Here is a 72,089-nt window from a genome sequence, read left to right on the forward strand (position 1 = left end):
GTTATGGTTTGTTTTAAAATGAATGCAGTCTTTGAAAAACGTCTCATATAGAGGTCAAAACCTCGCAACGAAATCAATTAATATGGAACGTTTTTAATCAATAAGAACGGGACATTTCAGTTGGTATCCGAGCGTTGGTCTTAGAGCACCAGAATTTTTCATTAGTGTGTCTTATCGAGTTTGTTAGGATGCATTAGTGAGTCTGGACTTCGACCGTGTTTACTTGAAAAATGATTGCTTAACAAATTTTGTTGGAAACTATATATTTTTAACATGTGAATATTATGTGATATATTAATCTCTTAACGCGTTTGATATTATGTGATAGATGTCTACCTCTAGAACAAGTCCCATTGACTCACCTAATAATAATGAAGAGTCAAATGTAAATTGGAATGATTCGTGGACTGATTCACAAGTTCCCGAAGAGGAACCGGAAGAAGAGTCGGAACCGGAAGAAGAATCGGAACCGGAAGAAGAATCGGAACCGGATGAAGAAATAGAACCGGTGGGGGAAATAATAAAACGGTTAAGTAAAAGAAAATCCTCAACCAACCGACCAAGGTTAATTATGGTCAATGGTGTTTCCGCCAAGGAAGCAAAATATTGGGAGGATTACCAATTCTCCGATGAATCGGATTCAGACGAGAATTCCGATGATGTTATAGAAATTACCCCAACTGAATTTAAAAAGGCAAAAGAAAATAATAAGGGAAAGGGCATAAAAATAGAGAAATTAATTCCAACCCCGATGAACTTTATATGTATCGTCAACGCCCGAAGTCCTTAAGTTGTAACAATGACCCGGGAACCTCTAAACCACCAGGTTTTTCTAAACCAATGTGGAAAATTACGGCTCGTATTAGGGGAACATCATATATCCCTAGAAACTTGGCAAAACGAACCAAAACCGAAGAAGAAGAAACGAGCGAGTCGGAATAAGATAGTTGTATTCGTGTGGTGTAATATATGTAATATAGTGTTCTTATGCTTTATGATATATGTAAAAATTGCTTGTATTAATAAGTATTTTTTTATGAATCTAACTCTTGTCTATTTTACAGTTTAAAAACACAAAATGGATAGACAACCGAATATTTTAAGAGACCTACCCGGAGACATGATTGATGAAATCTTGTCTAGAGTAGGCCAGAATTCCTCGGCACAACTATTTAAGGCGAGATCAGTTTGTAAGACATTCGAAGAACGTTCCAAGAATGTCTTGGTTTATAAGAGACTTTCGTTTGAAAGATGGGGGATATCACATTGGGAAACCCATAAGTTATGATGTGTTTACTTTGACGCATATATTGCGGGGAACCCAAATGCTATTTTACGCAACGGGTTAAGAAATTATTTTGACTCAATATATCCGAATATTGGACTTCGTGATTTAGAAAAAGCGGCTAACATGCAACATAAAGAAGCATGTTATGCTTACGGATTAGTAATGTCCGCTTCTCACCAAAGTGAGAACAAGAACATCGGGCTACAACTATTAAACAAAACGTTTCCACAAGTGACGGAGTCGGTAATTGGGGTAAGAAATGAGGTTTTTAGATTATTACGGGACTGTTGGACATTACGTAACCCTCGTCCCTTTGATGACGTTACAACACGCTGTCTTATAAACGGCCATAACGGTTATGTTGCACAAGACCAAGGATGGGAAGTAGTCCTAGGAAAACCAGAATGCATGACTTGTTTCTGGACGTATGAATTACGTGTCTTTATTGCCTTTGCTGAACGACTTGTGTACTAGCTAGAATTATCTTCACAACTATCTTGTATCAAAGTTATTGTGTGCTATATTTCAAGCTTTATGTAAAATAAGCGGTATTGTAAGTTTGTAAAATATTGTATAAAAGTTTGAACGCGAAATATTATTATAATCAGTTTTTCATATAGAATTGTAGTAGTTGAATTGTATATTAGCTACTAAGTATGAACTTAACGGGTAGGTACTACCCGAATTTAAACTTATAAAACGCTAATATGAAGAAAAAGCTTTTATAAATGAGTTCATATTATGCTACGAAATACTATTAACTACTCTTAATATTCTGTATGATTAACTTGTTCCATTTGACTATTTTGAAGGAAATGGCACCGACTACTCGACACACCGTGATTATGAATGAAGAGGAATTCCGTACTTTTCTAGCTTCAAATATAGCCACAGTACAGGCTGCGCTACATACCAACAATAACCTTGGATCTAGCAGTACAGGAAATCGTGTAGGATGCACCTACAAAGAATTCACTGCCTGCAAACCTTTGGAATTTGATGGAACCGAAGGACCGATCGGATTGAAACGGTGGACCGAGAAGGTCGAATCGGTGTTTGCCATAAGTAAGTGTACTGAAGAGGACAAAGTGAAGTACGCTACGCATACCTTCACAGGTTCTGCGTTAACATGGTGGAATACCTATCTAGAGCAAGTGGGACAAGACGATGCGTACGCACTACCGTGGTCAGCATTCAAGCACTTGATGAACGAGAAGTACCGTCCCAGAACCGAGGTCAATAAGCTCAAGACAGAACTTAGAGGGTTACGAACCCAAGGATTTGATATTACCACGTACGAAAGACGATTCACAGAATTGTGCCTATTGTGTCCGGGAGCATTCGAAGATGAGGAAGAGAAGATCGACGCATTTGTGAAAGGATTACCGGAAAGAATCCAAGAAGATATAAGTTCACACGAGCCCGCCTCTATACAACAGGCATGTAGAATGGCTCACAAACTAGTGAACCAGATTGAAGAAAGAATTAAAGAACAGACTGCTGAAGAGGCCAATGTGAAGCAAGTCAAAAGAAAGTGGGAGGAAAACGGTGATAAGAATCACCAATACAACAACAGCAGCAATTACAACAATAATCGTAACAATTATCCCAACAATCGCAACATCAATCGCAACAACAACAAACGGCCCAACAATAACAACAACAACAACAACAGCAATAGTAACTACAACAATCATCCCAACAACAATAATAATCGCAACAACAACAACAATCAGAAGCAGCTATGCCAAAGGTGTGAAAAGTATCACTCGGGGTTCTGCACCAAATTTTGCAACAAGTGTAAAAGAAATGGTCATAGCGCGGCGAAGTGTGAGGTCTACGGACCAGGGGTTAATAGAACGAAAGGAACAAATGGTGTCGGAACGAGTAATGGCGGAGCAAGTAGTGTCGGAGCAAGTTATGCCAATGTAGTTTGTTATAAATGTGGAAAACCGGGCCACATTATTAGAAATTGCCCGAACCAGGAGAACACGAATGGACAAGGCCGTGGAAGAGTTTTCAATATTAATGCGGCAGAGGCACAGGATGACCCAGAGCTTGTTACGAGTACGTATCTTATTGACAATAAATCTGCTTACGTTTTATTTGATTCGGGTGCGGATAGAAGCTATATGAGTAGAGATTTTTGTGCTAAATTAAGTTGTCCATTGACGCCTTTGGATAGTAAATTTTTACTCGAATTAGCAAATGGTAAATTAATTTCAGCAGATAATATATGTCGGAATCGAGAAATTAAACTGGTTAGCGAAACATTTAAGATTGATTTGATACCAGTAGAGTTAGGGAGTTTTGATGTGATAATCGGTATGGACTGGTTGAAAGAAGTGAAAGCGGAGATCGTTTGTTACAAAAATGCAATTCGCATTATACGAGAAAAAGGAAAACCCTTAATGGTGTACGGAGAAAAGGGCAACACGAAGCTACATCTTATTAGTAATTTGAAGGCACAAAAACTAATAAGAAAAGGTTGCTATGCTGTTCTAGCACACGTCGAGAAAGTATAAACTGAAGAAAAGAGCATCAATGATGTTCCCATTGCAAAAGAATTTCCCGATGTATTTCCTAAAGAATTACCGGGATTACCCCCACATCGATCCGTTGAATTTCAAATAGATCTTGTACCAGGAGCTGCACCAATAGCTCGTGCTCCTTACAGACTCGCTCCCAGCGAGATGAAAGAACTACAAAGCCAATTACAAGAACTTTTAGAGCGTGGTTTCATTCAACCAAGCACATCACCGTGGGGAGCTCCTGTTTTGTTTGTCAAGAAGAAAGATGGTACATTCAGGTTGTGTATCGACTACCGAGAGTTGAACAAACTTACCATCAAGAACCGCTACCCACTACCGAGAATCGACGACTTATTTGATCAACTACAAGGCTCGTCTGTTTATTCAAAGATTGACTTACGTTCCGGGTATCTTCAAATGCGGGTGAAAGAAGATGATATTCCAAAGAATGCTTTCAGAACACGTTACGGTCATTACGAGTTTATGGTCATGCCGTTTGGTTTAACTAATGCACCAGCTGTGTTCATGGACCTTATGAACCGAGTGTGTGGACCATACCTTGACAAGTTTGTCATTGTTTTCATTGATGACATACTTATTTACTCAAAGAATGACCAAGAACACGGTGAACATTTGAGAAAGGTGTTAGAAGTATTGAGGAAGGAAGAATTGTATGCTAAGTTTTCAAAGTATGCATTTTGGTTGGAAGAAGTTCAGTTCCTCGGTCACATAGTGAACAAAGAAGGTATTAAGGTGGATCCGGCAAAGATAGAAACTGTTGAAAAGTGGGAAACCCCGAAAACTCCGAAACACATACGCCAGTTTTTAGGACTAGCTGGTTACTACAGAAGGTTCATCCAAGACTTTTCCAGAATAGCAAAACCCTTGACTGTATTAACGCATAAAGGGAAGAAATTTGAATGGAATGATGAACAAGAGAAAGCGTTTCAGTTATTGAAGAAAAAGCTAACTACGGCACCTATATTGTCATTGCCTGAAGGGAATGATGATTTTGTGATTTATTGTGATGCATCAAAGCAAGGTCTCGGTTGTGTATTAATGCAACGAACGAAGGTGATTGCTTATGCGTCTAGACAATTGAAGATTCACGAACAAAATTATACGACGCATGATTTGGAATTAGGGGCGGTTGTTTTTGCATTAAAGACTTGGAGGCACTACTTATATGGGGTCAAAAGTATTATATATACCGACCACAAAAGTCTTCAACACATATTTAATCAGAAACAACTGAATATGAGGCAGCGTAGGTGGATTGAATTATTGAATGATTACGACTTTGAGATTCGTTACCACCCGGGGAAGGCAAATGTGGTAGCCGATGCCTTGAGCAGGAAGGACAGAGAACCCATTCGAGTAAAATCTATGAATATAATGATTCATAATAACATTATTACTCAAATAAAGGAGGCACAACAAGGAGTTTTAAAAGAGGGAAATTTAAAGGATGAAATACCCAAAGGATCAGAGAAGCATCTTAATATTCGGGAAGACGGAACCCGGTATAGGGCTGAAAGGATTTGGGTACCAAAATTTGGAGATATGAGAGAAATGGTACTTAGAGAAGCTCATAAAACCAGATACTCAATACATCCTGGAACGGGGAAGATGTACAAGGATCTCAAGAAACATTTTTGGTGGCCGGGTATGAAAGCCGATGTTGCTAAATACGTAGGAGAATGTTTGACGTGTTCTAAGGTCAAAGCTGAGCATCAGAAACCATCAGGTCTACTTCAACAACCCGAAATCCCGGAATGGAAATGGGAAAACATTACCATGGATTTCATCACTAAATTGCCAAGGACTGCAAGTGGTTTTGATACTATTTGGGTAATAGTTGATCGTCTCACCAAATCAGCACACTTCCTGCCAATAAGAGAAGATGACAAGATGGAGAAGTTAGCACGACTGTATTTGAAGGAAGTCGTCTCCAGACATGGAATACCAATCTCTATTATCTCTGATAGGGATGGCAGATTTATTTCAAGATTCTGGCAGACATTACAGCAAGCATTAGGAACTCGTCTAGACATGAGTACTGCCTATCATCCACAAACTGATGGGCAGAGCGAAAGGACGATACAAACGCTTGAAGACATGCTACGAGCATGTGTTATTGATTTCAGAAACAGTTGGGATCGACATCTACCGTTAGCAGAATTTTCCTACAACAACAGCTACCATTCAAGCATTGAGATGGCGCCGTTTGAAGCACTTTATGGTAGAAAGTGCAGGTCTCCGATTTATTGGAGTGAAGTGGGGGATAGACAGATTACGGGTCCGGAGATTATACAAGAAACTACCGAGAAGATCATCCAAATTCAACAACGGTTGAAAACCGCCCAAAGTCGACAAAAGAGCTACGCTGACATTAAAAGAAAAGATATAGAATTTGAAATTGGAGAGATGGTCATGCTTAAAGTTGCACCTTGGAAAGGCGTTGTTCGATTTGGTAAACGAGGGAAATTAAATCCAAGGTATATTGGACCATTCAAGATTATTGATCGTATCGGACCAGTAGCTTACCGACTAGAGTTACCTCAACAACTCGCGGCTGTACATAACACTTTCCACGTCTCGAATTTAAAGAAATGTTTTGCTAAAGAAGATCTTACTATTCCGTTAGATGAAATCCAAATCAACGAAAAACTCCAATTCATCGAAGAACCCGTCGAAATAATGGATCGTGAGGTTAAAAGACTTAAGCAAAACAAGATACCAATTGTTAAGGTTCGATGGAATGCTCGTAGAGGACCCGAGTTCACCTGGGAGCGTGAAGATCAGATGAAGAAGAAATACCCGCATCTATTTCCAGAAGATTCATCAACACCTTCAACAGCTTAAAATTTCGGGACGAAATTTATTTAACGGGTAGGTACTGTAGTGACCCGAACTTTTCCATGTTTATATATATTAATTGAGATTGATATTTACATGATTAAATGTTTCCAACATGTTAAGCAATCAAACTTGTTAAGACTTGATTAATTGAAATATGTTTCATATAGACAATTGACCACCCAACTTGACCGGTGATTCACGAACGTTAAAACTTGTAAAAACTATATGATGACATATATATGGATATATATATAGTTAACATGATACTATGATAAGTAAACATATCATTAAGTATATTAACAATGAACTACATATGTAAAAACAAGACTACTAACATAATAATTTTTAAACGAGACATATATGTAACGATTATCGTTGTAAAGACATTTAATGTATATATATCATATTAAGAGATATTCATACATGATAATATCATGATAATATAATAATTTAAAATCTCATTTGATATTATAAACATTGGGTTAACAACATTTAACAAGATCGTTAACCTAAAGGTTTCAAAACAACATTTACATGTAACGACTAACGATGACTTAACGACTCAGTTAAAATGTATATACATGTAGTGTTTTAATATGTATTCATACAGTTTTGAAAGACTTCAAGACACTTATCAAAATACTTCTACTTAACAAAAATGCTTACAATTACATCCTCGTTCAGTTTCATCAACAATTCTACTCGTATGCACCCGTATTCGTACTCGTACAATACACAGCTTTTAGATGTATGTACTATTGGTATATACACTCCAATGATCAGCTCTTAGCAGCCCATGTGAGTCACCTAACACATTTTGGAACCATCATTTGGCAACTAGCATGAAATATCTCATAAAATTACAAAAATATGAGTAATCATTCATGACTTATTTACATGAAAACAAAATTACATATCCTTTATATCTAATCCATACATCAACGACCAAAAACACCTACAAACACTTTAATTCTTCAATTTTCTTCATCTAATTGATCTCTCTCAAGTTCTATCTTCAAGTTCTAAGTGTTCTTCATAAATTCCAAAAGTTCTAGTTTCATAAAATCAAGAATACTTTCAAGTTTGCTAGCTCACTTCCAATCTTGTAAGGTGATCATCCAACCTCAAGAAATCTTTGTTTCTTACAGTAGGTTATCATTCTAATACAAGGTAATAATCATATTCAAAATTTGGTTCAATTTCTATAACTATAACAATCTTATTTCAAGTGATGATCTTACTTGAACTTGTTTTCGTGTCATGATTCTGCTTCAAGAACTTCGAGCCATCCAAGGATCCATTGAAGCTAGATCCATTTTTCTCTTTTCCAGTAGGTTTATCCAAGGAAATTAAGGTAGTAATGATGTTCATAACATCATTCGATTCATACATATAAAGCTATCTTATTCGAAGGTTTAAACTTGTAATCACTAGAACATAGTTTAGTTAATTCTAAACTTGTTCGCAAACAAAAGTTAATCCTTCTAATTTGACTTTTAAAATCAACTAAACACATGTTCTATATCTATATGATATGCTAACTTAATGATTTAAAACCTGGAAACACGAAAAACACCGTAAAACCGGATTTACGCCTTCGTAGTAACACCGCGGGCTGTTTTGGGTTAGTTAATTAAAAACTATGATAAAATTTGATTTAAAAGTTGTTATTCTGAGAAAATGATTTTTATTATGAGCATGAAACTATATCCAAAAATTATGGTTAAACTCAAAGTGGAAGTATGTTTTCTAAAATGGTCATCTAGACGTCGTTCTTTCGACTGAAATGACTACCTTTACAAAAACGACTTGTAACTTATTTTTCCGACTATAAACCTATACTTTTTCTGTTTAGATTCATAAAATAGAGTTCAATATGAAACCATAGCAATTTGATTCACTCAAAACGGATTTAAAATGAAGAAGTTATGGGTAAAACAAGATTGGATAATTTTTCTCATTTTAGCTACGTGAAAATTGGTAACAAATCTATTCCAACCATAACTTAATCAACTTGTATTGTATATTATGTAATCTTGAGATACCATAGACACGTATACAATGTCTCGACCTATCATATCGACACATCTATATATATTTCGGAACAACCATAGACACTCTATATGTGAATGTTGGAGTTAGCTATACAGGGTTGAGGTTGATTCCAAAATATATATAGTTTGAGTTGTGATCAATACTGAGATACGTATACACTGGGTCGTGGATTGATTCAAGATAATATTTATTGATTTATTTCTGTACATCTAACTGTGGACAACTAGTTGTAGGTTACTAACGAGGACAGCTGACTTAATAAACTTAAAACATCAAAATATATTAAAAGTGTTGTAAATATATTTTGAACATACTTTGATATATATGTATATATTGTTATAGGTTCGTGAATCAACCAGTGGCCAAGTCTTACTTCCCGACGAAGTAAAAATCTGTGAAAGTGAGTTATAGTCCCATTTTTAAAATCTAATATTTTTGAGATGAGAATACATGCAGGTTTTATAAATGATTTACAAAATAGACACAAGTACGTGAAACTACATTCTATGGTTGAATTATCGAAATCGAATATGCCCTTTTTTATTAAGTCTGGTAATCTAAGAATTAGGGAACAGACACCCTAATTGACGCGAATCCTAAAGATAGATCTATCGGGCCCAACAAGCCCCATCCAAAGTACCGGATGCTTTAGTACTTCGAAATTTATATCATATCCGAAGGGTGTCCCGGAATGATGGGGATATTCTTATATATGCATCTTGTTAATGTCGGTTATCAGGTGTTCACCATATGAATGATTTTTATCTCTATGTATGGGATGTGTATTGAAATATGAAATCTTGTGGTCTATTATTATGATTTGATATATATAGGTTAAACCTATAACTCACCAACATTTTTGTTGACGTTTTTAAGCATGTTTATTCTCAGGTGATTATTAAGAGCTTCCGCTGTCGCATACTTAAATAAGGACGAGATTTGGAGTCCATGCTTGTATGATATTGTGTAAAAACTGCATTCAAGAAACTTATTTTGTTGTAACATATTTATATTGTAAACCATTATGTAATGGTCGTGTGTAAACATGATATTTTAGATTATCATTATTTGATAATCTACGTAAAGCTTTTTAAACCTTTATTGATGAAATAAAGGTTATGGTTTGTTTTAAAATGAATGCAGTCTTTGAAAAACGTCTCATATAGAGGTCAAAACCTCGCAACGAAATCAATTAATATGGAACGTTTTTAATCAATAAGAACGGGACATTTCATATATACACTCCAATGATCAGCTCTTAGCAGCCCATGTGAGTCACCTAACACATGTGGGAACCATCATTTGGCAACAAGCATAAAATATCTCATAAAATTACAAAAATATGGGTAATCATTCATGACTTATTTACATGAAAATAAAATTACATATCCTTTATATCTAATCCATACACCAACGACCAAAAACACCTACAAACACTTTCATTCTTCAATTTTCTTCATCTAATTGATCTCTCTCAAGTTCTATATTCAAGTTCTAAGTGTTCTTCATAAATTCCAAAAGTTCTAGTTTCATACAATCAAGAATACTTCCAAGATTGCAAGTTTACTTCCAAGTTTTCTAAATCCATTCCAAGTAATCATCCAAGATCAAGAAACTTTTGTTACTTATAGTAGGTTATCTTTCTAATACAAGGTAATAATCATATTCAAAATTTAATTCAATTTCTATAACTATAACAATCTTATTTCGAGTAGAAATCTTACTTGAAATTGTTTTCGTGTCATGATTCTGCTTCAAGAACTTTCAAGCCATCCAAGGATCCTTTGAAGCTAGATCTATTTTTCTCATTTCCAGTAAGTTTATCCAAGGAACTTGAGGTAGTAATGATGTTCATAACATCATTCTATTCATACATATAAAGCTATCTTATTCGAAGGTTTAAACTTGTAATCACTAGAATATAGTTTAGTTAATTCTAAACTTGTTCGCAAATAAAAGTTAATCCTTCTAACTTGACTTTTAAAATCAACTAAACACATGTTCTATATCTATATGATATGCTAACTTAATGATTTAAAACCCGGAAACACGATAAACACCCTAAAACCGGATTTACGCCGTCGTAGTTAAAACCGGTGGCTGTTTTGGTTTGGATAATTAAAAACTATGAAAAACTTTGATTTAAAAGCTATACTTCTGGGAAAATGATTTTTCTTATGAACATGAAACCTATCCAAAAATCATGGTTAAAATCAAAGTGAAAGTATGTTTTTCAAAACAGTCATCAAGATGTCGTTCTTTCGATGGAAATGACTACATCTTTCAAAAATGACTTGTAACTTGTATTTCCGACAATAAACCTATACCTTTTCTGTTTAGTTTCATAAAGTCAAGTTCAATCACTCAAAACAGATTAGAAATGAAGAAATGGCGAGCAAAACAAAATTGGTAAAAACTACTCATTTTAGCTACGTGAAAATTGGTAACAAATCAATTCCAACCATAACTTAATCAACTTGTATTGTATATCATGTAATCTTGAGATACCATAGACACGTATACAATGTTTCGACCTATCATGTCGACACATCTATATATATTTCGGAACAACCATAGACACTCTATATGTGAATGTTGGAGTTAGCTATACAGGGTTGAGGTTGATTCCAAAATATATATAGTTTGAGTTGTGATCAATACTGAGATATGTATACACTGGGTCGTGGATTGATTCAAGATAATATATATCGATTTATTTCTGTACATCTAACTGTGGACAACTAGTTGTAGGTTACTAACGAGGACAGCTGACTTAATAAACTTAAAACATCAAAATGTATTAAAAGTGTTGTAAATATATTTTGAACATACTTTGATATATATGTACATATTTGTTATAGGTTCGTGAATCGACCAGTGGCCAAGTCTTACTTCCCAACGAAGTAAAAAATCTGTGAAAGTGAGTTATAGTCCCACTTTTAAAATCTAATATTTTTGGGATGAGAATACATGCAGGTTTTATAAATGATTTACAAAATAGACACAAGTACGTGAAACTACATTCTATGGTTGAATTATCGAAATCGAATATGCCCCTTTTTATTAAGTCTGGTAATCTAAGAATTAGGGAACAGACACCCTAATTGACGCGAATCCTAAAGATAGATCTATTGGGCCTAACAAACCCCATCCAAAGTACCGGATTCTTTAGTACTTCGAAATTTATATCATATCCGAAGGGTGTCCCGAAATGATGGGGATATTCTTAAATATGCATCTTGTTAATGTCGGTTACCAGGTGTTCACCATATGAATGATTTTTATCTCTATGTATGGGATGTATATTGAAATATGAAATCTTGTGGTCTATTATTATGATTTGATAATATATAGGTTAAACCTATAACTCACCAACATTTTTGTTGACGTTTAAAGCATGTTTATTCTCAGGTGAATACTAAGAGCTTCCACTGTTGCATACTAAAATAAGGACAAGATTTGGAGTCCATGTTTGTATGATATTGTGTAAAAACTGCATTCAAGAAACTGATTTCGATGTAACATATTTGTATTGTAAACCATTATGTAATGGTCGTGTGTAAACAGGATATTTTAGATTATCATTATTTAATAATCTACGTAAAGCTTTTTAAACCTTTATTTATGAAATAAAGGTTATGGTTTGTTTTTAAATGAATGCAGTCTTTGAAAAACGTCTCATATAGAGGTCAAAACCTCGCAACGAAATCAATTAATATGGAACGTTTTTAATCAATAAGAACGGGACATTTTTGTTGGAAACTATATATTATTAACATGTAAATATTATTTGAGTCTGGACTTCGACCGTATTTTTTTTAAAATGATTGCTTAACATTTTTGTGAGTCTGGACTTCGACCGTATTTTTTTTAAAATGATTGCTTAACATTTTTGTTGGAAACTATATATTATTAACATGTAAATATTATGTGATATATTAATATCATAACGTGTTTGATATTATGTGATAGATGTCTACCTCTAGAACAATTCCCATTGACTCACCTAATAATAATGAAGAGTCAAATGTAAATTGGAATAATTCGTGGACTGATTCACAAGTTCCCGAAGAGGAACCAGAAGAAGAGTCGGAACCGGAAGAAGAATCGGAACCGGAACAAGAATTAGAACCAGTGGGGGAAATAATAAAACGGTTAAGTAGAAGAAAATGCTCAACCAACCGACCAAATTTAAATATGGTCAATGGTGTTTCCGCCAAGGAAGCAAAGTATTGGGAGGATTACCAATTCTCCGATGAATCGGATCCCAACAAGGAATCCGATGATTTTATAGAAATTACCCCAACACAATTTAATAAGGCAAAAGAGAACAATAAGGGAAAGGGCATAAAAATAGAGAAATTTGATTCCAAACCCGATGAACTTTATATGTATCGTCAACACCCGTATTTCTTAAGTTGTGACAATAACCCAGGAACCTCTAAACCACCAGGTTTTTCTAAACCAATGTGGAAAACGACGGCTCGTATTAGGGGAACATCGTATATCCCTAGAAACTTGTCAAAACGAACCAAAACCGAAAAAGAAGAAACGAGCGAGTCGGAATAAGATAGTTGTATTCGTGTGGTGTAATATATGTAATATAGTGTGCTTATGCTTTATGATATATATAAAAATTGCTTGTATTAATAAGTATTTTTTTTATTATGAATATAACTCTTGTCTATTTTACAGTATAAAAACACAAAATGGATAGACAACCCAATATTTTAAGAGACCTACCCGGAGACATGATTGATGAAATCTTGTCTAGAGTCGGTCAGAATTCCTCGGCACAACTATTTAAGGCGAGATCATTTTGTAAGACATTCGAAGAACATTCCAAGAATTCCTTGGTTTATAAAAGGCTTTCGTTCGAAAGATGGGGGATATCACATTGGGAAATCCATAAGTTACGATGTGTTTACTTTGACGCATATATTGCGGGGAACCCAAATGCTATTTTACGCAACGGGTTAAGAAATTATTTTGACTCAATATATCCGAATATAGGACTTCGTGATTTAGAAAAAGCGGCTAACATGCAACATAAAGAAGCATGTTATGCTTACGGCTTAGTAATGTTCGCTTCTCACCAATGTGAGAACAAGAACATCGGGCTACAACTATTAAACAAAACGTTCCCACAAGTGACGGAGTCGGTAATTGGGGTAAGAAATGAGGTTTTTAGATTGTTAAGGGACTGTTGGATATTACGTAACACTCGTCCCTTTGACGACGTTACAACACGCTGTCTTATCAACGGCCATAACGGTTATGTTCCACAAGACCAAGGATGGGAAGTAGTCCTAGTAAAACCAGAATGCATGACTTGTTTTCTGGACGTATGAATTACGTGTCTTTATTGCCTTTACTGAACGACTTGTGTACTAGCTAGAATTATCTTCACAACTATCTTGTATCAAAGTTATTGTGTGCTATATTTCATGCTATATGTAAAATAAGCGGTATTGTAAGTTTGTAAAATATTGTGTAAAAGTTTGAACGCGAAATATTATTATAATCAGTTTTTCATATAGAATTGTAGTAGTTGAATTGTATATTAGCTACTAAGTATGAACTTAACGGGTAGGTACTACCCAAATTTAAACTTATAAAACGCTAATATGAAGAAAAAGCTTTTATAAATGAGTTCATATTATGCTACGAGATACTATTGACTACTCTTAATATTCTGTATGATTAACTTGTTTCGTTCGACTATTTGAAGGAAATGGCACCGACTACTCGACAAACCTTGAATATGAGCGAAGAGGAATTTCGTTCCTTTCTTGCTTCAAACATAGCCGCAGTACAGGCTGCGCTACATACCAACAATAACCTTGGATCTAGCAGTACAGGAAATCGTGTAGGAAGCACCTATAAAGAATTCACTGCCTGCAAACCTTAAGAATTTGATGGAACTGAAGGACCGATCGGATTGAAACGGTGGACCGAGAAGGTCGAATCGGTGTTTGCCATAAGTAAGGGTACTGAAGAGGACAAAGTGAAGTACGCTACGCATACCTTCACAGGTTCTGCGTTAACATGGTGGAATACCTATCTAGAGCAAGTGGGACAAGATGATGCTTACGCACTACCGTGGTCAGCATTCAAGCACTTGATGAACGAGAAGTACCGTCCCAGAAGCGAGGTCAATAAGCTCAAGACAGAACTTAGAGGGTTACGAACCCAAGGATTTGATATTACCACGTACAAAAGACGATTCATAGAGTTGTGCCTATTGTGTCCGGGAGCGTTCGAAGATGAGGAAGAGAAGATCGACGCGTTTGTGAAAGGATTACCAGAAAGAATCAAAGAAGATATAAGTTCACACGAGCCCGCCTCCATACAACAGGCATGTAGAATGGCTCACAAACTAGTGAACCAGATTGAAGAAAGAATTAAAGAACAGACTGCTAAAGAGGCCAATGTGAAGCAAGTCAAAAGAAAGTGGGAGAAAAACGGTGATAAGAATCACCAATACAACAACAACAGTAATTATAACAATAATCGCAACAACAATCCCAACAATCGCAACATCAATCGCAACTACAACAAACGGCCCAACAATAACAACAACAATAACAACAACAACAACAACAACAACAACAACTACTACAACAATCATCCCAACAACAATAATAACCGCAACAATAATAACAATCAGAAGCAGCTATGCCAAAGGTGTGAAAAGTATCACTAGGGGTTCTGCACCAAATTTTGCAACAAGTGTAAAAGAAATGGTCATAGCGCGGCGAAGTGTGAGTTCTACGGACCAGAGGTTAACAGAACGAAAGGAACAAATGGTGTCGGAACGAGTAATGGCGGAGCAAGTAGTGTCGGAGCAAGTTATGCCAATGTAGTTTGTTATAAATGTGGAAAACCGGGCCACATTATTAGAAATTGCCCGAACCAGGAGAACATGAATGGACAAGGCCATGGAAGAGTTTTCAATATTAATGCGACAGAGGCACAGGAAGACCCGGAGCTTGTTACAGGTACATTTCATATTGACAATAAATCTGCTTACGGTTTATTTGATTCGGGTGCGGATAGAAGCTATATGAGTAGAGATTTTTGTGCTAAATTAAGTTGTCCATTGACGCCTTTAGATAGTAAATTTTTACTCGAATTAGCAAATGGTAAATTAATTTCAGCAGATAATATATGTCGGAATCGAGAAATTAGACTGGTTAGCGAAACATTTAAGATTGACTTGATACCAGTAGAGTTAGGGAGTTTTGATGTGATAATTGGTATGGACTGGTTGAAACAAGTGAAAGCAGAGATCGTTTGTTACAAAAATGCAATTCGCATTATACGAGAAAAAGGAAAACCCTTAATGGTGTACGGAGAAAAGGGCAACACGAAGCTACATCTTATTAGTAATTTGAAGGCATAAAAACTAATAAGAAAAGGTTGCAATGCTGTTCTAGCACACGTCGAGAAAGTACAAACTGAAGAAAAGAGCATCAATGATGTTCCCGTCGCAAAAGAATTTCCCGATGTATTTTTGAAAGAATTACCGGGATTACCCCCACATCGATCCGTTGAATTTCAAATAGATCTTGTACCAGGAGCTGCACCAATAGCTCGTGCTCCTTACAGACTCGCACCCAGCAAGATGAAAGAACTGCAAAGCCAATTCCAAGAACTTTTAGAGCGTGGTTTCATTCGACCAAGCACATCACCGTGGGGAGCTCCTGTTTTGTTTATCAAGAAGAAAGATGGTACATTCAGGTTGTGTATCGACTACCGAGAGTTGAACAAACTTACCATCAAGAACCGCTACCCACTACCGAGAATCGACGACTTATTTGATCAACTACAAGGCTCGTGTATTTATTCAAAGATTGACTTACGTTTCGGGTATCATCAAATGCGGGTGAAAGAAGATGATATTCCAAAGACTGCTTTTAGAACACGTTACGGTCATTACGAGTTTATGGTCATGCCGTTTGGTTTAACTAATGCACCAGCTGTGTTCATGGACCTTATGAACTGAGTGTGTGGACCATACCTTGACAAGTTTGTCATTGTTTTAATTGATGACATACTTATTTACTCAAAGAATGACCAAGAACACGGTAAACATTTGAGAAAGGTGTTAGAAGTATTGAGGAAGGAAGAATTGTACGCTAAGTTTTCAAAGTGTGCATTTTGGTTGGAAGAAGTTCAATTCCTCGGTCACATAGTGAACAAAGAAGGTATTAAGGTGGATCCGGCAAAGATAGAAACTGTTGAAAAGTGGGAAACCCCGAAAACTCCGAAACACATACGCCAGTTTTTAGGACTAGCTGGTTACTACAGAAGGTTCATCCAAGACTTTTCCAGAATAGCAAAACCCTTGACTGCATTAACGCATAAAGGGAAGAAATTTGAATGGAAGAATGAACAAGAGAAAGCATTCCAGTTATTGAAGAAAAAGCTAACTACGGCACCTATATTGTCATTGCCTGAAAGGAATGATGATTTTGTGATTTATTGTGACGCATCAAAGTAAGGTCTCGGTTGTGTATTAATGCAACGAACGAAGGTAATTGCTTATGCGTCTAGACAATTGAAGATTCACGAACAAAATTATACGACGCATGATTTGGAATTAGGCGTGGTTGTTTTTGATTTAAAGACTTGGAGGCACTACTTATATGGGGTCAAAAGTATTATATATACCGACCACAAAAGTCTTCAACACATATTTAATCAGAAAAAACTGAATATGAGGCAGCGTAGGTGGATTAAATTGTTGAATGATTACGACTTTGAGATTCGTTACCACCCGGGGAAGGCAAATGTGGCAGCCGACGTCTTGAGCAGGAAGGACAGAGAACCCATTCGAGTAAAATCTATGAATATAATGATTCACAATAACCTTACTACTCAAATAAAGGAGGCGCAACAAGGAGTTTTAAAAGAGGGAAATTTAAAGGATGAAATACCCAAAGGATCGGAGAAGCATCTTAATATTTGGGAAGACGGAACCCGGTATAGTGCTGAAAGAATTTGGGTACCAAAATTTAGAGATATGAGAGAAATGGTACTTAGAGAAGCTCATAAAACCAGATACTCAATACATACTGGAACGGGGAAGATGTACAAGGATCTTAAGAAACATTTTTGGTGGCCAGGTATGAAAGCCGATATTGCTAAATATATAGGAGAATGGTTGACGTGTTCTAAGGTCAAAGCTGAACATCAGAAACCATCAGATCTACTACAACAACCTGAAATCCCGGAATGGAAATGGGAAAACATTACCATGGATTTCATTACTAAATTGCCAAGGACTGCAAGTGGTTATGATACTATTTGGGTAATAGTTGATCGTCTCACCAAGTCAGCACACTTCCTGCCAATAAGAGAAGATGACAAGATGGAGAAGTTAGCACGACTGTATTTATTTCAAGATTCTGGCAGACATTACAACAAGCATTGGGAACTCGTCTAGACATGAGTACTGCCTATCATCCACAAACTGATGGGCAGAGCGAAAGGACGATACAAACGCTTGAAGACATACTACGAGCTTGTGTTATTGATTTCGGAAAAAGTTGGGATCGACATCTACCGTTAGCAGAATTTTCCTACAACAACAGCTACCATTCAAGCATTGAGATGGCGCCGTTTGAAGCACTTTATAGTAGAAAGTGCAGGTCTCCGATTTGTTGGAGTGAAGTGGGGGATAGACAGATTACGGATCCGGAGATAATACAAGAAACTACCAAGAAAATCATCCAAATTCAACAAAGATTGAAAACTGCCCAGAGTCGACAAAAGAGCTACGCGAACAGTAAAAGAAAATATATAGAGTTTGAAATTGGAGAAATTGTCATGCTTAAGGTTTCACCTTGGAAAGGCGTTGTTCGATTTGGTAAACGGGGGAAACTAAATACAAGGTACATTGGACCATTCAAGATTATAGATCGTGTCGGACCAGTAGCTTACCAACTAGAGCTACCTCAACAACTCGCGGCTGTATATAACACTTTCCACATCTCAAATTTGAAGAAATGTTTTGCTAAAGAAGATCTCACTATTCCGTTGGACGAAATCCAAATCAATGAAAAACTTCAATTCATTGAAGAACCCGTCGAAATAATGGATCGTGAGGTTAAGAGACTTAAACAAAACAAGATACCGATTGTTAAGGTTCGATGGAATGCTCGTAGAGGACCTGAGTTCACCTGGGAGCGTGAAGATCAGATGAAGAAGAAATACCCGCATTTATTTCCAGAAGATACGTCAACACCTCCAACTGCTTAAAATTTCGGGACGAAATTTATTTAACGGGTAGGTACTGTAGTGACCCGAACTTTTCCATGTTTATATATATATTAAATGAAATTGTTATTTACATGATTAAGTGTTTCCAACATATTAAGCAATCAAACTTGTTAAGACTTGATTAATTGAAATAGGTTTCATATAGACAATTGACCACCCAAGTTGACCGGTGATTCACGAACGTTAAAACTTGTAAAAACTATACGATGACATATATATGGTTATATATATAGTTAACATGATTTTATTATAAGTATTTATCTCATTAGGTATTTTAATAATGAGTTATATACATAAAAATGAGACTATTAATTTAAGAAACTCGAAAACGATATATATAACGATTATCGTTATAACAACGTCTTACTAGGTACATATGAATCATATTTAGGTATTGATACACTTGGTTAATTATGTCAAATGATAATTAAATATATTATTAAGTGTATTAACAATGAAATACATATGTAAAAATAAGACTACTAACTTAATGATTTCGAAACGAGGCATATATGTAACGATTATCGTTGTAACTACATTTAACTGTATATATATCATACTAAGATATATTATATATCATAATATCATAATAATATAACAATTTAACATCTCATTTGTTATAATAAACAATGGGTTAACAACATTCAACAAGATCGTTAACCTAAAGGTTTCAAAACAACATTTAGATGTAACGACTAACGATGACTTAATGACTCAGTTAAAACGTATATACATGTAGTGTTTTAATATGTATTCATACACTTTTGAAAGACTTCATGACACTTATCAAAATACTTCTACTTAACAAAAATGCTTATAATTACATCCTCGTTCAGTTTCATCAACAATTCTACTCGTATGCACCCGTATTCGTACTCGTACAATACACAACTTTTAGATGTATGTACTATTAGTATATACACTCCAATGATCAGCTCTTAGTAACCCATGTGAGTTACCTAACACATGTGGGAACCATCATTTGGCAACTAGCATAAAATATCTCATAAAATTACAAAAATATGAGTAATCATTCATGACTTATTTACATGAAAATAAAATTACATATCCTTTATATCTAATCCATACACCAACGACCAAAAACACCTACAAACACTTTCATTCTTCAATTTTCTTCATATAATTGATCTCTCTCAAGTTCTATCTTCAAGTTCTAAGTGTTCTTCATAAACTCCAAAAGTTCTAGTTTCATAAAATCAAGAATACTTCCAAGATTGCAAGTTTACTTCCAAGTTTTCTAAATCCATTCCAAGTAATCATCAAAGATCAAGAAACCTTTGTTACTTACAGTAGGTTATCTTTCTAATACAAGGTAATAATCATATTCAAACTTTAATTCAATTTCTATAACTATAACAATCTTATTTCGAGTGGAAATCTTACTTGAAATTGTTTTCGTGTCATGATTCTGCTTCAAGAACTTTCAAGCCATCCAAGGATCGTTTGAAGCTAGATCTATTTTTCTCATTTCCAGTAGGTTTATCCAAGGAACTTGAGGTAGTAATGATGTTCATAACATCATTCTATTCATACATATAAAGCTATCTTATTCGAAGGTTTAAACTTGTAATCACTAGAACATAGTTTAGTTAATTCTAAACTTGTTCGCAAATAAAAGTTAATCCTTCTAACTTGACTTTTAAAATCAACTAAACACATGTTATATATCTATATGATATGCTAACTTAATGATTTAAAACCCGGAAACACGATAAACACCATAAAACCGGATTTACGCCGTCGTAGTTACAACCGGGGGCTGTTTTGGTTTGGATAATTAAAAACTATGAAAAACTTTGATTTAAAAGCTATACTTCTGGGAAAATGATTTTTCTTATGATCATGAAACCATATCCAAAAATCATGGTTAAACTCAAAGTGAAAGTATGTTTTTCAAAACAGTCATCAAGATGTCGTTCTTTAGACGGAAATGACTACCTCTTTCAAAAACGACTTGTAACTTGTATTTCCGACTATAAACCTATACCTTTTCTGTTTAGTTTCATAAAGTCAAGTTCAATACGAAACCGTGGCCGCTTAAATCACTCAAAACATATTAGAAACGAAGAAATGGCGAGCAAAACAAAATTGGTAAAAACTACTCATTTTAACTACGTGAAAATTGGTAACAAATCTATGCCAACCATAACTTAATCAACTTGTATTGTATATCATGTAATCTTGAGATACCATAGACACGTATACAATGTTTCGACCTATCATGTCGACACATCTATATATATTTCGGAACAACCATAAACACTCTATATGTGAATGTTGGAGTTAGCTATACAGGGTTGAGGTTGATTCCAAAATATATATAGTTTGAGTTGTGATCAATACTGAGATATGTATACACTGGGTCATGGATTGATTTAAGATAATATATATCGATTTATTTCTGTACATCCAACTGTGGACAACTAGTTGTAGGTTACTAACGAGGACAGCTGACTTAATAAACTTAAAACATCAAAATGTATTAAAAGTGTTGTAAATATATTTTGAACATACTTTGATGTATATGTACATATTTGTTATAGGTTCGTGAATCGACAAGTGACCAAGTCTTACTTCCCGACGAAGTAAAAAATCAGTGAAAGTGAGTTATAGTCCCACTTTTAAAATCTAATATTTTTGGGATGAGAATACATGCAGGTTTTATAAATGATTTACAAAATAGACACAAGTACGTGAAAGTACATTCTATGGTTGAATTATCGAAATCGAATATGCCCCTTTTTATTCAGTCTGGTAATCTAAGAATTAGGGAACATACACCCTAATTGACGCGAATCCTAAAGATAGATCTATTGGGCCTAACAAACCCCATCCAAAGTACCGGATGCTTTAGTACTTCGAAATTTATATCATATCCGAAGGGTGTCCCGGAATGATGGGGATATTCTTAAATATGCATCTTGTTAATGTCGGTTACCAGGTGTTCACCATATGAATGATTTTTATCTCTATGTATGGGATGTGTATTGAAATATGAAATCTTGTGGTCTATTATTATGATTTGATAATATATAGGTTAAACCTATAACTCACCAACATTTTTGTTGACGTTTAAAGCATGTTTATTCTCAGGTGAATACTAAGAGCTTCTGCTATTGCATACTAAAATAAGGACAAGATTTGGAGTCCATGTTTGTATGATATTGTGTAAAAATTGCATTCAAGAAACTGATTTCGATGTAACATATTTGTATTGTAAACCATTATGTAATGGTCGTGTGTAAACAGGATATTTTAGATTATCATTATCTGATAATCTACGTAAAGCTTTTTAAACCTTTATTTATGAAATAAAGGTTATGGTTTGTTTTAAAATGAATGCAGTCTTTGAAAAACGTCTCATATAGAGATCAAAACCTCGCAACGAAATCAATTAATATGGAACGTTTTTAATCAATAAGAACGGGACATTTCAATTCCGCGGTACGATTATGGCAAATACAAATTTGAGTATTGAAGGGCGTTCAGTTAATCCTGAGTAGTGCGAAAATTTAAAAAGTTGTAATAAGATGCTAAGGCAAAATTCATAAATGTATGATATTAATATGCGAATTTGATAGTTGTGTTTTTGTTTTGAATGCGAAATAGTAATGAATAAAGCAGAGTTAATTTCAGTGTTAAGTGATTGTTTCTTTACAAAGCGAAAACACTGCGTGTGGCCACGCGTGCTTATTTCGCAGAATGCAATTACTTGTCTTTTACAACACTAAGTTAATGATTGTTCTGCGAATATTTTAAATAAGGCGGCATAATTTTTGTAAAGCATAGCCTGCTTAAATGCTATGAAAATGCAAAACTGCATTGAGGAATAGTTTGCTAAAACTCAAGTGATGAAATAAGCCCACTTGTGTTAATTTGAAAATAATTGCGAAAGGATAACACTTCCTAAGTATTTGATCTTGCCAATACTTAGATTCTTCGCAATGCTAAATTTTCCTAAGGATCGTTATGGCGGACTTAGAAGATTCATAACATATAAGTATATACGCATACAGATTATTTCGCAAAAGTACACATTTATTATGTGCACAATAATAAAAGTTGGAAATTTCAAAGGACAAGTCCGTGTTATGAATATTGATAATAAAGCAGTATATAAATAAAAGAAGTTGCCAACTGTAAACTGCGAAAAAAGTGATTAATATTAAGCGCGTACGCAACGCGAATTCTTACAACAAACACAATTTGTAATTGCGAGAATACATTCAAAAGAAAATTAGTTAAGGCAAAACTAAAGTTCTAATGATTTAATATCTGCCAATGAAACGCCTTCTCGCTGACTGAGCTCTTCAAGAGCAGGTATGCTAATCTTCTCAATCTCCTTCTTCGCTCTCTCCAATATTTCGTGAGCATCATCGGTGGTGCATATTTCTTTCGCCATATCAGAAGGAAGAGGTTGTGAAAGATCGCCAAGTTTGCATAATAAATCATGCCACTCACAGCGAGTAGCGAGCTTTGCTACTTGAGCATATGTTTGAAATTTTTCAGTGACTGGCTCGGAGTCCATCACTTTATCCGCAAATGTCGGGAGATATTTGACTAGCTGTGCGAACTCGTGTTCTGTGACCTCCGCCCTTCTTTTAAGTCTGGCGTTCTCTTCCAACACCTTTTCAAGACGCGATTCAGCCTTTCGGGCCCGTCTCTCTTGTAGAGACCCGTCCTAATCCATCCGGACGAAGTCCATATCGATTATAAACGATTCACGACAGTTGATTACATCGTGAGGTACTTGACCTCTATATGATACATTTTACAAACATTGCATTCATTTTTGAAAAGATAATCTTTCATTTCATCGAAAGTTGACGACATGCATACCATTTCATAATACATCTAACTATAATTGACTTAATAATAATCTTGATGAACTCAACGACTCGAATGCAATGTCTTTTGAAATATGCCATGAATGACTCCAAGTAATGTCCTTAAAATGAGCAAATGCACAGCGGAAGATTTATTGCATACCTGAGAATAAACATGCTTTCAAGTGTCAACCAAAAGGTTGGTGAGTTCATTAGTTTAACATAAATAATCATTTCATAATTTTAATAGACCACAAGATTTCATACTTCCATTTCTCATAAACATACGTCCCATGCATAGAGACAAAAATTATCATTCATATGGATTGAACACCTGGTAACTGACATTAACAATATGTATATAAGAATATCCCCATCATTCCGGGATCCTCCTTCGGACATGATATATATTTCGAAGTACTAAAGCATCCGGTACTTTGGATGGGGCTTGTTGGGCCCGATAGATCTATCTTTAGGATTCGCGTCAATTAGGGTGTCTGTTCCCTAATTCTTAGATTACTAGACTAAAAAGGGGCATATTCGGTTTAATAATCCAGCCATAGAATGTAGTTTTAAGTACTTGTGTCTATCTCGTCAAACATTTATAAAAGCAGCGCATGTATTCTCAGTCCCAAAAATATATATTGCAAAATTATTTAAAAAGGGAATAATGAAACTCACGCATATAAATATTGTAAAACAGTTAATAAAGCATTTGCATGTATTCTCAGCCCAAAATGTAAAGAGTAAAAGGGGCAAATGAAACTCACAGTACTGTATTTTGTAGTAAAAATACATATGACGACATTGAAAAATGCAGGGTTAGCCTCGGATTCACGAACCTATATTATTTGTATATATATTAAAACGTATATTCATAATCGAATAATTATAACTTTATGTAATTAATTTGTATATATATATATCTGATAATGATTATTATCTATTTATTTATATATATCTATATATACATATATATTAAAAATACTTAATTTATTATATATGGATATTTATATAAAGATTATTAATCTAATTAATTTATACTTTTATATAATACACTTATAAGTATATTTTACATAGATAATAATGTTTGCTATATATAAAAAGTTGTATTTAATTAAATTGATATGAAGATTACTAATAGTATTGTTAATAATACTTAATGACATTACTTAATCAAAGTGATAACAATATTAGTCATAGTATTTACGTTAACGTAATGATAATAATAATAATAATACATCTAAAACTAATAATAATACAACAATAATAATAATAATAATAATAATAATTAATAGTAATAATTATAATAACATAATTAATAAAAATAATCATAATAATAAAAGTAACAAATAAAACTACCTTTAAATGGATTTTCCAAAAAAAAGGCCAATGACCGGGCTTGAACCCGTGACCTCTCGCTTAACCCCAAACAAGTCTAACCAGTCTGCTGTAACATCATTTTAGTTTTAAATTCTACCCTAAATCATTTTAACCAATTTTTCTATCGATCATTTTTCATCATCAAATAACATCATCATCATAGTAACGGTTTTATCTCGATCAAACATCAACCTCCTTCTATGGTCATCATCATAATTCGCTATCATCAATCTTCATTAGTTTATCACCGCCATTATCCTCTCGTGACCTCATAATCGAAGATCATCATCATTAATTGCATAAAAAAAAATATAGAAGCAACATGTTGTCTTCATCCATCATACTCATCATATCACTCGGCCCAAATATAAATCAGAATTATGCAGCCCAACTCCAAAGCCCAACCATTTGTTGTAGTCCAACAATCAAATTATTTGGTCCAATTTGTATAAGGGTTTCGGTGCACAGCAACATTCACGAAGCAGTAGCAGTAAAAAAAAATAAATAAAAAGGGTTTTGTGGGTTCAGTTTATCGTTACCTTTATGTTATTTCAATATATTCATCCCCCATCATCACTTTAGTTAATCAGTATAAAAAAAATAACCTCAAGTTGTTTCCTTGGACCCATGTTGGTCGGCAATCAAATTCCAACCACAACAACATGCGTATAAATAATAATGCGCTGTAAAGAGTTCTTAATATATATGTATGTTGTCCCACTAGATTCAATATAATACACCGATTTCTTTTAATTAAATAGGTAGGGTTATGTATTTAGGTAAGTGTCGGTCACCAGGGAAAAGGATACATTAGCAATAATTATATATTGGTGTTGGTTTGGTTTATTTACGAATAAGAAACAAGCAAGGCGGTTGGAGATAGAAAAAGATGAACCATAAAAACAGTAGCGGACAGAATGATCGAGTGATGGTTTGTTCCGGCTGTTATAGTGACAGAAATAGGTACGAAGCAGTGGTTGTATTCATCATAGTAACAACATACAAATTTTGTCGATTGAGGTGTTTGTTTCTTACTTGTTTCGACAGTAATAGCACAGCAAGATAGCAGCAACAATGATTGCTCATGTACTCGGTTTACAGTAGAAATAGAAAGGGAGTAGCAGAGAAAATTAATGAGTGGGTGTTTGGTGTTGAGCTGTTCGAACAGAAAGCGTAAACAGAAGCATGAAGCAACAATTTAAATGATGTCTTTAGTGATTTCATTTGGGGATGCAAAACAGTAAAAAGGATACATTGAAGGTGAGTTTGGTTGTTCGAATATAGCGGCTGTTGTTACAGTTTAATGGTGATTATTGGTGTAATAGGGTGACAGTTGTGTTTGATGATTATCAAGATGATGTCGTGGGGTTAAAGGTGGTGGAAGGTTATAGACGGGTGTTCTTGGTTAACAGTGGTGGTGGTTTTGGAGAAAAGAAAGGTTTTATATCTACGTATCTTATATTTACATATCTGTAATTAGTGTAAGGTGATCGAATATTAAACAAGAAGAAGAAACAAAATGGAATCAGGAAAAGAGATTTGATAGTTAAGTTAGTGGATTGTATAGTGTAGTTGGTGAGTGATATTGTAACAAAAGTTGATCATGAATGCTAACGATTTTTGTTTGCAACTGTGATAGAATTCGTCTGGTACCCAATTCAGAGACAGAAACATCAATTTAATATAGCTTGATAGTTATATGTAACAAGCTCGTACGATTTTATGGATATATAATTTATATAATTAATATTAATAATTAATAGTTATATTAATAATAATTATAATAATTATATTAATAACAATAATAATAAATCACAAATAATAATAATAATAGTAATATATATATATATATATATATATATATATATATATATATATATATATATATATATATATATATATATATATCATATATTATTTTATTTACAAAAAATACATATAATCATTAATTAAGTATATATTTCATATATATACATATATATGTTTACTTTAATTGCAACTTAATTATTCTGTATGTTATTTTATGTTTTTAATTCTACTGATTAAATTATATATATTATTAAATCAAATTAGTATATACACATTTATATTTATAATTACATCTATATATGTTTACATATTTATTTACACACAATTGTTCGTGAATCGTCGGAAATAGTCAAAGGTCAAATGTATACATGAACACAGTTCAAAGGTTTTGAGACTTCAACATTACAGACTTTGCTTATCGTGTCGAAACCATATAAGATTTAAGTTTAAATTTGGTCGGAAATTCCCGGGTCATCACAGTACCTACCCGTTAAAGAAATTTCGTCCCAAAATTTGAGTGAGGTCGTCATGGCTAACAATAAATATGTTTTCTTGACGAATATGAGCTGATAATTAGAGTTTTCATCATTACAGAATAATACAGATAAAATAATTCGATTATTCGAAGAGCACGAATGAAACTATTATGAGAGAGGTCCCAACGGGCATCGTCCACCTTCGCCCAAAAACTTGCCCAAATTTTTAGCCGTTAGTAAAATAAAAAAAAAATCCAACGGCTATCCCAACGGTGGCTTTTACACTATATAAACACCAACCATATACCTCATTTTATACACTCAAACATATATTTCTTTTATATTTCCACGTTTCTCAAAATCAAAATCAAACACTCCCAAATTGCAAAATGTTAACACTTTCCCCAATGATTGTTTCATTCGATGTTCATTACGGAGGTGTTTTTCGTAATCAAATGATGGAATATAAGTGGGGCGACAGTATTTCTTTTGAAGATATCGACATTCGTGATGTTGGTTTACAAGACTTGTTATCCTTTCTGAAGGAAAAAGTTCCGTGTGAATTCACGTCTGTGTTCTTTTATAAGGACGATTATGATGCGGATTGTAGGGCAAGTTTTCTGTGTACCGATGATCAATGGTACTTTATAAAAGATACCATTAACGCATTTCTTTGTATGTGGTTCTTGAAGATGAAGAGACGTTGGGTTATCGTTACCTCGAAGAATCAGCTGAAGCAGCAGTTGAAGCATCAAGAGAAATACCGATGTCTCCAGAGTACCTCACGGATGGTGAAATGATTGGTGAACGCTACTTTGCAGATGATAATTGACGACGACGAGTAGTTTGATTGTAATCTTTTAATTTTTAATTGTCGTGATGTTTTAATTTTTACTTATTGTAATTTCAGTGTTGTTGTCGAGTTTTATATCTTCCTTTATGTTTCGGAGCTCTTCGTCTTTTTAATCTCCTCTCGATCTCTAGTAAAACGAGTAATGGTCTAGAATTTGTAAGTATGGAGTTTCGAATGAATTTAATGTTATAATCAAGAAAGAACGTAATAGTACGATTTGATTCGTCAAATTACCAGAATCATTGAGAATAGAGCTATCAAGAATATACTTTCTTGATATGTTTAGAAGTTAATTAGAATGAAAGAGTTATGTAACATGATACATGATGGTGGTATGATCTACTGTGAACCATCATGTCCCATTAGAACTCATCATGACTTACTGTAATATAATCACGTTGATCAAGTGTCATTATATTATACTAACTCATGCATCAGTTCTCAACACTACTTCAAAAACATTCATATTTTAAACTCGAAAGTTAACAGAATATAGAAACTAACAGTTTCTATATGATGTAAAACTGATAGCACGAAGAGATTACCGAGTTCAGATAAGAATAGTTATGAAAATATCTTCAGAAATATGGAGGATATTTTTTATGAAAGATACGATAATATCTTGGAATTTCTAATATCGAGGGATGATGAAGAAGATCTGTCCGCAAGAGTTTGGAGTCAGATGCAAGGTATTCGCTAAAGATTTCAGCAGACATTGAATCATTTAGATTCTTTGAAGTCAAACTTATTCTTTGTGATTTGTCCACAGCTTCCTTCATAGTTTCGCATAATCTGTTTTTTGGTACTAAATTTTCTATTGAATGTTTCCAATATAATGATATACAGGAAGCAAGAAGAGGTATATAATTTCAGATGAGAATATTTATGAAAATATCCTCAGAAATATCGAAGATATTGATGATGATATTTTGGAATTTCTAAGTTCGATGGTTGATGGAGAAAGATTTTTCCGCAAGATTTTAACATGACTTTGGAGCAAGATATTCTCTAAAGATTTCAACGGATTCAGAATTACCTGGATTCTTTGAATATAGGGTTTGGTCCTTGTATTTGTCCTTGGTCTCCTTCGTGGTTAGCTCAACCCGTTTTCCAGTTCCAACTTTTCTGAGCTTTTCCAACATACTATTCTTTATCATTAAACTTCCGATGATTAAGGTCGTTTACGGTTGTCTATGTTTTCTGCTGCTTCATTCAACTTTTTCAACATTCAGAGTATCGATTCGTAAACTGGGTGCCTTTTCAAAATTTCAGAATTGAAGATCGTAATTCTAGGATATAATTGTTATATGTACACATATAACTATTGATGTAGAAATGCTACAAGATTCGAAATACTGATTGCTGATTCTCGGTATTTGGTACGGCAATTCTCGTTATCAGATGCAGATGTGTAGATGATAGGATTTCAATGAATATAATAACCTTTCATAAGATCAAAGATCAATGATGTTGTTGATAAATTTACTGCTAATGTAGTGAGATATAAACGATTTTTCGGTATTGATGACGAAAGGCAACTTTTATATCAGGGTTATAATAAGTTAATCCGAGTGAAAAGTAGAAGTTGACTTGTTGGAGCTGTGACAAAATTTACTACCTTGAAAAGGGATTGTAAAGTTATTTTGGGTAATAATAATGCTAAAGGATCTAACACAGATACATGTTAAATGTTTACTCAGGTTCCGAGTGTTTTCAGGTGCATAGCTATATGCGTCACTCTTCCCTTCCGTAAATGATGTGCGGTTGGTTCATCCTCTTGATTGAGATGTTTTCAAGAATCATGAAAGGTTTGAACGCAGATTGTAATCGTCAAGATACAAATGAGATTTAAGATGAACGTTAAGTGGCAAACTTGAAGAATTGTTTACTTTCATATGTTATAATCAATATTTTAATTCATTTTAATTGTCCATTGTTGGTAGTCCTCAGTTGATTAGTCCACAATTAGCTAGGAACAGTTAGCTAGGATTTTGTTAGCGTGGATTCTTAACAAAATTTATCATAGTTAATTTGTTTGTTTCTAATAAATTTTATTTTTGTCCAATGTTTTCTTCATTATGCCACTTGTTGGATTCTGATAGATCAAAATTCAATTATGAAATTGAATGGAAATGGTTATTTTGTGGTGAACGAATACGTATATCTGTGGATGTAAGTAGAATAGTACATGACTGTTGAATCAGATTTGAAGAATGTACAGTGTAACTTATTAATGTGAAATTTAAATATTCATCGGGTATTACCTACCCGTTAAAATATTTTCACCATTATCAGTTTGTACAAAAGAATTTTAATTACCATCTTTATGAAAATATACTTACATATATATTTTCTTCAGATGTAATCATGAATTTAATGGGTCAATATGATATTAGACTCATTTGATTTACCGTTAGAATATGAATATATAATCTCTTATAACATTAAAGATTATATAATCGCTATGTCGAACGAAGATAAATAATGTAGAATGATTCGTAGAATGATGATTATGCTCGAGGTACAGAATGAGATATTGGGGCATGTGATGTTGAAACTCGTGTTGTTGATGGTATTGTTGGTGTCGGTGATGTTACTGAAACTGGTACGTTTTGCACCATATTCTCCAAATTGATTACTCGATCGTGAAGTTCGTTGACTTCTTCTATTATTTCGGAATAATTGTCAGTCAGAACGAGCAGATGAGTAAGGTTTCAAATTGTGGATAGAATACAATCATGTCGAGCTACTCTGGAAATGAGGGTGAAGATGGTGGTTCGGTTTGGTTCGCCAGTGAATGTTTCAAATTCTTCGCCCAGCGAACAATATGGTGGGTGAAAGGGATCGATTCTTCTTGTCTCCAATGATTAAGTAGACTACGAACTCATCATATGAATTGGGGATGGCTGGTTGGTTGATTCATTCTGGTGACGCTGTTTTCGAAGCTTAGATGAACGTCCACGTCGGAATAGCTGTCGGAATAACTATCAGAATAGTTATCAGAATTCGAGGGACTCGAACTGATTGAAGGATTCATCCCGTACGATCAGATGAAGGATTTTCGATAAGAAATAGATTATAGGATGTAGATTAGTACTCTGCAATACATAATTTACATATGCATATATAATACTAAAATCCCATAAGTTACGGAGGAATCTACGGAAGCTGTCAGGCAAAGATAACAATAACAGATACGCTAAGATATGAATTAGCAGATACGCTAAGATATGAATTTTTGTCTATACACTTTTCATGCAGTCAATGCAATAAGATGTGTCTAGACTAAGAATAATGAGCAGGTAATTTACTAAGGATGATAAGCAAATGATTTCCGACTAGAAATGATAAGCAAAACTTATAACATGCAGACACGGTCAAAGTCCAGACTCACTAATGCCTCCTAACGACTTATCAGTTAGACACACTAATGCAGACCTGGTTCGCTAAGACCTCTGCTCTGATACCAACTGTAGAGACCCATCCTAATCCATCCAGACGAAGTCCATATCGATTATAAACGATTCACGACAGTTGATTACATCGCGAGGTACTTGACCTCTATATGATACATTTTATAAACATTGCATTCATTTTTGAAAAGACAATCTTTCATTTCATCGAAAGTTGACGGCATGCATACCATTTCATAATACATCTAACTATAATTGACTTAATAATAATCTTGATGAACTCGACGACTCGAATGCAACGTCTTTTGAAATATGCCATGAATGACTCCAAGTAATGTCCTTAAAATGAGCAAATGCACAGCGGAAGATTTATTGCATACCTGAGAATAAACATGCTTTCAAGTGTCAACCAAAAGGTTGGTGAGTTAATTAGTTTAACATAAATAATCATTTCATAATTTTAATAGACCACAAGATTTCATACTTCCATTTCTCATAAACATACGTCCCATGCAGAGAGACAAAAATTATCATTCATATGGATTGAACACCTAGTAACCGACATTAACAATATGCATATAAGAATATCCCCATCATTCCGGGATCCTCCTTCGGACATGATATATATTTCGAAGTACTAAAGCATCCGGTACTTTGGATGGGGCTTGTTGGGCCCGATAGATCTATCTTTAGGATTCGCGTCAATTAGGGTGTCTGTTCCCTAATTCTTAGATTACTAGACTAAAAAGGGGCATATTCGGTTTAATAATCCAGCCATAGAATGTAGTTTTAAGTACTTGTGTCTATCTCGTCAAACATTTATAAAAGCAGCGCATGTATTCTCAGTCCCAAAAATATATATTGCAAAATTATTTAAAAAGGGAATAATGAAACTCACGCAAATAAATATTGTAAAACAGTTAATAAATCATTTGCATGTATTCTCAGCCCAAAAATGTAAAGAGTAAAAGGGGTAAATGAAACTCACAGTACTGTATTTTGTAGTAAAAATACATATGACGACATTGAAAAATGCAGGGTTAGCCTCGGATTCACGAACCTATATCATTTGTATATATATTAAAACGTATATTCATAATCGAATAATTATAACTTTATGTAATTAATTTGTATATATATATATCTGATAATGATTATTATCTATTTATTTATATATATCTATATATACATATATATTAAAAATACTTAATTTATTATATATGGATATTTATATAAAGATTATTAATCTAATTAATTTATACTTTTATATAATACACTTATAAGTATATTTTACATAGATAATAATGTTTTCTATATATAAAAAGTTGTATTTAATTAAATTGATATGAAGATTACTAATAGTATTGTTAATAATACTTAATGACATTACTTAATCAAAGTGATAACAATATTAGTCATAGTATTTACGTTAACGTAATGATAATAATAATAATACATCTAAAACTAATAATAATACAATAATAATAATAATAATAATAATTAATAGTAATAATTATAATAACATAATTAATAAAAATAATCATAATAATAAAAGTAACAAATAAAACTACCTTTAAATGGATTTTCCAAAAAAAACGCCAATGACCGGGCTTGAACCCGTGACCTCTCGCTTAACTCCAAAAAAGTCTAACCAGTCTGCTGTAACATCATTTCAGTTTTAAATTCTTCCCTTAATCATTTTAACCAATTTTTTTCTGTCGGTCATTTTTCATCATCAAATAACATCATCATCATAGTAACGGTTTTATCTCGATCAAACATCAACCTCCTTCTATGGTCATCATCATAATTCGCTGGCATCAATCTTCATTAGTTTATCACCACCATTATCCTCTCGTGATCTCATAATCGAAGATCATCATCATTAATTGCGTAAAAAAAAAAATATAGAAGTAACAGGTTGTCTTCATCCATCGTACTCATCATACCACTCGGCCCAAATATAAATCAGAATTATGCAGCCCAACTCCAAAGCCCAACCATTTGTTGTAGTCCAACAATCAAATTATTTGGTCCAATTTGTATAAGGGTTTCGGTGCACAGCAACATTCACGAAGCAGTAGCAGTCAAAAAAATTAAATAAAAAGGGTTTTGTGGGTTCAGTTTATCATTACCTTTATGTTATTTCAATATATTCATCCCCCATCATCACTTTAGTTAATCAGTATAAAAAAAACCTCAAGTTGTTTCCTTGGACCCATGTTGGTCGGCAATCAAATTCTAACCACAACAACATGCGTATAAATAATAATGCGCTGTAAAGAGTTCTTAATATATATGTATGTTGTAGCAGACAGAATGATCGAGTGATGGTTTATTCCGACTTTTATAGTGACAGAAATAGGTACGAAGCAGTGGTTGTATTCATCATAGTAACAACATAAAACTTTTGTCGATTGAGGTGTTTGTTTCTTACTTGTTTCGACAGTAATAGCACAGCAAGATAGCAGCAACAATGATTACTCGTGTTCTCAATTTACAGTAGAAATAGAAAGGGAGTAGCAGCGAAAATTAATGAGTGGGTGTTTGGTGTTGAGCTGTTCGAACAGAAAGCGTAAACAAAAGCATGAAGCAACAATTTAAATGATGTCTTTGGTGATTTCGTTTGGGGATGCAAAACAGTAAAAAGGATATATTGAAGGTGAGTTTGGTTGTTCGAATATAGCGGCTGTTGTTACAGTTTAATGGTGATTATTGGTGTAATAGGGTGACAGTTGTGTTTGATGATTATCAAGATGATGTCGTGGGGTTAAAGGTGGTGGAAGGTTATAGACGGGTGTTCTTGGTTAACAGTGGTGGTGGTTTTGGAGAAGAGAAAGGTTTTATATCTACGTATCTTATATTTACATATCTGTAATTAGTAAAAGGTGATCGAATATTAAACAAGAAGAATAAACAAAATGGAATCGGGAAAAGAGATTTGATAGTTAAGTTAGTGGATTGTATAGTGTAGTTGGTGAGTGATATTGTAACAAAAGTTGATCATGAATGCTAACGATTTTTGTTTGCAACTGTGATAGAATTCGTCTGGTACCTAATTCAGAGACAGAAACATCAATTTAATATATCTTGATAGTTATATGTAACAAGCTCGTACGATTTTATGGATATATAATTTATATAATTAATATTAATAATTAATAGTTATATTAATAATAATTATAATAATTATATTAATAACAATAATAATAAAATCACAAATAATAATAATAATAGTAATATATATATATATATATATATATATATATATATATATTATTTTATTTACACAAAATACATATAATCATTAATTAAGTATATATTTCATATATATACATATATATGTTTACTTTAATAGCAACTTAATTATTCTGTATGTTATTTTATGCTTTTAATTCTACTGATTAAATTATATATATTATTAAATCAAATTAGTATATATACATTTATATTTATAATTACATCTATATATATTTACATATTTATTTACACACAATTGTTCGTGAATCGTCGGGAATAGTCAAAGGTCAAATGTATACATGAACACAGTTCAAAGGTTTTGAGACTTCAACATTACAGACTTTGCTTATCGTGTCGAAACCATATAAGATTTAAGTTTAAATTTGGTCGGAAATTCCCGGGTCATCACATCTCTTGTGCGTTGGCAGCCTTCACTGCTTTCTCATACTCGTCTGACATCTCCGTGAAACGCTCCATGTTGTCGACTGTCAGATAAATTGCATTGTAGCAATTATGCAGTCGTTGTCTGGCAGCCTCGGGATAAGACAATTTGTGATATTGCTCTCTTGTTTCTGCAGGAACAAATTTATAAAGCCTTTGGTATAGTTTAAAGACCCGATCTGCTACGGCAGTTTCTTCCGCATTGGCTTCTCCTTCCTCTTCCTGGTTGGATGCTTCTGCGTTAGATGGAAGTGATAGATCTTCATTCTCGGGTTCATTAAGAACATCTGTAGGGATTCTCCCTCTGATGTTGTAAAGTGGTGTAGCTTCAGCGGATGACCCTGGAAGAATAGCTATAAACAGATAAGCAAATATAGCATTTTTATGCTAAAGCAAATAATGCATAATCAAATAAATACTGCGAAATAGCATTTGCTTACTTGTTTCTTGTTCAGAATGAGTGTGCAGACGTTTCTTGCGTGGAGTAGGGGTAGTTTCCGCAACCTTACGCTTACCGTGGTCCTCGCCTCCAGCTAGCATGTATTGATGATCGGTTCATCAATAAGAATAATGTCGCCGTTGCCATTCTTTAGATGACGGCCAGGGCTAAACCTACTTATATCAGCGGACCTCATGATAATGTCAAGTGCAAGCGCTAAAAAAATAAAAGCGCATAGTGTTATTTAAAGCAAAAATATTGCTAAAAATGTAAGTACGTTAATACACTGCGATAAATTTAAGCGGCATACCATTTTTTGATTGATCAACCAAAAGCGCATCATGGTCACTCCACGGCCATTGAATTGACACTCTTCCAATGTACAGTGGTACATTTTAGTAAGATCGCAGAAATATGCCCGCGTTCTATAGTGTCTTGAGAGTGTCATTCTCAAGATCATCGAGTACAGGCCTCTCATTGAGGTCGGGATTAAGCTCTGTACACCACATTTTTGGTATGTTGTTGTTCACATACGTGGTATCGTTAATATAAAAGAAGAAAGAACTGCGCCAATTCCCAATTGAATCTTTTGGTGAAGTCATTACGCCAAGTTTACTGCGGAAAGAAAACCACCCCACATCATACAGCACCAGGCTATTGCACATACGAAAAATGTTCAGCAGTAGTGGTTGGTTGGTGGCATTGCAGAACATCTCGAACATCACAATCTTGGTAATCGCGTTGGGATGCAACTGTGCCATAGCGATATTAAAGTATTCGCAAACGCTGCAAAAAAAGCGGGTAAGTGGAAATCGAAGGTTGCCTTGAGAAATGGCAGCCTCGTAAATAGAAATCATCCCTTTAGGGGGAGTATCGGCTCGCTGTTCTGCCGCAGGCGTGGTAGGAAAAAATTAGGCAAGTGGCGGATACCATTCTTGCAGGGTTTGAAGTTTTACCTCCGTCATATAAGAAACATAGCCTCCGGGAGTATGCATCGAAGAAGATGATGACATTTGTAAAAAGGAAGATAAATTGGATGACAAAATTGAAAAAATTAAAGGTTGGAATTGTTAATTGCACGGTACGATTGTGATTCGACGAATTTGATTGCAGATGAAATTGAAAGAGAAAGAGTAAAGTTTTTATGCGGATTATTGTGTTATTTATAATCGGGATTAGGGCGAGCAAGTTGAAAGGATAATCATTGCATTTAAACGGCTAAAATTACCGCAACGTGTAAACGGTAATTTTGTAGCCGTCACAGCGTATTGATTTGACAGAGTGGCGAAAAGTTACCGTTGTAATTACGCGTTTGGCTTAATAAAAGCAACGGTAATAAATGGACGATAAAAATTATAAAATATTGCTTGTGGGATATTTTAGATATGCACTTCTTTATTTTAAGAGTTTATCATGATACATTTGCTTCGCGAAAATGTATCGTAATAAACTGGGGGGACTTGATCATATACATAGCATTGTATATGTATATTTTATTTGCTAAAAGCTGAAGGCAGAACTACGCGAATTATAAGGCAAAGCTGTGCAATATTCGCTGAAAATGAGTACCGCGGTTATGTTTTCGCATTAATACAAGACCGCGGTTTAATCCGCTGAGTTTCCGCGGATATTTATGTAACTCGCAGAACGCGGATATTTCGAATCCTATAAATAGAGAGCTTGGCCTCTCATTTATAGGTTGTTGATTCTCTGCCATTTTGCCTAAGCCTTTGTAATTTCCACTTGTGATCTTGCCCAAGGGATTTTTACATTGCGAAAAGTTGAATTAAGCTAATTAACAATCAAGACCGGGTCGGGGTGATTGATCACTTGATAGTTAAAGTGAAAGACGATCATCGGGGCTCAAAATAATCATCAAACATCCCTTCCTCCATTACAATCTTATTGCACTCAATCCGTGATTAAGGAACATCATTAATTATGGATTGATCAAGTAATTTTACGCGAGATTTAATATCCAGGAAAGTAAAATTAAAACTGTAAAAAAAATTCTTGTTGAAAGCATTGAATCAATTCGAAAAACCAATGAAATAATTATAGAAATAATACATGAAATAATTCGTGAAACCATTCTGACATCCATTTAAATATTAGTATTGAGCCAATTTTACTAGTTCTTACTAGGTTTCACATACCATTTTTGTAGTGACCCGAACTTTTCCATGTTTATATATATATTAAATGAAATTATTATTTACATGATTAATTGTTTCCAACATGTTAAGCAATCAAACTTGTTAAGACTTGATTAATTGAAATAGGTTTCATATAGACAATTGACCACCCAAGTTGACCGGTGATTCACGAACGTTAAAACTTGTAAAAACTATACGATGATATATATATATGGTTATATATATAGTTAACATGATTTTGTTATAAGTATGTATCTCATTAGGTATTTTAACAATGAGTTATATACATAAAAATGAGACTATTAATTTAAGAAACTCGAAAACGATATATATAACGATTATCGTTATAACAACGTCTTACTAGGTACATATGAACCATATTAAGATATTGATACACATGGTTAATTATGTTAAATGATAAGTAAATATATTATTAAGTGTATTAACAATGAAATACATATGTAAAAATAAGACTACTAACTTAATGATTTCGAAACGAGACATATATGTAACGATTATCGTTGTAACGACATTTAACTGTATATATATCATACTCAGATATATTATATATCATAATATCATGATAATATAACAATTTAACATCTCATTTGTTATAATAAACAATGGGTTAACAACATTCAACAAGATCGTTAACCTAAAGGTTTCAAAACAACATTTACATGTAACGACTAACGATGACTTAACGACTCAGTTAAAATGTATATACATGTAGTGTTTTAATATGTATTCATACACTTTTGAAAGACTTCAAGACACTTATCAAAATGCTTCTACTTAACAAAAATGCTTACAATTACATCCTCGTTCAGTTTCATCAACAATTCTACTCGTATGCACCCGTATTCGTACTCGTACAATACACATCTTTTAGATGTATGTACTATTGGTATATACACTCCAATGATTAGCTCTTAGCAGCCCATGTGAGTCACCTAACACATGTGGGAACCATCATTTGGAAAATAGCATGAAATATCTCATAAAATTACAAAAATATGAGTAATCATTCATGACTTATTTACATGAAAACAAAATTACATATCCTTTATATCTAATCCATACACCAACGACCAAAAACACCTACAAATACTTTCATTCTTCAATTTTCTTCATCTAATTGATCTCTCTCAAGTTCTATCTTCAAGTTCTAAGTGTTCTTCATAAATTCCAAAAGTCCTAGTTTCATAAAATCAAGAATACTTCCAAGATTGCAAGTTTACTTCCAAGTTTTCTAAATCCATTCCAAGTAATCATCCAAGATCAAGAAACCTTTGTTACTTACAGTAGGTTATCTTTCTAATAAAAGGTAATAATCATATTCAAACTTTAATTCAATTTCTATAACTATAACAATCTTATTTCGAGTGGAAATCTTACTTGAAATTGTTTTCGTGTCATGATTCTGCTTCAAGAACTTTCAAGCCATCCAAGGATCCTTTGAAGCTAGATCTATTTTTCTCATTTCCATTAGGTTTATCCAAGGAACTTGATGTAGTAATGATGTTCATAACATCATTCGATTCATACATATAAAGCTATCTTATTCGAAGGTTTAAACTTGTAATCACTAGAACATAGTTTAGTTAATTCTAAACTTGTTCGCAAATAAAAGTTAATCCTTCTAAATTGACTTTTAAAATCAACTAAACACATGTTCTATATCTATATGATATGCTAACTTAATGATTTAATACCTGGAAACACGAAAAACACCGTAAAACCGGATTTACGCCGTCGTAGTAACACCGCGCGCTGTTTTGGGTTAGTTAATTAAAAACTATGATAAACTTTGATTTAAAAGTTGTTATTCTGGGAAAATTATTTTTATTATGAACATGAAACTATATCCAAAAATTATGGTTAAACTCAAAGTGGAAGTATGTTTTCTAAAATGGTCATCTAGACGTCGTTCTTTCGACTGAAATGACTACCTTTACAAAAACGACTTGTAACTTATTTTTCTGACTATAAACCTATACTTTTTCTGTTTAGATTCATAAAATATAGTTCAATATGAAACCATAGCAATTTGATTCACTCAAAACGGATTTAAAATGAAGAAGTTATGGGTAAAACAAGATTGGATAATTTTTCTCATTTTAGCTACGTGAAAATTGGTAACAAATCTATTCCAACCATAACTTAATCAACTTGTATTGTATATTATGTAATCTTTAGATACCATAGACACGTATACAATGTTTCGACCTATCATGTCGACACATCTATATATATTTCGGAACAACCATAGACACTCTATATGTGAATATTGGAGTTAGCTATACAGGGTTGAGGTTGATTCCAAAATATATATAGTTTGAGTTGTGATCAATACTGAGATACGTATACACTGGGTCGTGGATTGATTCAAGATAATATTTATCGATTTATTTCTGTACATCTAACTGTGGACAACTAGTTGTAGGTTACTAACGAGGACAGCTGACTTAATAAACTTAAAACATCAAAATATATTAAAAGTGTTGTAAATATATTTTGAACATACTTTGATATATATGTATATATTGTTATAGGTTCGTGAATCAACCAGTGGCCAAGTCTTACTTTCCGACGAAGTAAAAATCTGTGAAAGTGAGTTATAGTCCCACTTTTAAAATCTAATATTTTTGGGATGAGAATACATGCAGGTTTTATAAATGATTTACAAAATAGACACAAGTAAGTGAAACTACATTCTATGGTTGAATTATCGAAATCGAATATGCCCTTTTTTATTAAGTCTGGTAATCTAAGAATTAGGGAACAGACACCCTAATTGACGCGAATCCTAAAGATAGATCTATTGGGCCTAATAACCCCCATCCAAAGTACCGGATGCTTTAGTACTTCGAAATTTATATCATATCCGAAGGGTGTCCCGGAATGATGGGGATATTCTTATATATGCATTTTGTTAATGTCGGTTACCAGGTGTTCACCATATGAATGATTTTTATCTCTATGTATGGGATGTGTATTGAAATATGAAATCTTGTGGTCAATTGTTACGATTTGATATATATAGGTTAAACCTATAACTCACCAACATTTTTGTTGACGTTTAAAGCATGTTTATTCTCAGGTGAATACTAAGAGCTTCCACTGTTGCATACTAAAATAAGGACAAGATTTGGAGTCCATGTTTGTATGATATTGTGTAAAAACTGCATTCAAGAAACTGATTTCGATGTAACATATTTGTATTGTAAACCATTATGTAATGGTCGTGTGTAAACAGGATATTTTAGATTATCATTATTTGATAATCTACGTAAAGCTTTTTAAACCTTTATTTATGAAATAAAGGTTATGGTTTGTTTTAAAAATGAATGCAATCTTTGAAAAACGTCTCATATAGAGGTCAAAACCTCGCAACGAAATCAATTAATATGGAACGTTTTTAATCAATAAGAACGGGACATTTCAGTTGGTATCCGAGCTTTGGTCTTAGAGAACCAGAAATTTGCATTAGTGTGTCTTATCAAGTTTGTTAGGATGCATTTGTGAGTCTGGACTTCGACCGTGTTTTCTTTAAAAATGATTGCTTAACATTTTTGTTGGAAACTATATATTATTAACATGTATATATTATGTGATATATTAATCTCTTAACATGTTTGATATTGTGTCATAGATGTCTACCTCTAGCACAAATCCCATTGACTCACCTAATAATAACGAAGAGTCGAATATATGTTGGACTGATTCACAAGTTCCCGAAGAAGAACCGGAAGAAGAATCAGAACCGGAAGAAGAATCAGAACCGGAAGAGGAGGAACCGGAGGAGGAAATAGAACCGGTGGGGGAAATAATAAAATGGTTAAGTAAAAGAAAATCCTCAACCAACCGACCAAGGTTAATTATGGTCAATGGTGTTTCCGCCAAGGAAGCAAAATATTGGGAGGATTACCAATTCTCCGATGAATCGGATTCTGACGAGAATTCCGATGATGTTATAGAAATTACCGCAACTGAATTTAAAAAGGCAAAAAAAAATAATAAGGGAAAGGGCATAAAAATAGAGAAATCTAATTCCAACACCGATGAACTTTATATGTATCGTCAACCCCGAAGCCCTTAAGTTATAACAATGACCCGGGAACCTCTAAACCACCAGATTTTTCTAAACCGTTGTGGAAAACGACAGCTCGTGTTAGGGGAACATCATATATCCCTAGAAACTTGGCAAAACGAACCAAAACCGAAGAAGAAGAAACGAGCGAGTCGAAATAAGATAGTTGTATTCGTGTGGTGTAATATATGTAATATAGTGTGCTTATGCTTTATGATATATGTAAAAATTGCTTGTATTAATAAGTATTTTTTTTATGAATCTAACTCTTGTCTATTTTACAGTATAAAAACACAAAATGGATAGACAACCCAATATTTTATGAGACCTACCCCGAGACATGATTGATGAAATCTTGTCTAGAGTCGGTCAGAATTCTTCGGCACAACTATTTACGGCGAAATCAGTTTGTAAGACATTCGAAGAATGTTCCAAGAATGTCTTGGTTTATAAGAGACTTTCATTTGAAAGATGGGGGATATCACATTAGGAAACCCATAAGTTACGATGTGTTTACTTTGACGCATATATTGCGGGGAACCCAAATGCTATTTTACGCAACGGGTTAAGAAATTATTTTGACTCAATGTATCCGAATATAGGACTTCATGATTTAGAAAAAGCGGCTAACATGCAATATAAAGAAGCATGCTATGCTTATGGGTTAGTAATGTTCGCTTCTCACCAAAGTGAGAAAAAGAACATCGGGCTACAACTATTAAACAAAACATTTCCACAAGTGACGGAGTCGGTAATTGGGGTAAGAAATGAGGTTTTTAGGTTATTACGAGACTGTTGGTCATTACGTAACCCTCGTCCCTTTGACTACGTTAACACACTCTGTCTTATCAACGGCCATAACGGTTATGTTCCACAAGACCAAGGATGGGAAGTAGTCCTAGTAAAATCAGAATGCATGACTTGTTTCTGGACGTATGAATTACGTGTCTTTATTGCCTTTGCTGAACGACTTGTGTACTAGCTAGAATTATCTTCACAACTATCTTATATCAAAGTTATTGTGTGCTATATTTCATGCTTTATGTAAAATAAGCGGTATTGTAAGTTTGTAAAATATTGTATAAAAGTTTGAACGCGAAATATTATTATAATCAGTTTTTCATATAGAATTGTAGTAGTTGAATTGTATATTAGCTACTAAGTATGAACTTAACGGGTAGGTACTGCCCGAATTTAAACTTATAAAACGCTAATATGAAGAAAAAGCTTTTATAAATGAGTTCATATTATGCTACGAAATACTATTAACTACTCTTAATATTCTGTATGATTAACTTGTTCCATTTGACTATTTTGAAGGAAATGGCACCGACTACTCGACACACCGTGAATATGAATGAAGAGGAATTCCGTACTTTTCTAGCTTCAAACATAGCCAAAGTACAGGCTGCGCTACATACCAACAATAACCTTGGATCTAGCAGTACAAGAAATCGTGTAGGATGCACCTATAAAGAATTCACTGCCTGCAAACCTTTGGAATTTGATGGAACCGAAGGACCGATCGGATTGAAACGGTGGACCGAGAAGGTCGAATTGGTGGTTGCCATAAGTAAGTGTACTGAAGAGGACAAAGTGAAGTACGCTACGCATACCTTCACAGGTTCTGTGTTAACATGGTGGAATACCTATCTAGAGCAAGTGGGACAAGATGATGCGTACGCACTACCGTGGTCAGCATTCAAGCACTTGATGAACGAGAAGTACCGTCCCAGAACCGAGGTCAATAAGCTCAAGACAGAACTTAGAGGGTTACGAACCCAAGGATTTGATATTACCAAGTACGAAAGACGATTCACAGAATTGTGCCTATTGTGTCCGGGAGTGTTCGAAGATGAGGAAGAGAAGATCGACGCGTTTGTGAAAGGATTACCGGAAAGAATCCAAGAAGATATAAGTTCACACGAGCCCGCCTCCATACAACAGGCATGTAGAATGGCTCACAAACTAGTGAACCAGATTGAGGAAAGAATTAAAGAACAGACGGCTAAAGAGGCCAATGTGAAGCAAGTCAAAATAAAGTGGGAGGAAAACGGTGATAAGAATCACCAATACAACAACAACAGCAATTACAATAATAATCGCAACAATTATCCCAACAATCGCAACATCAATCGCAACTACAACAAACGGCCCAACAACAACAACAACAACAGCAACTACAACAATCATCCCAACAACAATAACAACCGCAACAACAACAACAATCAGAAGCAGCTATGCCAAAGGTGTGAAAAGTATCACTCGGGGTTCTGCACCAAATTTTGCAACAAGTGTAAAAGAACTGGTCATAGCGCGGCAAAGTGTGAGGTCTACGGACCAGGGATTAACAGAACGAAAGGAACAAATGGTGTCAGAATGAGTAATGGCGGAGCAAGTAGTGTCGGAGCAAGTTATGCCAATGTAGTTTGTTATAAATGTGAAAAACCGGGCCACATTATTAGAAATTGCCCGAACCAGGAGAACACGAATGGACAAGGCCGTGAAAGAGTTTTCAATATTAATGCGGCAGAGGCACAGGAAGACCCGGAGCTTGTTACGGGTACGTTTCTTATTGACAATAAATCTGCTTATGTTTTATTTGATTCGGGTGCGGATAGAAGCTATATGAGTAGAGTTTTTTGTGCTAAATTAAGTTGTCCATTGACGCCGTTAGATAGTAAATTTTTACTCGAATTAGAAAACGGTAAATTAATTTCAGCAGATAATATATGCCGGAATCGAGAAATTAAACTGGGTAGCGAAATATTTAAGATTAATTTGATACCAGTAGAGTTAGGGAGTTTTGATGTAATAGTTGGCATGGACTGGCTGAAGAAGGTGAAAGCAGAGATCGTATGTTATAAAAATGCAATTCGCATTGTACGAGAAGAAGGAGAACCCTTAATGGTGTACGGAGAAAAGGGCAACATGAAGCTACATCTTATTAGTAATTTGAAGGCACAAAAACTAATAAGAAAAGGTTGCTATGCTGTTCTAGCACACGTCGAGAAAGTACAAACTGAAGAAAAGAGCATCAATGATGTTTCCGTCGCAAAAGAATTTCCCGATGTATTTCCGAAAGAATTACCGGGACTACCTCCACATCGATCTGTTGAATTTCAAATAGATCTTGTACCAGGAGCTGCACCAATAGCTCGTGCTCCTTATAGACTCGCACCCAGTGAGATGAAAGAACTGCAAAGCCAACTGCAAGAACTATTAAAACGTGGTTTTATTTGACCAAGCACATCACTATGGGGAGCTCCTGTTTTGTTTGTCAAGAAGAAGGATGGTACATTTAGGTTGTGTATTGACTACAGAGAGTTGAACAAACTTACCATCAAAAACCGTTATCCACTGCCGAGAATTGACGACTTATTTGATCAACTACAAGGCTCGTCGGTTTATTCGAAGATCGATTTACGTTCTGGATATCATCAAATGCGAGTAAAGGAGGATGATATTCCAAAAACTGCTTTTAGGACGCGTTATGGTCATTACGAGTTTATGGTTATGCCGTTTGGATTGACTAATGCACCAGCTATGTTCATGGACCTTATGAACCGAGTGTGTGGGATATATCTTGACAAGTTTGTCATTGTTTTCATCGATGACATACTTATTTACTAAAAGAATGATCAAGAGCACGAAGAACATTTGAGAAAAGTGCTAGAAGTATTGAGGAAAGAAAAACTGTACGCTAAGTTTTCAAAGTGTGCATTTTGGTTGGAAGAAGTTCAATTCCTCGGTCACATAGTGAACAAAGAAGGTATCCAGGTGGACCCGGCAAAGATCGAAACTGTTGAAAAGTGGGAAACCCCAAAAACTCTGAAGCATATACGTCAATTTTTAGGATTGGCTGGTTACTACAGAAGATTCATCCAAGATTTCTCCAAAATAGCAAAACCCTTGACTGCATTAACGCATATCTGATGACCCGGAAATTTCCGACTAAATTTAAACTTAAATCTTTATATGATTTCAACACGATAAGCAAAGTCTGTAATGTTGAAACCTCAAAAACTTTGAACTGTGTTCATGTATTTATTTACCCTTCGACTGCTCTCGACGATTCACGAACAATTAATTATAAATAGTTATGTGTGTATGTATAAATAAATAATAGTTCGAATTATAGTTTGAAGAATTTTATGTTGTTGTTATTAATAAAATATAAATAGGATATTATTATAATTATTATTTAAAATATATTTAAATAAAGTATATTAAAAATAAATATTAAATGATTGTAATACTCGTTTGATGTTTCTATTGATATTAAGCAAGTTAAATTCAAACTTATGTAATTTTGAAATAAATGGTGATCCGAAAATAGGTTATACGAATTATAGCTTTGTTAAAAATATAATTAGAATCTATTTGATTAATTTTAACAGTTAGTATTTTTACTTGAGGTTGGGAGCTCATAATTAATTTAATTTTTATTTAAATAATTGTATATAATTAATGACCAATTTTACACCCTAAAAAAAAATTGAAATAAATAAAGTTATTTAATTTAAAATTTTAGGAATTTCCTGAAAACTTTTATCCGCCACTGATTATCAACGGATCACGAATTTCAGTCCGTGAATGAAATAGTAGACGACGGCTAATATAAATCACACATTTTATTTTAAAATGTTTTATAATTATTATTATATTATTTAATTATATTTCATGTCGACTAAATTTGCATGATTACATATTACTGTTTTATGATTGAAATTAAAATTGACTTGTGTGCCCACTTTCTATTCAATCTATATTATGATATGTACATGCATACATATGCCTTCACGGCATTTTGAGAAATCCATTACTTCTTTCTCCTTTTTACATCTTTCTAATTCTACAAGCTTTTTCATTCATCATTGTCTAAGAGTCGAGTCATTACACCATCACATGCTCATCCATAGACCACAACCCTCTCCAACAATCACCACCCTACAAACACCCTTACACGATTAAGTTAACAACCAAACCAAAACCCTCACCTCCGGACTATTATGGTAACCCAGGAACCCACGAAAACCTGCTGTAAATATGCCGCTACTGCAGCTGTCCGATTACTACTGTACAATTGCTATTACACAACAGTTTCGCTTCTGTGTTGCCACCAAAACGCACCCAAAAACAGCCTACCTGCAGCTATTATAATCGATTTCAATAGTGTGTTCCTACAACATTTTTTTCCCCTTCTTTCCTTTCTATTTCGGTTCAGCAAATTAAAAAGAGTCCCTTTTATCATTTGGGTGAGAAAGTGGCAGACAAAGTAGTAATACATTATATATGGAAAGAGATTCACAAGTGGGTGTTGAGTTAAATAAGTGATGACATGATAATGACCCTGTGTTCTTTTTCTCCTTTTTTAAAAAAAAAGCGACATGAGATAATACTACAAGATTGGACTTAGTTAACTAATTGGGCTATTAATTATTAGATGGACTTGTGAGTCACCTTGGGCCGTGTTTGTTTATGATGTTGGACCTATAAGCAAAAAACATCACGATTAAACAAACCTACAAAACCTTTCTTGCTGCTGTCCTGCGTTCCATTGCCTTTATGTTCTAAATGGCATGGTGATGATGAAACATAATTGAAAGTAACAATAATTATGATGAGATAAATGAGGGTATAATGAGACCATCGTAAACACACGCACAACCGCAACAAACTTCTTACCATGTCCTAGAGATGAACACAAAGACGATTAGAGTGATCTTACATAATTCACGTTGCTAATTCGCTTTCGATTCAAAGGTAGTTCTTATCCTAACTCAAATAATAATTCGTTATTAAGTTTAGTTAATCATCTAGTGTTCATATCTTTGATCGAAACTGCTCAAAAATCGTTTAATAGATCGCACTTAGGTGGCTATTTTATAAAGTTTCGGGTTGTAAAAAGGATAACATTTATTTGAATCGGGACCTAAAAGTTTACACTAATACTCCTTCATGTATTAACACTAGTTTTCTGTAATCAAATATAGTTAAATGAAGTACCAATTTAAAGTGAAATAATCACAAGTAGCAAACCCGTACACGAGTTTTTTTTTTTTTTTTTTTTTTTTTAAAGAGAGAAGACTGATTTTTTATATTTTTTATTTCTAGTCCCTTGAGTACGTAGTATTAAAAATTTAATATAAAGATTTATATTATTAGCAACACTTTATTTATTAATTACTAATACACTTAATTAATAATTATGAATTGTAACATTTAAAATATGAGTTAAAACGAATTTCACAATCTATAACTACGAGTATGACGACATGAAGAAGATAATAATATTAGTTTATATTTATAGATTTGGTCTTTAGGTTATGGTTAAGTTTACAAAATAATTATAAAGAATTTTATATCCACATTTCAGTGTTCGAACTATATGTTTTTACAAATAAATAAATTTTTTTTTCACTAGTATTAATATTTAACCCAAGTGTTATTCTCAAGCAGATTCTATAATAGTTTCTAATGATAATGATGTCTAATAACCTTTCAATGAAGTTACATAGGTATTACTCATGTTAATCTAAAAAGAATTAAATAATAAGGATAAATTATATTATTGAGAAATGCATAATTGAATGAATACAAAGTACTAGCAATAAGTAAAAACATTATATAACTAAAAATGGTTTTATTACTATTATAAGTTCATTATATTATTTGATATATATTACTGATATAGGTTCGTGAATCCGAGGCCAACCCTGCATTGTTCAGTTTCGTCGTATGCATATTTTTACTACAAAATATCGTACAGTGAGTTTCATTAATCCCTTTTTAAATGATTTCACAATATATATTTTGGGACTGAGAATACATGCGCTGTTTTTATAACTGTTTTACGAAATGGACACAAGTATCAAAACTACATTATATGGTTGAATTATCGAAATCGAATATGCCCTTTTTATTAAGTCTGGTAATCTAAGAATTAGGCAACAGACACCCTAATTGACGCGAACTCTAAAGATAGATCTATCGGGCTCAACAAGCCCCATCCAAAGTACAGGATGCTTTAGTACTTCGAAATTTATATCATGTCCGAAGGAGGATCCCGGAATGATGGGGATATTCTTATATACATATTGTGAATGTCGGTTACCAGGTGTTCAATCCATATGAATGATATTTTTGTCTCTATGCATGGGACGTATGTTTATGAGAAATGGAAATATGAAATCTTGTGGTCTATTAAAACGATGGAAATGATTATTTATGTTAAACTAATGAACTCACCAACCTTTTGGTTGACACTTGAAAGCATGTTTATTCTCAGGTATGAAAGAAATCTTCCGCTGTGCAATTGCTCATTTTAAAGATATTACTTGGGGTCATTCATGACATATTTCAAAAGACGTTGCATTCGAGTCGTTGAGTTCATCAAGATTATTATTAAGTCAATTATAGTTAGATATTATAAAATGGTATGCATGCCGTCTACTTTCAATGTAATGAAATATTGTCTTTTCAAAAACGAATGCAATGTTCGTAAAATGTATCATATAGAGGTTAAGTACCTCGCGATGTAATCAACTGTTGTGATTCGTTTATAATCGATATGGACTTCGTCCGGATGGATTAGGACGGGTCTTCATAGTTGGTATCAGAGCGGTGGTCTTAGCGAACCAGGTCTTGCATTAGTATGTCTAACTGATAGTCGTTAGGATGCATTAGTGAGTATGGACTTCGACCGTATTTGCATGTCAAAAGTTTTGCTTATCATTTTTGTCGGAAATCATCTGCTTATCATCCTTAGGAAATTACATGCTCATTATTCTTAGTCTAGACACGTTTTACTGCATTGACTGCATGAATAGTGTATAGACAAAATTCATATCTTAGCGTATCTGACAATTCATATCTTAGCGTATCTGACAATTCATATCTTAGCGTATCTGTTACTGTAGACCTTGCCTGATATCTCTTGTAAATTTCTCCTTAATTTAAGGGATCCTGGTACTATATATATCTATGTGAATTATGCATTGAGAATACCATCCAACTATCAATTACTGTCACTAAACTCTTCATATCAAAAATCTTTCCTGAGATCGCGTAAGATGGCCTCTACGAATCGATCAAGTTCCTCTGACTCCGAAGACAGCGTGACAGGAGCACACCAATCGATCAATTATCGTGATTACTGGAGAAAATGGGGGTGGGTTCGCGACATACTCACCCTATGGAGAAGGGAAGAAGGTACTCCATATCATGAATTGAATCTACCACCTAACCTTGGAGTACTCGACCCGCTCACCGGCGAACCTGTTCGCAACACCGTTTATACCCTTTTTGCCAGAATTTTTCGTCTTGAGACTACCATTAACGGAACTAGAAAAGATATCCAATCTCTACCCCACACTGATAACCAACCAGGGTTAGTAGAAGAAATTAAAGAACTCCGAGCTCGAGTGTTAACTTTAGAGAGCACGGTACACAGTTTTCAAGCACCAGCAGTATCACCAACACTAGTCACATCACCAACCTCAGCACCAATGGCACCAGTACCACCAACAACCCATGTTTCAACAATCCATGCCTCAACATCTCATTCTGTACCTCGAGTATAATTATCGTTCCACGAATCATTCTACATCATTTATCATCGTTTGACATGACGATTATGTAAACTCTAATGTTTTAGAGATTATGTATCATAGTTCTAATCGTAAATCTGATGAGTTTAATATCACATTGACTCATTAAATCCATAATTACATCTGAAGAAAATATATATATATAAATATATTTTCATAAAGATTGTAATTAAAAATTCTCTTGTACAAACTGTTAATGGTGAAAATATTTTAACGGGTAGGTAATACCCGAGGACTATATAAATTTCACATTAATAAGTTACATTGTACGTTCTTCGAATCTGTTTCAACAGTCATATACTATCCTACTTACATCCACCGATATACAAATCCGTTCACCACCGAATAACCATATTCATCCAAATACATATTTGGATTTTGACCTATCAGAATCCAACAAGTGGCATAATGAAGAAATAATGGACACAATAAAAATTGATTAGAAACAGATTAATTAACAATATGAAATTCCATTAAGAATCCACGCTGACAAAATCCTAGCTAACTGTTCCTAGCTAACTGTTAATTCCGTATTACCATATAATTATCGCAATTTATTTATCGCAGTTTATTTATCGCAATTTACATTCTCGCAATTTTATTTATCGTCATTTAATTTTCGTTATTTACTTTACGCACTTTATTTATCGTCATTTAATTTCTGTTATTTATTTTACGCACTTTAAATATCGGGACATGTATACAAGGTTTTGACATATCATATCGACGCATCTATATATATTATTTGGAATCACCATAGACACTCTATATGCAGTAATGATCGAGTTCTCTATACAGGGTTGAGGTTGATTCTCAAATAATATATATACTTTGAGTTGTGATCGAGTCTGAGACATGTACACGGGTCACGATATTTATTAATCAATTCGAATATTATATATTAAATTATATATGAATTACTGGACTGTTACTGTGGAATAACAAATGTGGACTACCAACACTAGACAATTAAAATGAATTAAAATATTGATTATAACATATGAAACTAAACAATTCTTCAAGTTTGCCACTTGATTTCATCTTAAACATCATTTGTATCTTCATGATTACATTCTGCGTTCAAACCTTTCATGATTCTTGAAAACACCTCAATCGAGAATATGAACCAATCGCACTTCATTTACGGGAGAAAAGATTTATGCATATAGTTATGCACCTAAAAACACTCGGAACCTGAGTAAACGTCTAACACGTAGCTATGCTAATTCCTTTAGCGTTGTTATTACCCAAAATAACTTTGCATTCCCTTTCCAAATTGGCAAATTTTGTCACAGCTTCAACGAGCCAACTTTGACTTTTCATTCAAAACAACCTTATTATGCCTTCGATATATACGCGTGCTCTTTTATTGTTACCAGGGAACCTTTCATATTCCACCATATTACCATCAGCGTTTAATCATCTAAAAACACAATTTTCTTGAAACTACCTCGGATTAATAACCGATGATTCAGATATCATAGCATTAAATGCAGAGGAAACAGAAAAATAGTATATGGTCTAAACGACCAAATGTTTGATGATAAAGAAAGGAGTGTAAGGAACGCTCGATAAAAAATTGGGTATTGAAAAACAGATTGAGCTACCCATGAAGGAGACCAAGGACAAATACTAGGACCAAACCCTATATTCAAAGGATTCAGGTAATTCTGGATCCGTTGAAATCTTTAGAGAATATCTTGCTCCGAAGTCATCTTCCTCATCAATCATCGAACTTAGAAATTCCAAAATATCATCATAAATACCTTCGATATTTCTGAAGATATTTTCATAAATATTCTCGTCCGAAATTATTTATCTCTTCATGCTATCTATATTACATCATAAAGGAAACTACTTTAGTTTCTAAATTTCTTTAAAAAAATTCGAGTTTAAATTATGAATGTTTTTGAAGTAGTGTTGGGAACTGATGCATGAGTTAGTATAATATAATGACACTTGATCAACGTGATTATATTACAGTAAGTCATGCTGAGTTTCTAATGGGACGTGATGATTCACAGATCATAACGTCATCATGTACCATGTTACATAACTCTTTCATTCTACTCAACTCATGAACAAATCAAGAAAATGTATTCTTGATGGTTCTATCTTCCGTGATGTTGATAAATTTGAAAATCAAACCGTGCTATCACGTTCCTTCCTGCTTAGAACATTATAATCATTCGAAACTCTATATCTACAAATTCTGGACCATTATTCGCTTGACTTGAAGTCGGGAAGAGAAAACAAAAGCATAGAGCTTTGAAATTTAAGGGAAAATATAAATCCCGATGGCAACACATAAATTACAAACCGTATATATCAATGTTTATAGCAACATAAATACACGGGAGAATTAAAAACATTATATTCCCAAGGGCGAAGTAGAAGAAAGCAGATTCCTCTGGTGGAAGTTGAAAAAGGAGAATGATTGTTGTGATAGTAAGGATGAGGACAAGGATCAGAACTGGATTAAACATTTTCAGAATCTTTTGAATGTATGAAACAAGAAGGAAAGTATAGGAATGGTGAGAATTAGGGAACGGAATAGTTTAATTTATAATGGAAATATCAGACAGAGTAATCGAAGCAGATCACCGTATTTAATTAGAAAGATCTTAATTTCCTCATTCGCCGAAGAATCAAATCTTTTAGATTTCGAAGATTTTCTTTAATCCCTTAAATTCCGGAATTCAACCCTGACTCTGCCAATAGTTAAGACGAATATTTACTTTTTCTATTTCAATCTTTTGCGATAGCTTCATTCATACGCTTTAAATAATCGAGTCATTTTGTCTATATTAATCAATAATGATAAAACTCTATTTATCAGCTCCTATTCGTCATGAAAACATTTTTATTGTTTGCCATGACCACCTCACTCAAATTTCGGGACGAAATTTCTTTAACGGGTAGGTACTGTGATGACCCGAAAATTTCCGACTAAATTTAAACTTAAATCTTTATATGATTTCAACACGATAAGCAAAGTCTGTAATGTTGAAACCTCAAAAACTTTGAACTGTGTTCATGTATTTATTTACCCTTCGACTGCTCTCGACGATTCACGAACAATTAATTATAAATAGTTATGTGTGTATGTATAAATAAATAATAGTTCGAATTATAGTTTGAAGAATTTTATGTTGTTGTTATTAATAAAATATAAATAGGATATTATTATAATTATTATTTAAAATATATTTAAATAAAGTATATTAAAAATAAATATTAAATGATTGTAATACTCGTTTGATGTTTCTATTGATATTAAGCAAGTTAAATTCAAACTTATGTAATTTTGAAATAAATGGTGATCCGAAAATAGGTTATACGAATTATAGCTTTGTTAAAAATATAATTAGAATCTATTTGATTAATTTTAACAGTTAGTATTTTTACTTGAGGTTGGGAGCTCATAATTAATTTAATTTTTATTTAAATAATTGTATATAATTAATGACCAATTTTACACCCTAAAAAAAAAATTGAAATAAATAAAGTTATTTAATTTAAAATTTTAGGAATTTCCTGAAAACTTTTATCCGCCACTGATTATCAACGGATCACGAATTTCAGTCCGTGAATGAAATAGTAGACGACGGCTAATATAAATCACACATTTTATTTTAAAATGTTTTATAATTATTATTATATTATTTAATTATATTTCATGTCGACTAAATTTGCATGATTACATATTACTGTTTTATGATTGAAATTAAAATTGACTTGTGTGCCCACTTTCTATTCAATCTATATTATGATATGTACATGCATACATATGCCTTCACGGCATTTTGAGAAATCCATTACTTCTTTCTCCTTTTTACATCTTTCTAATTCTACAAGCTTTTTCATTCATCATTGTCTAAGAGTCGAGTCATTACACCATCACATGCTCATCCATAGACCACAACCCTCTCCAACAATCACCACCCTACAAACACCCTTACACGATTAAGTTAACAACCAAACCAAAACCCTCACCTCCGGACTATTATGGTAACCCAGGAACCCACGAAAACTTGCTGTAAATATGCCGCTACTGCAGCTGTCCGATTACTACTGTACAATTGCTGTTACACAACAGTTTCGCTTCTGTGTTGCCACCAAAACGCACCCAAAAACAGCCTACCTGCAGCTATTATAATCAATTTCAATAGTGTGTTCCTACAACATTTTTTTCCCCTTCTTTCCTTTCTATTTCGGTTCAGCAAATTAAAAAGAGTCCCTTTTATCATTTGGGTGAGAAAGTGGCAGACAAAGTAGTAATACATTATATATGGAAAGAGATTCACAAGTGGGTGTTGAGTTAAATAAGTGATGACATGATAATGACCCTGTGTTCTTTTTCTCCTTTTTTTAAAAAAAAGCGACATGAGATAATACTACAAGATTGGACTTAGTTAACTAATTGGGATATTAATTATTAGATGGACTTGTGAGTCACCTTGGGCCGTGTTTGTTTATGATGTTGGACCTATAAGCAAAAAACATCACGATTAAACAAACCTACAAAACCTTTCTTGCTGCTGTCCTGCGTTCCATTGCCTTTATGTTCTAAATGGCATGGTGATGATGAAACATAATTGAAAGTAACAATAATTATGATGAGATAAATGAGGGTATAATGAGACCATCGTAAACACACGCACAACCGCAACAAACTTCTTACCATGTCCTAGAGATGAACACAAAGACGATTAGAGTGATCTTACATAATTCACGTTGCTAATTCGCTTTCGATTCAAAGGTAGTTCTTATCCTAACTCAAATAATAATTCGTTATTAAGTTTAGTTAATCATCTAGTGTTCATATCTTTGATCGAAACTGCTCAAAAATCGTTTAATAGATCGCACTTAGGTGGCTATTTTATAAAGTTTCGGGTTGTAAAAAGGATAACATTTATTTGAATCGGGACCTAAAAGTTTACACTAATACTCCTTCATGTATTAACACTAGTTTTCTGTAATCAAATATAGTTAAATGAAGTACCAATTTAAAGTGAAATAATCACAAGTAGCAAACCCGTACACGAGTTTTTTTTTTTTTTTTTTTTTTTTTTTTAAAGAGAGAAGACTGATTTTTTATATTTTTTATTTCTAGTCCCTTGAGTACGTAGTATTAAAAATTTAATATAAAGATTTATATTATTAGCAACACTTTATTTATTAATTACTAATACACTTAATTAATAATTATGAATTGTAACATTTAAAATATGAGTTAAAACGAATTTCACAATCTATAACTACGAGTATGACGACATGAAGAAGATAATAATATTAGTTTATATTTATAGATTTGGTCTTTAGGTTATGGTTAAGTTTACAAAATAATTATAAAGAATTTTATATCCACATTTCAGTGTTCGAACTATATGTTTTTACAAATAAATAAATTTTTTTTTTTCACTAGTATTAATATTTAACCCAAGTGTTATTCTCAAGCAGATTCTATAATAGTTTCTAATGATAATGATGTCTAATAACCTTTCAATGAAGTTACATAGGTATTACTCATGTTAATCTAAAAAGAATTAAATAATAAGGATAAATTATATTATGGAGAAATGCATAATTGAATGAATACAAAGTACTAGCAATAAGTAAAAACATTATATAACTAAAAATGGTTTTATTACTATTATAAGTTCATTATATTATTTGATATATATTACTGATATAGGTTCGTGAATCCGAGGCCAACCCTGCATTGTTCAGTTTCGTCGTATGCATATTTTTACTACAAAATATCGTACAGTGAGTTTCATTAATCCCTTTTTAAATGATTTCACAATATATATTTTGGGACTGAGAATACATGCGCTGTTTTTATAACTGTTTTACGAAATGGACACAAGTATCGAAACTACATTATATGGTTGAATTATCGAAATCGAATATGCCCTTTTTATTAAGTCTGGTAATCTAAGAATTAGGGAACAGACACCCTAATTGACGCGAACTCTAAAGATAGATCTATCGGGCTCAACAAGCCCCATCCAAAGTACCGGATGCTTTAGTACTTCGAAATTTATATCATGTCCGAAGGAGGATCCCGGAATGATGGGGATATTCTTATATACATATTGTGAATGTCGGTTACCAGGTGTTCAATCCATATGAATGATATTTTTGTCTCTATGCATGGGACGTATGTTTATGAGAAATGGAAATATGAAATCTTGTGGTGTATTAAAACGATGGAAATGATTATTTATGTTAAACTAATGAACTCACCAACCTTTTGGTTGACACTTGAAAGCATGTTTATTCTCAGGTATGAAAGAAATCTTCCGCTGTGCAATTGCTCATTTTAAAGATATTACTTGGGGTCATTCATGACATATTTCAAAAGACGTTGCATTCGAGTCGTTGAGTTCATCAAGATTATTATTAAGTCAATTATAGTTAGATATTATAAAATGGTATGCATGCCGTCCACTTTCAATGTAATGAAATATTGTCTTTTCAAAAACGAATGCAATGTTCGTAAAATGTATCATATAGAGGTTAAGTACCTCGCGATGTAATCAACTGTTGTGATTCGTTTATAATCGATATGTACTTCGTCCGGATGGATTAGGACGGGTCTTCACAGCATAAAGGGAAGAAATTTGAATGGAAGGATGAACAAGAGAAGGCGTTTCAATTATTGAAGAAAAAGCTAACTACGGCACCTATATTGTCATTGCCTGAAGGAAATGATGATTTTGTGATTTATTGTGACGCATCAAAGCAAGGTCTCGGTTGTGTGTTAATGCAACGGACGAAGGTGATTGCTTATGCGTCTTGACAATTGAAGATTCACGAGCAAAATTATACGACGCATGATTTGGAATTAGACGCGGTTGTTTTTGCATTAAAGACTTGGAGGCACTACTTATATGGGGTCAAAAGTATTATATATACCGACCACAAAAGTCTTCAACACATATTTAATCAGAAACAACTGAATATGAGGCAGCGTAGGTGGATTGAATTGTTGAATGATTACGACTTTGAGATTCGTTACCACCCGGGGAAGGCAAATGTGGTAGCCGACGCCTTGAGCAGAAAGGACAGAGAACCCATTCGAGTAAAATCCATGAATATAATGATTCACACTAACCTTACTACTCAAATAAAGGAGGCGCAACAAGGAGTTTTAAAAGTGGGAAATTTAAAGGATGAAATACCCAAAGGATCGGAGAAGCATCTTAATATTCGGGAAGACGGAACCCGGTATAGGGCTGAAAGAATTTGGGTACCAAAATTTGGAGATATGAGAGAAATGGTACTTAGAGAAGCTCATAAAACCAGATACTCAATACATCCTGGAACGTGGAAGATGTACAAGGATCTTAAGAAACATTTTTGGTGGCCAGGTATGAAAGCCGATATTGCTAAATATGTAGGAGAATGTTTGATGTGTTCTAAGGTCAAAGCTGAACATCAGAAACCATCAGGTCTACTACAACAACCTGAAATCCCGGAATGGAAATGGGAAAACATTACCATGGATTTCATTACTAAATTGCCAAGGACTGCAAGTGGTTATGATACTATTTGGGTAATAGTTCATCGTCTCACCAAGTCAGCACACTTCCTGCCAATAAGAGAAGATGACAAGACGGAGAAGTTAGCACGACTGTATTTGAAGGAAGTCGTCTCCAGACATGGAATACCAATCTCTATTATCTCTGATAGGGATGGCAGATTTATTTCAAGATTCTGGCAGACATTATAGCAAGCATTGGGAACTCGTCTAGACATGAGTACTGCCTATCATCCACCAACTGATGGGCAGAGCGAAAGGATGATACAAACGCTTGAAGACATGCTACAAGCATGTGTTATTGATTTCGGAAACAGTTGGGATCGACATCTACCGTTAGCAGAATTTTCCTACAACAACAGCTACCATTCAAGCATTGAGATGGCGCCGTTTGAAGCACTTTATGGTAGAAAGTGCAGGTCTCCGATTTATTGGAGTGAAGTGGGGGATAGACAGATTACGGGTCCGGAGATTATACAAGAAACTACCGAGAAGATCATCCAAATTCAACAACTGTTGAAAACCGCCCAAAGTCGACAAAAGAGCTACGCTGACATTAAAAGAAAAGATATAGAATTTGAAATTGGAGAGATGGTCATGCTTAAAGTTGCACCTTGGAAAGGCGTTGTTCGATTTGGTAAACGAGGGAAATTAAATCCAAGGTATATTGGACCATTCAAGATTATTGATCGTGTCGGACCAGTAGCTTACCAACTGGAGCTACCTCAACAACTCGCGGCTGTACAAAACACTTTCCACATCTCAAATTTGAAGAAATGTTTTGCTAAAGAAGATCTCACTATTCCGTTGGACGAAATCCAAATCAATGAAAAACTTCAATTCATTGAAGAACCCGTCGAAATAATGGATCGTGAGGTTAAGAGACTTAAACAAAATAAGATACTGATTGTTAAGGTTTGATGGAATGCTCGTAGAGGACCCGAGTTCACCTGGGAGCGTGAAGATCAGATGAAGAAGAAATACTCGCATTTATTTCCAGAAGATACGTCAACACCTCCAACTGCTTAAAATTTCGGGACGAAATTTATTTAACGGGTAGGTACTGTAGTGACCCAAACTTTTCCATGTTTATATATATATTAAATGAAATTGTTATTTACATGATTAAGTGTTTCCAACATGTTAAGCAATCAAACTTGATAAGACTTGATTAATTGAAATAGGTTTCATATAGACAATTGACCACCCAAGTTGACCGGTGATTCACGAACGTTAAAACTTGTAAAAACTATACGATGACATATATATGGTTATATATATAGTTAACATGATTTTATTATAAGTATGTATCTCATTAGGTATTTTAACAATGATTTATATACATAAAAATGAGACTATTAATTTAAGAAACTCGAAAACGATATATATAACGATTATCGTTATAACAACGTCTTACTAGGCACATATTAATCATATTAAGATATTGATACACTTGGTTAATTATGTTAAATGATAAGTAAATATATTATTAAGTGTATTAACAATGAAATACATATGTAAAAATAAGACTACTAACTTAATGATTTCGACACGAGACATATATGTAACGATTATCGTTGTAACGACATTTAACTGTATATATATCATACTAAGATATATTATATATCATAATATCATGATAATATAACAATTTAACATCTCATTTGTTATAATAAATAATGGGTTAACAACATTCAACAAGATCGTTAACCTAAAGGTTTCAAAACAACATTTACATGTAACGACTAACGATGACTTAACGACTCAGTTAAAATGTATATACATGTAGTGTTTTAATATGTATTCATACACTTTTGAAAGACTTCAAGACACTTATCAAAATACTTCTACTTAACAAAAATGCTTACAATTACATCCTCGTTCAGTTTCATCAACAATTCTACTCGTATGCACCCGTATTCGTACTCGTACAATACACAGCTTTTAGATGTATGTACTATTAGTATATACACTCCAATGATCAGCTCTTAGTAGCCCATGTGAGTCACCTAACACATGTGGGAACCATCATTTGTAAACTAGCATGAAATATCTCATAAAATTACAAAAATATGAGTAATCATTCATGACTTATTTACATGAAAACAAAATTACATATCCTTTATATCTAATCCATACACCAACGACCAAAAATACCTACAAACACTTTCATTCTTCAATTTTCTTCATCTAATTGATCTCTCTCAAGTTCTATCTTCAAGTTCTAAGTGTTCTTCATAAATTCCAAAAGTTCTAGTTTCATAAAATCAAGAATACTTCTAAGATTGCAAGTTTACTTCCAAGTTTTCTAAATCCATTCCAAGTAATCATCCAAGATCAAGAAACCTTTATTACTTACAGTAGGTTATCTTTCTAATACAAGGTAATAATCATATTCAAACTTTAATTCAATTTCTATAACTATAACAATCTTATTTCGAGTGGAAATCTTACTTGAAATTGTTTTCGTGTCATGATTCTGCTTCAAGAACTTTCAAGCCATCCAAGGATCCTTTGAAGCTAGATCTATTTTTCTCATTTCCAGTAGGTTTATCCAAGGAACTTGAGGTAGTAATGATATTCATAACATCATTCGATTCATACATATAAAGCTATCTTATTCGAAGGTTTAAACTTGTAATCACTAGAACATAGTTTAGTTAATTCTAAACTTGTTCGCAAATAAAAGTTAATCCTTCTACCTTTACTTTTAAAATCAACTAAACACATGTTCTATATCTATATGATATGCTAACTTAATGATTTAAAACCTGGAAACACGAAAAACACCGTAAAACCGGATTTACGCCGTCGTAGTAACACCGCGGGCTGTTTTGGGTTAGTTAATTAAAAACTATGAAAAAATTTGATTTAAAAGTTGTTATTCTGGGAAAATGATTTTTATTCTAAACATGAAACTATATCCAAAAATTATGGTTAAACTCAAAGTGGAAGTATGTTTTCTAAAATGGTCATCTAGACGTCGTTCTTTCGACTGAAATGACTACCTTTACAAAAATGACTTGTAACTTATTTTTCTGACTATAAACCTATACTTTTTCTGTTTAGATTCATAAAATAGAGTTTAATATGAAACCATAGCAATTTGATTCACTCAAAACGGATTTAAAATGAAGAAGTTATGGGTAAAACAAGATTGGATAATTTTTCTCATTTTAGCTACGTGAAAATTGGTAACAAATCTATTCCAACCATAACTTAATCAACTTGTATTGTATATTATGTAATCTTGAGATACCATAGACACGTATACAATGTTTCGACCTATCATGTCGACACATCTATATATATTTCGGAACAACCATAGACACTCTATATGTGAATGTTGGAGTTAGCTATACAGGGTTGAGGTTGATTCCAAAATATATATAGTTTGAGTTGTGATCAATACTGAGATACGTATACACTGGGTCGTGGATTGATTCAAGATAATATTTATCGATTTATTTCTGTACATCTAACTGTGGACAACTAGTTGTAGGTTACTAACGAGGACAGCTGACTTAATAAACTTAAAATATCAAAATATATTAAAAGTGTTGTAAATATATTTTGAACATACTTTGATATATATGTATATATTGTTATAGGTTCGTGAATCAACCAGTGGCCAGGTCTTACTTCCCGATGAAGTAAAAATCTGTAAAAGTGAGTTATAGTCCCACTTTTAAAATCTAATATTTTTGGGATGAGAATACATGCAGGTTTTATAAATGATTTACAAAATAGACACAAGTAAGTGAAACTACATTCTCTGGTTGAATTATCGAAATCGAATATGCCCTTTTTTATTAAGTCTGGTAATTTAAGAATTAGGAAAGAGACACCCTAATTGACGCCAATCCTAAAGATAGATCTATTTGGCCTAACAACCCCCATCCAAAGTACTGGATGCTTTAGTACTTTGAAATTTATATCATATCCGATGGGTGTCCCGGAATGATGGGGATATTCTTATATATGCATCTTGTTAATGTCGGTTACCAGGTGTTCACCATATGAATGATTTTTATCTCTATGTATGGGATGTGTATTGAAATATGAAATCTTGTGGTCTATTGTTACGATTTGATATATATAGGTTAAACCTATAACTCACCAACATTTTTGTTAACGTTTAAAGCATGTTTATTCTCAGGTGAATACTAAGAGCTTCCGCTGTTGCATACTAAAATAAGGACAATATTTGGAGTCCATGTTTGTATGATATTGTGTAAAAATTGCATTCAAGAAACTGATTTCGATGTAACATATTTGTATTGTAAACCATTATGTAATGGTCGTGTGTAAACAGGATATTTTAGATTATCATTATTTGATAATCTACGTAAAGCTTTTTAAACCTTTATTTATGAAATAAAGGTTATGGTTTGTTTTAAAAATGAATGCAGTCTTTGAAAAACGTCTCATATAGAGGTCAAAACCTCGCAACGAAATCAATTAATATGGAATGTTTTTAATCAATAAGAACGGGACATTTCAATTTTATATAAAAACACATTCAGAATCAAACCGCTTCAACCACACAATTTCATCTAGACCGGTTAATTGAGAAAATTTAGAAAAAATAAGAGTATTTTGATAGAAAAATTCATAAAAAGTCTAGTTATTTCACACACTAAAATGAGTACTTTTACGCGAGATTTAATATCTAGGAATGTAAAATTAAAACTATAAAAAAAATATTCTTGTTGAAAGCATTGAATCAATTTGAAAAACCAATGAAATAATTATAGAAATAATACATGAAATAATTCATGAAACCATTCTGACATCCATTTAAATATTAGTATTGAGCCAATATTACTCGTTTGTACTAGGTTTCACATACCATTTTATACAAAAACACATTCACAGTCAAACCGCTTCAACCAAACAATTTCATCTAGACCGGATCATTGAGAAAATTTAGAAAAAATAAGAGTATTTTGACAAAAAAATTCATGAAAAGTCTAATTATTTCACACACTAAAATGAGTACTTTTACGCGAGATTTAATATCTAGGAAAGTAAAATTAAAACTGTAAAAAAAAAATTCTTATTGAAAGCATTGAATCAATTCGAAAAACCAATGAAATAATTATAGAAATAATACATGAAATAATTCGTGAAAGCATTCTGACATCCATTTAAATATTTGTACTGAGCCAACTGTACTAGCTCTTACTAGGTTTCAGATACCATTTTATACAAAAACACATTCACAGTCAAACCGCTTCAACTAAACAATTTCATCTAGACCGGTTCAGTGAGAAAATTTAGAAAAAAATAAGAGTATTTTGACAGAAAAATTCATGAAAAGTCTATTTATTTCACACACTAAAATGAGTATTTTTACGCGAGATTTAATATATAGTAAAGTAAAATTAAAACTGTAAAAAAAAATTCTTGTTGAAAGAATTGAATTAATTCAAAAATCTAATGAAATAATTATAGAAATAATACATGAAATAATTCGTAAAACCATTTCTTACATCGATTTTAATATTAATATTGAGCCAATTTTATTCGTTCTTACTTGGTTTCACATACTATTTTATACAAAAACACATTCACTGTCAAACCGCTTCAACCAAACAATTTCATCTAGACCAGTTAATTGAGAAAATTTAGAAAAAATAAGAATATTTTGATAGAAAAATTCATGAAAAGTCTATTTATTTCACACACTAAAATGAGTACTTTTACGCGAGATTTATTATCTAGGAATGTAAAATTAAAACTATAAAAAAATATTCTTGTTGAAAGCATTGAATCAATTTGAAAAACCAATGAAATAATTATAGAAATAATACATGAAATAATTCGTGAAACCATTCTGACATCCATTTAAATATTAGTATTGAGCCAATATTACTCGTTCGTACTAGGTTTCACATACCATTTTATACAAAAACACATTCACAGTCAATCTGCTTCAACCAAACAATTTCATCTAGACCGGTTCATTGAGAAAATTTAGAAAAAATAAGAGTATTTTGACAGAAAAATTCATGACAAGTCTATTTATTTCACACACTAAAATGAGTACTTTTACGCGAGATTTAATATCTAGGAATGTAAAATTAAAACTGTAAAAAAAATTAACTCATTCCCTCTGAAGAAATTATATGTATATTATATATATATATATATATATATATATATATATATATATATATATATATATATATATATATTTTTTTTTTTTGAAATAAATCATTTCGTGCTAAGCTATTGTGTGTGAATCTTAACTACTCGGTTAATTCATATTACAAATATGCAATAATGTACGTCCTTCGGCCGCAACTTAACCAGCGTTAACTACAATCTCTGTCTCAATTAAAAAAATCCAATTCATAATAAATCAAGTATATATTTGATTTTAAACTTTCATCATCGATGTACCCGAAACTTTTCAGATAACATCATTCGTACTTTGCGAAATTCACAAGAATTCCACGAACCAAACATCATACATCAACAAATAACGAAGTATTGATTCATAATTTCAATGTCATTAAAGAAATACTGCGTAAAAGTTATGTTCTTTTTAAAGCCTTTAGGGATTATTCAATTCTAGTTTCAACCGTAAATCAAATGAGTTTAATTTAACATTAACTCATTAAATCTATGTTACATCTGAAGAAAATATACATATATATATTTTCATAAAGACTGTAATAAAATTCTTTTGTACAAAATATTAATTGTTAAATTTTTTTAACCGGTAGGTAATACCCGAGAGATATATAAATTCACAATTAATATGTTACATTCTTCGAATCTGATTCAGCAAATCTTCCATTATACTCCCTACTTTCACAACAATATACATTCTTTAATAGAAATCAAAAACAACCATACTCATTCAAAATTTAATTACATATTCTGATTTTGAAATCTCAAAATTCAACTCGAGATATGACCAAAATCATCACTCTTAGATCCTTACATCTTTCACAAGCTATATTTTGACTTCAAAACTGTGTTAGAACATCAAATGTATGTTAACGATTACAATCTGTGTTCAAACCCTTCGAAAATTTCTGAAGACACTTCGAATGATGAGCAATCGAGATGATGATCCAACCACATGTTACCCACAGTTATGTACCTGAAAAACTCTTGAAACCAAAGTAAAAGTTTAAACAACGTATCCGCGTCAGATTCTTTGGCATTTATTAGCAAAAATAACTATGCGACTCTGATTCAAAATAGCCAGTTTTGTCACAGCTCCAGCAAGTCAACTTCGACTTTTCAGTCAGACTAACCTTATTATAACCTTGAGATATACACCATCGTTATGAGGGAACCTTTTACATTCCACCACATTATTAGCAGATGTACCAACTACTTCATTACCCTTTGACTTTAGCCTCTCCAAAAAGTCATTATAATTATTTATTGAAACCCCATCATTTACTCATTCGCATCTTATAATAAGAATTGTTATACGAATCATTGGGAATTAGCAATCAGTATTTTGAAATCTCGCAGCATGTCTACGCCAACAGTTATATGTGTATATATAACGTCTATCTTCTGGACTTAATTTGAATGTGAAGTTTCTGAAAAACACTCCAAACTACGAATTGGTTCTCCGAAAATGGAAAAAAAAATGCTGATGAAGCAGCAAAAACTATAAACGACTTTAAACGGTAAAAGTTGGATGATAATGATGAAGTGTGCTGGCAAAGCGCAGAAAAAGAGAAGTTTTGGAACTGGAAAATGGATTGAGCAAAGTAGGAAGGAGGCTGTGGACAAATTACAAAGACTGAACCTGACTTCAAAGGATCCAAATGATTCAGTACCTGCTAAAGTCATTAACGAATACCTTGCTCCTGACTCTAAACCCTTGCGAACAATATTCTTCATCATCCTCTGATATTAGAAATTCTAAAATATCATCATATCTTTCATTATAAATATCCTCCATATTTCTGAAGATATTTTTTTATTTTTTTTATTTGAAATCATTTACCTCTTCGCGCTATCTGTATTATATCATAAAAGAAACTATTTTAGTTTCTAAATTCTGAAACATTCAAGTTTAAAATAGGAATATTTTGAAGTAGTGTTGGGAACTGAAGCATGAATTAGTATAATATAATGACACTTGATCAACGTGATTATATTACAGTAAGTCATGCTGAGTTTCTAAATGGAACGTGATGATTGATAGATCATAACATTATCATGTGCCATGTTATACGACTCTTGTATTCTATTTAACCTCTAAAATATCAAGAAAATATTTCTTGATGATTCGGCCTTTTCCAAGGTATTCTAGTAATTTGACAAGTCAAGATCGTGCCATCACAATTTCCTTCCTAGAATATTAACAATGTTCATTCCGAAATTCATATATGTGAATTATGGACAATTACAAGCAGTGCTTAATCGCAAGAAGAAGAAACGAAAGGACAAAACTCCCAAATAGAAATTGGGGTATAAATTGCAGCAAATAAAAGAGAGCATTAACTGTGAATGATAATGATTATAGAAGACAGAAGCAGAGACTTTGAAATATAAGGGAACATATAAATCCCAACGACAAACCAGAAATTATAAACCATATATATCGATGCATATAGCAATATAAAGACATGGGAGAACTAGAACACTATAAACCCAAGAGTATAGTAGAAGTAAATAGATTCTTTCGAGTAGATGAAAAAGAAGAATGATCGATATGAAAGTTAGAAGTATATCGAGAATCAGAACTGGATGGAGCATATTGATGAATACTTTAAAATATGAGTTGAGGGAGAAAGAATAGAAGGTGATGAAACATGACTAAGAACTTAGAAATCAACAGATTTAACTCACACAATGGCGGAATAAGTGAATCAAACCCTCTAGTGAATAGGTTAAGTTTTTTTTGATTAATTTAGTCAAACCACAACTAAATTAAGTGTGATTATATCAACACCTAGAGCTATTATTCACCACCTGGGTGATTTGGACTGAGAGAGAATCGGAGGAGCTCACTAGATCTGAGTGTGTGTAACAAATGAGAGGCTTAACCTAAAATGAAGAACATAAGACTTTATATACCCCTACTGTTGACTCACCCATACGATTCATTCATCACACGTACGAGTTAGCTTCATCAGCCGTACGGGTGATCACTCACTCATGTCTTCTCATTTAGGTTGTAATTGTGACTTAGCTCAGCATCAACCGTGCGTATGAGCCTGTCAGCCGTACTAGTAAGGCTTCACTCGTACGTCTGACTAAGTCTAACATAGTCAAACATCTAAATCTCGTTCCTGCAGTTCCTGTAACCACATACAAACACGGATAGGATAATAACGAGCAATCATGGTGGCCTGTAAACTGTTGTACCTACAATGGATGTGGGTAGATGACTAGGGACTTGCATAAAATGCATCAACAGAAGGTGTGAGTTGTAAGAAAACGAAGGAAGTGAATTTATAAAAAAATCTCCGACAGAACAATTAAAATGGACGATCGCATTTAAAGCGGATCCTAATTTCCTTGATTACCGGAGAGTCAAATCTTATTAAGAAGATTTTCTTCAAATCCCTTGAAATCTGGGAATCAATCATATCTACGACAAATGATAAGATGAATCTACGCTTACTCATTTCACTCTTCTATGTTAGCTTCATTCGTACTCTTCATATAAATGGATTGTTTATCCAAATTATTCGCTGATGATAAAACTCTAATTTTCAGCCCGTATGCATCATGAAAACATACTTATTATCATTCACGACCTTTCCACTCAAATTTCGGGACGAAATTTCTTTAACAGGTAGGTACTGTGACAACCCGGAAATTTCCAACCAAATTTAAACTTTAATCTTTATATGTTTCCAACACGATAAGCAATATTTGTTAAGTTAAATTGCAAGAATTTTAAACTATGTTCATACATTCATTTAACCTCGACCAAGTTCCAACGATTCACGAACCATTGAAAGAATATGATTATATATGTATATGTGTATATATATTATAACTTGAAACGTAAACAAAATATTAGATTAAATACTTTATATGATTGTATCTGTTTCAAAATGTTTATCAATGGAATTAGAAGATAAGATCAAATGATTTAATTATCAGATATATTGAATTATGATTACAAGTCTCTGTTGAAAGGCCCACGTTGATTTGAGAAATCTTTCCATTTTAACAATATTCGGAAAATGGTAAAGTAATTTATAAATAAGAACAAATTGTCAATCATTGAGAACTAGACAAAGGATAGTGGAAGATTGAATCTCATAAAGACTCGATTGATCTATTTAGTTTCAAACGTACAAAAATGTTTTCAGTTTAAAAAGAACTTTATTATTAAAACGTATATAACTTTTATAAATATCTAGAACCATTTTTGACAACTCATTACTTAACTAGTATGATAAAGATAACGAAATTTTTATTTTATTTTATTAAATATATATAACGATTTAAATTAATATTATATATATTTATACGCGTATTATACGTACATAGTTTTATACTTTTACTATACTTAAACTTTACCTTTACTTTATTTTTACTTTACTTTAACTTTAATAATTCACTTTAATAATTCATACTTTAATAATTCACTTTGATAATTCATACTTTAATAATTCACTTTAATAATTCATACTTTAATAATTCACTTTAATAATTCATACTTTAATAATTCACTTTAATAATTTATACTTTAATAATTCACTTTAATAATTCAAAAATCTATTATAAATAGAATTCAATAGGTTTCATTATTTCATAGAAACTTGAAAATATTTTTCTCTAAACTCTCTAAATCAATTTACATATATATATTTACTCCGTATTATTTCAAGATATTATTAGTATACATAAAATATTGCGACGGAGTGCTGTCTGAGTGATTTTGAAATTGTTTTTCGAGTAGGATAGGATTAAGGAAATTATGGGTTATAGCTATGGAGGTGATTGAGTATGGTTCATGGGTATGCTCGTGAGGTCAATATAGTGTTTATCATTTCCGTTGCATCTACGTACCTTTCCTGCAATATTGAATCTCAATATTGATACGTGAGTACTCATAATTTAACTTTTACATACTAATAGTGTATCCCTGACTAGTGCTCGAGTATTTAGGATTATGCATGCTTGTACTTTTGATATTGCCCTTAGACAGGTTAGGTTGAATATTGAATTAGTTACACTTGCGGTTGAGATAAGGTATAAGATATGCATGTCCTTGGAAAGCTAGCGAAAAGATTAAGAACTTTTCCTTTATATGTCGAATGGTTTCGATGAACGGATTAGAAGTTATAATCAATTGAATTTTCGATATTTTTATTAAAAATGATTATTATTATCGTGGTTCTAATTTTATCTTATTATTATCATTATTATTATCTTTATCAATAAAAGGGATTTATCATTAAAAATTATTATTTTTTTATTATTATTATCGTTATTATCGTTAAAGTTATAATTAGTATTATTATTATTATCCAATTATTATTATTATTATTAGTATTATTATTATTATTATCATTATTAATATATATATCATTATTTAAAAATGGTTATTGTTATTGTTATTATTATTATTACTATATTATCATTAAGATAATTATTAGTATTATCTTTAATAATGTTATAGTAACTATCATTATTAATATTAGTGTAATTAAAACAAATATTTGTAACACCTAATTATTTTGATTACTATTATTATCATTATTATGAACACGATATAAAAGACGATTAAAAGCTATTAAACGAAACGATTAGGAAATAATGAGTAAGAGTATCATGATGAAATTAAAATATTATAAGATATTGATTTAGATAAAATTATCGTTCTTATTATTTTTATCATTACTATTATTATTAAAAGTATCGTTAGTATTAAAACTATCATTTTAACAAAAATTATCATTTTAATAGAAATGTCATTGTTACTATAAAATATCATTATTATTATTATTTTAAATAGAATTATTATTTTAAAGATAATATTAAAAATTATCGTAAATATTAAAGTTATCATAATTAGAATTATCGTTTTATCATAATGTCATCTTAGTAATTATAAATATTGATATTTTTATAATAATAATTATTATTACAAAATAATACAACTTTTACTTACTATCATTATAGATATTATTTTATCAAATAAATATGTGATACAAACATATTTTACTACGTGTAATAACTTACTTTAATAATACCTATCATATTATCTTTATGATATTAAATGAACCCTATAAATTTTATTACTTAATATATATAAAAGTACATTTTATTATATAAATTTAATATAAAAATTTTATTTATTAATAAATAAATTATATTATTTACTCTAATAAATCTTTTAAAAATATTTAAAAATATAAAACGACGATATTTAAACTGTATATTAATCATGTATAGATTTTTGGAAATTATTTTGAGTCAAATTTACTTTTGTTGACTTTTGCATATTAGTCTCGAGCATTAGGATTGTGGTACACTATGACTTGACCTAATTTGTTAGACAAATATTGACTAACACATAATTATATATAATTAATTTAGGTTCGTGAATCTGAGGCCAACCTTGCACTTGTTCAATGACGTTATATGTATTTTTACTACGAAATACAGTATGGTGAGTTTCATTTGCCTTTTTACCCTTTATATTTTTGGGACTGAGAATACATGCGCTTTTATAAATGTTTGACGAAATAGACACAAGTAATTGAAACTACATTCTATGGTTGAATTATCGAAATCGAATATGCCCCTTTTTATTAAAGTCTGGTAATCTAAGAATTAGGGAACAGACACCCTAATTGACGCGAATCCTAAAGATAGATATATTGGGCCTAACAAACCCCATCCAAAGTACCGGATGCTTTAGTACTTATGTATCTAGTTAATGTCGGTTACCAGGTATTCACCATATGAATGATTATTTTTGTCTCTATGCATGGGACGTATATTTATGAGAACTGGAAATAAAATTCTTGTGGTCTATTAAAATGATGGAAATAAATGATTATGATAAACTAATGAACTCACCAACCTTTTGGTTGACACTTTAAAGCATGTTTATTCTCAGGTGTTGAAGAAATCTTCCGCTGTGCATTTGCTTATTTTAAAGATATTACTTGGAGTCTTTCATAGCATATTTCGAAGAACGTTAGTCATTGAGTTCATCAAAGATTATTATTAAATCAATTTATAGTTGGATAGTGGATATTATGAAATGGTATGCATGCCTGTCAATTTTTTATGTAAAGAAAGTTTGTCTTTTAAAAACGAATGCAATGTTTGTAAAATGTATCATATAGAGGTCAAATACCTCGCAATGTAATCAACTATTGTGAATCGTTTATAATGTATATGAACGGGTCCTTTCAGTTGGTATCAGAGCGGTGGTCTTAGCGAACCAGGTCTGCATTAGTGTGTCTAACTGATAAGTCGATAGGATGCATTAGTGAGTCTGGACTTCGACCGTGTCTGCATGTCAAAAGTTTTGCTTATCATTTTGTGTCGAAAATTAACTACTTATCATCCTCAGGAAATTACCTGCTTATCATTTTTAGCCTAAGACACGTCTTGCTGCATTTATTGCATGAATAGTGTATAGACAAAAATTCATATCTTAGCATATCTGCTAAATCATATCTTATCGTATCTGTTACTTTAAACTTTGCCTGACATATCCCGCAAAGTCCTCCGTAATCTACGAAATCTTTTGATCTATATATATATATATATATATATATATATATATATATA

The sequence above is a fragment of the Rutidosis leptorrhynchoides genome, chromosome 11 (genome assembly GCF_046630445.1).
Source record: "Rutidosis leptorrhynchoides isolate AG116_Rl617_1_P2 chromosome 11, CSIRO_AGI_Rlap_v1, whole genome shotgun sequence".
Lineage (NCBI taxonomy): Eukaryota > Viridiplantae > Streptophyta > Magnoliopsida > Asterales > Asteraceae > Rutidosis > Rutidosis leptorrhynchoides.